Here is a 72,089-nt window from a genome sequence, read left to right as displayed (position 1 = left end):
TTGAAGGCTTGATGCCATCGAAGACAGAAGCCATTTCCTCAGTTATTTTAAAGTTGTCAACCTCTTCCACATTTATGTAATGTAAACTTGCAAGATTTTCTTTCTTCTTTTTGATATAGAAGAATTATTTTGGGAAAAATTCTTTTAAGGTCGCCGATATCTGGGGTCGAAAGGAGTCTTTATTTTATTTCCTCTCTGATTTAGGCTTCCTCGAATCCTTATTTCCTTGGTGTTCACGCTCTTTGTTGAGCATAGATGACTTCTTCTGAGCAAAACTTTGTTTTTGTTTTTTCCGACGAGTCACAATAGTCCAATTTTCCTCTCTCTGATTGATGGATTTGACATCATCTTTAATGGTATTTCTTGAAGTCTTCCGTTGAGAGTGAACAAATATATGCTTCAACGTTCCAAATTTGACCAAGTTTATCTACTTATTGTAGAATAGACTTTGAGGTGTTTGGCTGCCTATATTTGTTGTTACTGCAGCGTGATTTGATTGAGTTATTTCATTGAAATCTAGCTCAATCTTTCCTTCTCGAGCTAAGTTTAGGATATGCTCTTTTAGGACAAAACATTTTTCCACTAGATGACTGATAACTCGGTGGTACTTGCAATATTTTGGATTATCAACTTTACTCATTTCTTCTTTCCTTCAAGCTTAGCCATCTTTTCCTATTTTCTTGTTGCTTCTCAATTCTCTTTCCTTTTATTTTTGAAAACAACTTGGGAGAGATTGTGTTTACACCAAAAGATTCATTTGAAGTTTTCTCAACACTTTTGCTTTCTTTCTCTAAGTCCAGCACTAAAGAATCCTTACTTCCTCGATTAGCAATGCTTAGTTCTATATCATGAGCACGAGTTGCTAGCTCTTCAAAGGTGCGAGGTTTTATACCTTGAAGGATGTAAAGAAGTTCCCAATGCATACCTTGAGTGCATAATTCGACAGCAGATAGTTCAGTAAGTCTATCTTTGCAATCAAGACTTAGAGCTCTCCATCGGTTGATATATTCGACAACCGGTTCACCTTTTCTTTGTTTGGAGTTCGTGAGCTCTATCATGCTGACGGTTCTCTTCGTACTGTACAAGCGATTTAGGAATTCTCTTTCAAGCTGTTCCCAACTCTCGATCGTTTCAGGCTCGAGATCAGTATACCAGTCAAAGGCGTTTCCCTTTAACGTTTGGACGAACTGCTTGACCAATTGATCGCCTCTTGTACCAGCATTCTCACAAGTTTCGACAAAGTGATCAATATGTTGTTTGGGATTGCCCTTCCCATCGAAATGCTGAAATTTTGGAGGTTGGTATCCAGCAGGCATTCTCAGATCATTAATCTTCTTATTATATGGCTTAGAATACAAGAGGGAGCTTTGAGAAGATCTGTCGTATTGCGCTCTGATTGTGTTCGTGATCATATCTTGGAGTTGCTGAACAGACAACAAAGCGATCGAAGTGGAATATTGCGATTGATTTTCTTGAGCGATAGTCTTTCCCTTGTCATTTATCTTGAGAACAGGGGTTTGACTCAACTCAGCAACGTCTCTGCTTTCAATTTGATTCTTCAGGGAAGCGATTTCATAATCTCTTTCTTCCACTGTCTTCATCAATGCAGCGAGCTTATTTTCCATTTCAGCCATTTTTTCATCATAGTGCTTGCATCAGTCATCATAACAGAGACAATGTCAGGATTAGGATCAAATCATGGGTTATGATTAACAAGAAATTTATCTTTCATAGATGTTTCTTGTGGCATCATTACTTTGTTTGCAACAACAGGAAGAGTTTGATGTTCCCGTAGTTGGAATTCATCAGAGCAACCATAGGTGATATGACCCGTATGAAGGTTACTCATGTAACCAGCTGTCGTAGAAGCCTTTTTAAATTCCATTGATTTTCTTGAAAAACTTTCAATCTTGAGAAGGAGATGAGAGGTAGAGATTGTCCCACCGGACGTGCCAATTTGTTCACACGAGATTTCCGGAGAAATTAAGTTTCGTGGAGTTGAACTTTTATATTGTTTGTATGTGTTGTATAGTGGATTCAATCTCTAATCTTTTATCCTCTTATTCTTTCTTTCGAACTTGATGTGAAGATTGAGATGTTTGTTCTTGAATTTGGATCGAAGTTATATGTTCTTCGAAAGTCTTCAAGTCTTCAAGTCTTCAAGTCTTCAAAATCTTCAAGTTGGTGATTGAATCTTCAAGTCTTCAGAGAGTTTTCAATTTGGGGTGAATTCTCTCAATTCTGAAAATCTCCACCTTTGAAAATGAATGAGGTCCTCCCTATTTATAGAGGTTTCCATAGGCTTTGGTGGGCCATTGGACTTGGATAATTTTGGGCCAAGCCCAATTCTTTAAATGGATTTATTTAAATTTAAATATTAATCCACTTTATTTCATGGTAAATTGGGTTTTTGGCCAAGTTTGTGAACCAAATCATTCCAAGCCCAATACTCGTATGACCCAATTATATATTTTAAATGTCAATTTATCTTTAATTTTAATTTAGGATTAATATATAATTAATCCCTAAATAAAATAGATAATGACGTGGTCATTTATGATTGACCCAAAATTCATGGTTCTACAGCTATTTCAAAGAAAGTTATGGTAGTATAGTCGTTGTATAATCAAACACATCTCTGTATGTAAATAACCCAATATTAGTTCACAACCAATAACACGTTGACCATTCAATTATATAGGGACAAGTCGAAGAACACCGTGCATTGATGGGTGGTGAGGTCCAATTTCTGGTTTGTATATTTACTAGTAAAATACACGTGCGTTGCACGTATAATTGTGTAGTTTTAATTTATAGTAAATATTACACATACATATGTCCGTGTTGTTAATTTTGAGAGTACTGATTTGAAAAATTATACGAATAACTCAAATTTATACTTATAATTGTGTACTTATAGTTTTGAGTACTGATTTGCATGTATAATTGTGTGGTTTTATTGTGTGGTTTTAATTTATGGTACTGATTTTTAAGGTCAATACTTAATTTTTTTCCATATCTAAGAAGTCAAATCTAAAAAAAAAAATAATAATAATAATACGTTAAAATTAAATTAAAATGAGAGACTCACATTAATAAAATATGCGGTAATCAAGAAATACATATTTTTATTTATTTCCATATTACACACATTTCACTGTTGTCCTATCAAAAAATCAAAATCCAAAGTATTAAGAAAATTTATAAAACAAAATTATATTATCATCCCAATAATTTCAAAAAATGTATATATATTTTTTAAAAAGTGAAACTTCCATTATATTAATAAGTACACAGTAAAAAAATAATATTTTAATATAAAGAAAAAATATTTATTATTTAAGTTTATTTATTTTAAGTAAATTGAATCACAAAAAATTGTAACAATTTTAAAATACCGTTAAGAGAACTAATTTATTGCTTTAAATAGTTATCTTAGAATGACTAATTTATTATTTGTCAAAAACAAATGTTTAAACCTATAATTAATATTGTTACCATATCTAATAGGTCAAATTTTTAAAACATTAATGGCTAACATTATTAAAACATGGGGTAATTTTTTTTAACGAAAACATGAAGATAATTTAAAAATACGAATATTGTAAACCCTAATCACCACATTCTTAATGGTTTAAATTTTTTTTTGAAATCTATACTTAATTTGTTTCCATATCTAAGAATTCAAATCTAAAAAAGAAAAATAAATAAATAACAAATTTAAATTAGATTAAAATTAGTGACAAACATTAATAAAATATGCGGTAACTAAGGAATACATATTTTTCGTTAATTTCCATATCACACAACTCATCTTTGTGTTGCCATATCAAAAAATCAAAATCCAAAATACTTAAAAAAAAACTTGTGTCAGCATGCACAAATTTCCATTTTACACATTATATTAATTAAGTACAAAGTAAAAAAGAATATTTAAACATAATAGAAAAAATATTTATTATTTTAAATTTATTGACAATCAATTGTAACTATTTTTAAATAGTTACCTTATTAAAATATGAGATATCATTATTAAAATATGGGATAATTTTTTTTTACCATATACTTAATTTTTTTCCCTATCTAACCAGTCAAATCTCAAATAATAATAGTAATAAATTTAAATTAAATTAAAACTAATGACTCACATTACTAAAATATGCGTAATTAAGGAATACCTATTTTCGTTAATTTCCATAACACACGCATTTCACCTCTAAACTCTAACCTACTACGTTCCAATTTTTTTATGAGGGTGCACCATGTGAATATAAAGAAAGACAATGATTTAGAGTTGTACATGGTATGAGTTATTCACCATTAGAGAGTTTGTGATTTTCCTAGATCATCATTTTTTAAGTTCTAGTATTGTTTCGATCTACCAAATCTGAGGCTAAAATGAGGTAAAGTTTATTTACAGTTTTGTTTTGATCAATCTTTTGCTATCATATTCTTCCTCACCACCTAAATCTACTGGCTTAATTATTGAAAATTTCAAACCTTTTATTTTGGGTAAAATAATAAAAAAAAACAAAAAATTAAATATAATTTCGATTTACCTCTAATCAGCTTGATCTTGAACTTGTGTCAGATTTGAAACGGGTACTAAAAGGAGAGGATCTGTTCAGGAATACTGCATATCAAATTTCAAAACCTCAAAGAAGGTAACCAATGTTCTAAGGAATTTGGGTTACCTTAATATTTGTCTATGAGTTTATCATGAACAAAGAAACATAAAGACAATCTAGACCTCTGAAGTAGACGTTGATAAAATGTTATTCTCAACCGTTACCAAATAGAGGAAATATGGCCACACCCATTTTGTTTCTCATCTCCGATGGGATAGAGAGTTAATTTCCTTCAATAACACAAACAAAAAATCCTCAAAAACCCACAATTTTGTGACCATCTATTCTTGTTTCTAGCTTGTAAAGAAAAACAGAATTTGAGCTTATGTTGCTAAATTTACCTTCCCGTTCTCCCTTAAATATGAGAATTTTACAAACTTCCCTAGGAGGTTGAATAAACAATTATTAATTTCTCCATACTCAATTTTATTTTCAAAATCTGTTCAATTTCTTGAAACGGTTTTAATCATAAAATTGTATTAATTCCTATTAAACCTTTCAATATGGAACAATTCGGAGGCAAAATATTGGAATATGAAACAATTCTTAATCTAAGCATTTATTTCCACCCACCATTTATTTCTTTATCATTTAATCTCACCTTAATTTCTACATGTAAAAGGATCAATTTGCCTCCAACTTCATATTCAAAAATATAAAAAATGAAGGGCAAAAATGGCAAAAAAAAAGTTATGCGGAACCGACCTTTTATATATACTATAGATGATGGTACCATATAATTGCATGCTATATATTACATGACATGGATTTCACTCCCTATGCACAAAAACAAACGAGCTACTATTGATTAAATGGCTGTCTATATATTACATACCTCGAAGCAGTTGCAATACCCCGAGCAATAGGATCCTGAAACTTCAGATTACGATGACCACGGCAGCTGTGACAGATGGATTGGTGCCTACAACCAGGAAAGAACTAGAAAGTCAGGAAGTTCTATTATACTGTGAACTGAGCTAGTTGAATAATCATAGAAAATAAACTGCTTCGGATAACAAGAGCATAGAAACATATTGCGGCCAACCATTTTGCTAACTATCCTTCATAAATCAAAATTTCGATATATACACAATTGTAGATGGACCTAGAACTACAAGACTACTGTAATTGTATGGTCGTATTGTACCTTCAAAAAAGGTCACAATGCTAAGTGCCAGAGCCACAGTTATACATCTGGGAAGAATTGAGACAGTCAAGTTTGGTTCTAGTCCGATCAAACGTCCAAGAAGAGCAGCCGAGTACGATAAGAATATAGTTGAGATGATGACAGATGTAAAAATCTCAGCTGCATGCCTCTTAACGAGCTGCAAAATGCAAGACGAGATTTCAAAGAGACAAACATTATTATAAAACAAGGTCACAGGTTGGTTTTTTATGTCACCATGTATAAAGGAAGAACATATAATTTTGAGTGTTTGTTCCACCATCTGAAGGTTCTTCATCCTTAGTTTTACTATTTCCAAATGAGAAAAGAAAACATGAGTCTATAGGAACAATACTTTTGGGACTTAATGTGGATGTTCCTCTATGTGTAACAGCCATGATAATATTGCCACTCGCAGCCAGATGAAAAGTTTAATACTCGACTTCATTGAAAAGTTTAAAGCTTCCTAAGAATCAAAACGTATTAAGCACCAAAAGGAAATTCAGCTCATTAAAAGTGATAAATAAGGGGAAAAAATGTTGAAAATTAAACATGTTAATACATATTCTAGATACATTATTCATATACATTCCTAGGGATATGATACATGTACATGAACAAATACATTCAGTTTTTACAATATTTCTAACGGTTATAGCCGTGTATCATGCAACACACAGAATAGCCAGCCAACCCACAACTGAAAAGAACCAACCAATAGAAGAGGTTAAGCCATTAAACTGAACTCGGCGTCAGTCATTTCAATTCAATTTTTACTAATGTATCTGTTTGATTATCTTCTGTGATAGAAATCACGAAACATTAAGTAAATAGAAGTAACCAAACCACCCCAAAAGCATATATAAGGCTCCTTTAGAATTGATCTAAGATGCAATAGCAATAGATGACAAAATTATGTACCTATTATGAAGCAAATTTTTATCCCGGATGCTGCAGGGATGTCCTTCACAGACAGAGATAGAGTGACCAAGGATGTAACATAGAACAGAGGCAGCCACCTCTGAATAAACAAGAGTGCCGGTTCGAAGAAGTTCATTACGCCAGTTACAGCGGAAGGAACAGTGGAATCAAGAAGCAACAAAATAGAAAAGATAAATGGGGAACTTAATCGCAGCAGCCACAAAAGCCGTTTTCAAGAGTTTGTCAGTCGCAAGAATAATCCCTAGAGAAACAACCAGATGAAGTACCGCAAACACCTGCAAACAAAAGAAGAGCCAAGTCACAACCAGATTACACAACAACAAAAAAAAAAGTAATCCATCTTCCATTGCTCACACTTTGAGAGATTGAGGAAGAAGTGCGGGCACCACCCGAGGCGGCAGATTTGAGTAGAACTTCTCCGGGAGAAGATTCCGTTGCCGAAGAATCCATTCGCAAGAATCTCCAACTAGGGCCAGGGAGTGGAAGGAGAGGTCGTTTGGGAGAGTGGGATTTGTGAGTGGGTCGAGAAGCGTTGAAAGCAATGGAGGATTTTCTGGAATGGAAGGGACGAAACTGCGACCATGGATTTGAACGGGATTGGGGAGGGAATGTAGGATGGTTGAAATTGGATAGTGAAAGAGGGGAAAATGAATAAGAATGGGGAGTGGCGGTGGGCGTCGCCATTGGAGTGCGTGGCACAGAGGCTGAGCAGCTGCTGAACATTTTTTCTAAGGAATTTTGCTCTGACACACGTTAAATTACCAGATCACACCACTGTTGATAACGTTCTATTTCTTGGTTTTTCTTTTTCTTTTTCTTTTTAATTAAAAATAGAAATGGTTTTTTTAACTAAAAAAAATTGGTATTGGTGATGATTTATTTATTTTCTAAAAGTTTAAATTAAAAGAATAAACTTACAAGTTTTGGATGGAAATTAAAATTGTTTTATATTATATTAACATTTTAATATTTATTATAAATTTTATCGATCAAACCTATCATAAATGATATAATAATAAAAGTCATAAATAAGAAATTTAGCCCGTTTATGACGTTTATGTTTTTTTGTTCTTTTGTTTTTCATTTTCAAATTTTAAAAGGCTATTACTAAATACATGAACATTTTCAATTGTAATAGGTTAAAATATTATTTTAGTTATTTTAGTTTTAGTTTTTGTCATTTTAGTCTTCTAATGTTCCATTTTTTTAGAAACAGTTGCTATGAATTTCTACTTTTCTTGGTTGAAAATTAGTAAACGACAAATAACATTAGAGAAATGAGAAATAAAAGAAACATAAATTTATTAAATGAGCCTTTTTCTAACCTCTCGTTTTCAGTGGAACCCTAATTATATTGTTTTAGAAAATTGTACATAATTTTTGAAATGCTTCTTAGAAATGGAAAATAAAATATAATAGTTACCTTATGAATCTAAATTATTTACTTTGACTATTTTGTTTTCGTTGTTTTTCCTTCTATCTACTTCTTAAGAGTGTAAATCAATCTTAATCTTAAAAGCTAAAATAGACAGTTGAAAAACATATATTTTCTTTTAAATTTTGGCTAAACTAAAAAGTTCTGTTCTGTTTTTTTTTTTTTCCTTTTTAATCTCAACTTTGAAAAAGGAACCATCGTTTTCAATTCGTTTGTCTTAAACTTTATGATTTTATATGTTTCTCAACATGGTTACAAAAACATAATAATTTTTAAATTATTTTATAAGCTACAATTTATAAAACATAAAACCAAAATAATTACATATCCAATATAAAATTCCAAAAGAATCATTCAAGTCTCTATGATTTTAAAAATAAATATGCTATTTATCATCATCGTCCCTTATTTATTATTAATTACTATCTCTTCCTCAATTATCCATTATCGTATGGTGCTGTTTATAGTTCATGATGATTCTCGTTCACACTCGTTTTCATTCAAGGTCACTCTCATTTACACTTATTCACGATCTCTTTCATTATCTATTTTGCATTCTTGCTACACCCGTTTATTCCTTTAAAGAATACCAACCAACCATGAAAATAATTAAATTTCATATCTTGTCATCTATCTCGATCTCGCTCATGTACGCTCTCGATCTCGCTCATGCACGCTCTCGATCAAGTTCATGCACGCTCTCGATCAAACTCATATGCGTTATCGATCAATTTCATGCATGCTCTCGCTCTCGCTCATGTACGCTCTCAATCTTGATCATCCTCTAGGTAGCTATCCATCTCCCTTTAAACGCGCTAACGATCTGCCTTCACGCCCTGCGCGTCAGCTTCTCCCTCCATGTCTAAAAATCAACAACCCACGACTGTGAAAATACCAAAAAACTTAGGGTGAACGTGTGGTGGATAGATGCTGTACTAGAATAAAGAGGGGACCAGTCACACTTTACATAGGTGTGGTTAAAAACATTTTCTATTAATATTCATAGGTTTCCATCTCAAAACCACTTGCCAATGAGAGACGTAGTCCATGTCTATTATAAACCAATTGATTCTGCTACCAAATTCCATTTTGTTCCCATTATATATCCTTCTGGGTGTTCTGTATTTGGGAGCAGTCGTTACGACCATGTTTCCTCGGAGCAGTTTCTCAGAAATCAAGAAACGAAGCAGTGATTGCAATGTGCATCTGGCTTTTGCAATACCTCAGAAGGTTGGGAATCCATGCCATTGGGGTACCAGAAAATGTGAATTTAAATTCCAGGTCTATAGGATTTTCTTCCTTTTATGAGCTTATTTCAGGTGGTTTAAACCACAGATTAAACAGCAAGATACAGCTGCTTATAGCTACGATGATACTGACACACAGAAATCTTATAGCTACGATGGAGCTTTTTGTGCGGTTTGAAGCTTCACAGTATGAATCACTTTATGTGATGGGATTACTGTCATTGGGGTCTTCTATTGTTGTGATGAGCAAATTTGATATCAAAGAGGCGGTCAAGGCCATTTTCCAGTTGTTCCACCAATATTATTGACACCTCTAACTAGGACTGCAAAGGAAATTGGTGGACGAAACAAGTTGCTTGTGGGGCTACTTCTTCGAGCAAGAAGGTCATACAGGAATTTGTGCAGCCTCTCCCTCATGTATTGACTCCAACATCCAACATCACACTAATATTTGACATTGCCAATTAATAAAACTAAATCATAAAGAGCAATATCCGAGATGGACTTTTGGTTGAATTCCTGAGTCTTTCAATGTTGTCCTTCTCATGTGGTGAGCCCGCAGCTCTAGCAGTGGCTTTAATTAATATCTATATCTATATTATATTAAAAAAACATAATCTCGAAAAAATGTTTTTTGGACCATAATACCCTTTTAATTTTTTATTAATTACAAACTCCATCAATTTTATTTTTTATATCATTTTATTTTAAAAATTTTAACATAAATCGTTATTGTCATTATTATTAATTACGATAAAATAGAAACCTATTAACCGTTTTTAATTTACTTATTATTATAATGATCAAACCAATGACTATTAAAATTCCATAATGAAATCAGTGACTATTAAAATCCTATAATAAAACCGATGACTATTAAAATCCTATAATAAAACCGATGACTATTAAAATTGCATATGAACTATATAAATACAAAATATTAGAATCAATCCTTCCAAATCGAATTTTGATGAAATAAGTTATAATAGAAGATTGCAGATAAGAGATGGACTAATTTCGAACACAAATGCAAGATAATGCAATTGATGAAGGAGGGGAAGTGAAGGATGTTAGTAGACATATTAGACATAAAAGAAAGAGCAAGAACAATGAGATGATGCTGACAAGAGGTGATGATGAACACCAGTACAACGGTAGCAGCAACGAGCATAGGTTGGAAGCAACAACAAGCAATAAAATGGTATCGATAGCGAGCATTGCGACAGTGGTAACGATGAGAACAATTGAAAACTAAAGATCGAAGGAAGAAGTATGCATTTGGTTGTGTGATCACGTAGAGAAAAGAAAGATGAAAGGAATGTGAGATTTGAGAGAAAGGCAAGATTCATTAGGATTTTGTAAACATTGTTTTAATCTATAAACTTGCCATTAAATTTTATTTGATTAATAAGAATGTTAATAAATGTATTGTATATTTTTGTTTCTTATTTACTCTTTCCAAAAAATATGATACTAAATAGTCCAATATACACACTGATGAGTGAGAATATTTTTATAATTGAAAAAAAAAAAAACAATTGACTTGCAAATATGGAATAAAATTATTAAGGAAGGCAATACATTCATTTTAAAATTTTCATGAATTGTTCTACATTGTAATGGTTTGCCCGTTGATAATTAAAAAAAAAATTATTCTCTTGGAAAAAAATGAAAATTGCATTTAAAGAAATATTTCTCCCTAATTTTGTAACCGATTTTTCATTTATGATAGCGATTAATATTATTCTTTCTCATAATTGTTTTCATGTAATTTGTATTTAATTTCGCCTGAACTTCCTTATTTTGTTCATGGTGGTTCAAAGTAAGATTGTAGTCTTTTTTTTTTCTATATTACAATAAAACATGATCTTTTGGTTACATAATAGATAAATTTTTTATCACATAATGAATTAAAATATTTTTCAATTAAAAAAACAATGGACTCAAAAAGATGGAAATGAATTAAGGTAATACATTAATTTCAAAATTTCCATGAATTGTGCAAAGTTACATTGTATTATTGTAATTTGCATTATTTATTTACCTTTATTTGTTTAATAAGAATGTTAATGAGTGTGATGATATATTTTTGTTTCTTATTTACTCTTTTCGAAAAATATGATACTAAATAGTCAAAATATACCTACTAATGAATTAAAATATTTTTTTAAGGGTTCGCAATACATTAATTTTAAAATTTTCATGAAGGGTGCTACATTGTAATTTCCATTACTTATTTGCCTTGATAATTTAAAAAAAAATTATTCTCTTAAAAAAATAAAAATGATAATTTTTCAAATGGAATATTTCTCCCACTTGATTTTATTTTTTAACCTATTTTTCCTTTATGGTCATTAATATTATTCCTTCTCATAATTGTTTCCATATAATTTGTATTTAATTTTTGCCGAAACTTCCTAAATTTGTTCACCTGGTTCGAAGTAGGATTGAAAAGTGTTTTTTTTTTTTTTTCAGATTACAACAAGAGGGTGGAGGATTCAAGATTTCCATTATTTATTTGCCTTGATAATTAAAAAAAATTTCTCTTAAAAAAAGTATTCTCTTAAAAAAATAAAAATGATAATTTTCCACTTGGAATATTTCAGCTCCCACCTGATTTTATTTTTGTAACCTATTTTTCTTCATGGTCATTAATATTATTCCTTCTCATAATTGTTTCCAAATAATTTGTATTTAATTTTGTCGAAACTTCCTAAATTTGCTCAGAAGTATGATTGAAAAGTTTTTTTTTTTTAGATTACAATAGGAGGGTGGAGGATTCAAATCCATGATCTTTTGGTCAGAGAGTAGATGAATTTTTTGTCGCATAATGAATTAAAATGTTTTTAAATTAAAAACACAATTGACTTGCAAAGATCGAAATAAAATTATTAAGCGAGGCAATACATTAATTTCAAAATCTCCATGAATGGTGCAAAGTTACATTGTAATTTCCATTATTTATTTGCCCATTGATAATTTTAAGAAAAATTTTCTTTTTTTTTTTATACAAATTTTAAGAAAAGATTTATTCTCTTGAAAAAATGAAAAATGATAATTTTCCACATTTAAAAATATTCCTCCTATTTGAGTTATTTTGTTAACAAGTTTTTCCTTTATAATCCTAATTAGTATTATATATTCTCATAATTATTTCCATGTAATTTGCATTTAATTTTGCTAGAACTTCACTATTTAATTCAACTAGTTCAAATTGATTTTTTTTTCTTTTTTCAGAGTACAAAAAGAGTGTGGGAGATTCAAACTTATGATCTTTTAGCCACACAACATATATTGTATCAAAATTATTTATAAAATAATACTAAATATTATAAGAGAAAAAACCACCTATTTATTAATAAATCTTGCTTGTACTAAAAAAAATTAATAATAAATCTTGCATTGTATTTTTGCATATATTGATTAAACAATAATTTGTTATTATAAAATTCTTAATTTGGTGATTTGAAACTGTACTAATTAAATTCTTAAAAAAAAAACTTACTAACTGATACATTTATTATTATTTTTTTTATAACTGAAAATTTTATTTCTAAAGATTAAAATTAGTAACTAAAAAACACAAAAAAAAAAAATTATAACAGTGCTAAATTCATATGATATATGAAATAAAAAAAGTATATTTTAATTTTTTTAGTACACATATGAAGATAGTGAATTTGGTCGGAGATATGTTCATTGACCATTTTTATTTTTCAACAAAATATTTTTTAACCAATTAAACTATGTTCAAATTGTAAATTATTTTTATTTTTTAGATAATGGAATAGGAACATTATTTTTAGTAGTGTAAAGCCTAAAAACACCAAGTAAAATAACATATCAGAATCAATTTAAATTATAAAAACTAATATAATGTTATTTCCGCAAAACATTTTAAAATTAGGTTATCTCAAGTGTGAAAACATTTGCATGGCAAGATAAAAAATTTTCATTCAGTTATTTGATAGCCAAGCTTTAGTTAAAATAAATATTGCTCGGGGGCATTTATATGTTATTATTAAAATATTAATATATTTTACTAAACTAATTAATAACTCATTTATATGGATTAAAAGTAAAATATAAAATTAAGATATCGCTCCTCCATAAATTGAGAGCTTGAATCTCACTCTCATAATACTTTTTTTTTTAATAATTTTTTTATACAACAAAATCTCACTCTCATAAATATAATGTTATATTCAAAGCAAATTTATGATTTCAAAATAACAATCAAGTTTTTGGTACAAAATAACAACTAAGTTAATTATATCAAAATCATACACATGGAGCTAACTTGAGTATTAGTTGATTAAGACATATATTATTGATCAAAAGATTTGAGGTAGGAATCATTGTCCCTGTATATTGTTGAATTAAAAAAAAACAGATCGTGGAAATTATAAAATAAAAAAAATAAAAGATATGCTATAATATATATTTTTAAGTCTTAAGGTTTGAGTTTTTACATTTTAGTTATATTGTTTTAAAATTTTTAATTTGATCTTTTACATTTTAACATTTTTTAAGTTAGTATACTGCGATTGATGAATGTTAAAATTGATTAATTATAAACTTACCTGAGATGAGATAATATTCAATGAATTTGCAGAAATTTAGAGAATAAAAATATTATAATACTTAATAAATTTGAAAAATTTTAGACAAGAAAATTATTGTAATACTCAGTGAATTGATAAAAATTTAAAGAAGAAAGAAGTGTCATATAAGAGAAGAAAAATTTTAAATTTATTCTAATTTCTTAAAAATTTGAAGGAGGAATTAGATATTTTACTCTCTAAATTTTTTTTCCTTCTATAAATATCTACCTATTTGCTAATAAATTTATGGATAACCAATTTTAAAGTTCACCAACGGTAAGAGACTAAAACGACTAAATTTTTTTTCATAAAGACTAAATTGAAATATTTTAAACAATAGATATTAAATTAGAAAAATTCTTAAGACATTATAAACTAAAACATATACTTAGTCAATAAAATTATTTCACCAATTAAATAAAATTACATTATTTTTTTTGAAAAATAAAATTGTATTATTTTTTGTTTTTGAAATATAATATATTAATTGTTTTTAGTCCTAAAAACAATAATTCAATTAAATAATTTTCACCCATTCATTTAACATTGTAAAAATTTTAAATATTAAAAGATAATATTCATGCATTTGCACCTGGTAAAATACTAGTAATACAAAAAAAGCCTTAAAGTTAGGGATGACAACGGGGCGGGGGGCCATCCCCATCCCCACCCCGTTGGGGATTTTTTCTCCCATCCCCGCCCCCGTCCCCGAAATTTTGGGGGCGGGGACGGGGCGAGGATTCCCCGATCGGGGACGGGTTCCCCAGAAACCCATCCCCATTATAAATATATTTTTTTAATTTTCAAATTTAAATTTAATTTTTTTAATTAATTTTTGTTATTATTAGTATAAAAAGTGAACAAAAATTTGCTAAATGTGGTGTTAACTTGAGTTTTTTTTAAAAACAATTAAAAAGTATTTATAAAATTAATATATATTAATATTATTATATAAAAAATAGAAAAAATAATAAAAAATTAAACTGGACGAGGTTGGGGACGGGGACGGGGCGGGGGGACCGATCCTCGTCCCCGCCGGAGATCCCGGTTTGACCCCGTCCCTGGTCAAACCAGGGAATCCCTGACACGATCGGGTCGGGTACTCGCGGGGATCGAATACGGCTGATATTTTTGCCATCCCTACTCAAAATTATTTGTCAGTGGGACTTTTGACACCAAACATGGAAACTAAAGTAGTTGATTGCATTACTGGATCTTTCTTGCCTCCTGGTAGACACGAGATTTGAAAGATCTTATATGAGATTTTTAGGCCACGTTTGATAACTATTTTAATTTTAGTTTTCTGTTTTTGGAAATTATGCTGGCTTCCTCGCAATTTTTTTAGTAGGTTTGAATTCTTAGTCAATTTTCAAAAGAAAGAAAAAAAGTTTTTGAAAGCTATTGTTTTAGTTTTCGTCTTTACAAAGTAGATTATAAAACAAAGAAATATAAAAGGAGAGGGGTGTTTACCAGCTAAATTTTATTAAATCGAAGAAAAAAAAAAGTTAAAATGGATATGAAACAGGTCGTAATGTCTTTGCTGTACTTGAAACATTGCACTCATGCTAGTGAATTTCATCACTCTTCAGTCTTCTGCCTTTTTCTATGCCATTTTCATAATATTAGAGTCCACACCTCTCTATCTCAACTACTGAAAATGGACGAGAATAAAACCTTGGAGCTTTTTTCTCAGTTTCCTGTTAAAGAGGAAAATCCTTTACTAATCCAGACGAAAATGAGAAATAAGAAATGCCTCCCATTGTCATGTTTGTATATCTCAATTCCCCGGGTGCGGTGGCTCGGTAATTATAGGTCACTTCGATGTAATCTTTTGATATATCTTTGATTGCCAATAGAATGTCATGTGATCTACATCAATATGTTAGGCAATATATACTGTCAAGACCAAAGTGACTCTACTCGTGAATTAATTGCATTTGATCCACAATTTGTTCGTGTTTCAGTGCACACGGGCTCGGAACAGCAGCATTATCGGCCAAGGAACCCAAGGCTCTCCCGTTTTGTGCAATTGCCTATGCTTTGAACGGAATTTTTGGATCGCTGATTTGCTCACTTCCAGCAATTAGGCAAAGCTTGATTGCCATTGCTGGCTGATGCAAAACCAGTCCCTCTTGCTCTCACTGTCACTACTCAGTGCTCACTTGTAAGCAGTCTGGTAAATAGAAAATCAGGAGTGCACGAAGTTTGTGCAGGGAAGAACATGCTGATCTGCTAGTCATTTATTTTTTTCATCATGTTTCTTGTTCAAGTAAAATTACTTTAATTTTTCTTCTCTACAGTTCTTCCTCACTTGGAAATTCCCAAGGCCTTCTCTACCGTATCAAAAAAAGGGAAAAAAGAAAGGGTAAAATTTGAAGTATGTGTTTAGTTTTGGGATGGAAATTATGGGAGTAGTGAAATTTTACTCGGACTGTAATGTGATGATATCGCCATTTTACAGAAAAATGGTCCAAAAAAATTAAAAAGAAAAGAAGAAAACTGCAAATCTAATGGAGTTCAAGGTGGGTTATATATTTAATATTTGAAAGTTTAAGGATTAAAATGAAAGATCTTTTTAATCCTTTTAATTATAGGCAGGTTTTTACACTAAATAAACCAAATTTTAAGAAAATTTGTGCATTTTAATTTTGACTTGTTTTGTTTCCTTTTCTATGGAAGGATATTTTAACGTATTCTTGAAATGAACACTAAATAAAGGTAAATCAGCTAAATTTTTTAAAATATAAAATTTAAAATAAAGTTGGTTGGATTACTATTTTAACCTTTATGATTTAATCCTTTTTTATTTAATTTAGTTTTAATTTGTTCATATGATTCTAAATTTTAATTTTTTTTTTATTTTAGTCAAATTTTATGTGTAGTCCTTTAACTTCTTTTACCCCTTTATAACCTTAAATTCTAATACGAATAGTTCAATACAAATTAGGTTTCTTTTTAAGTAACATGTGAGGATTGGTTTTTTTAGTAATATGTGAAATGGGGAGATTTAAATTCATGATTTTTTTTTTTTTTGAGATAAGAATCTACGACTCTTTTAATAGGTGTTTTAACGGCTCACAATACAATAAATAACGATGAGAAATGATATTTAATGGTTTTATTTGAAATAATTAAATGAACATACACATGAAAAATACCCGGCGAACTAGTCCATAATGAGTCGAGGCGGGGAGAAGGAGAACGAAAAACAACGAATCAAAATAAGCTTCGAATTTCTGCAAAAACTTCGAATTTGCATTTCATTTATGGTTTCGATTCTTTTAGATCACAAATCTGCATTCTGCACTGATCGGGGAATCAGGACAACACATCGCAGAGAGCGATTCACTGTAAAAACACAAAGCTAAATCCATTCTAGACATCGGCGTCGGAAAGCAATGTGCGGCTTCAGGTTTTCGCTGCCTCAACCGGCGCTTTGGCCTTGCTGCCAGAAATCTGCTCGTACAGTTCTCTGATCTTCAATCCGACTATGGTTTGGAAGAAGCCTGTGCCATTGTTGCTGCCAGCCATGTCCCTCTGTATAATGGTGTTTGAAGCAGATAGATTGTAGGAAAAAATGGGGGGAAATGTGTTTTAGGGTCGAGTTTAAAAACTTTTTTTTTAGAATCTGTTTTCAAAATGCTTTTTGTTATTGTAAAAAAAATATATATGTGTTTGAGCCCGAAATTGATGAGCTCGGATACAATTTAGATCGGTACGTTCAGGACCAACTATGGTCAACGGTCCCACACCTTCCCTGAACACTCTTGAGACCTGCAAAACAAAGTTAGCACTCCGACGAGCAAGGTAGTTCTAGTCCGAGCTAACTTGCCGAGTCTACTTAGAATTGCGTACCTTGCATTTAAGGCTAAGGTTTCTATTTATAGAAACTGGGCCCGACAGGAGTTTTGACACACCCTAAAATCGCGGTGTGTTGTCGGGTGCGGAAGGACATTGTTACGGACTTTGTCTCAGGTCGGCTCGGCACTTTAGGTCCTACCCTGTCTGCCGACCTGAGTACTTTGGAGCCACTTTCTATATTTCGTCCGCGTGTTCATCTAACTCACCTTTCCGATTATGACAAGTGGCAGGCCAGGATTCGCCTCCAACATTGGCCCCCACTTCGGCAGGGCGGCTCGGCGAAGTCCTCCGAGCTAACTGGAGACGGGTCGAATCCACGCGTGCATGTGTGACGTCATGGATGTCGTCAGCCCTAGCTTTTGCTTCGGGAACCCAAACGTTGTCGTGGGGACAGCCTGGCGTGGACGTATCTTGTCCGTTGATCCCTCCTTGATCGAACGGCTCTCGTGCCTCCGGGCTGTCCTATAAAAGGCGAAAGTCTTTCACTTTTCACTTTTTACTTTTCACTTTTGAGTTTTCGCGTACCTCGGCAGTTGTCAAAGTCAGGTATTCTATCCTTCTTCTTTCAGGTAGTTCTTTTAAGCCTCCCCAGTCAGGTATAGCGATGAGTAGCTCGTCTACGGATTCGTCGTCAGGGTCGTCTAGCTCGTCCAGTACGGATAATGCCGTAGGGGACCTCAACCCAACCTTTACCTCGGGGAACGCTCGCGTCGGGGATAGCTCGGCAAACCCCAACGTAGCATCCGCCTCAGGAAACCCTAACCCTGGTCCGGTGGCTGAGCTACCTCCCTCAACTTGCTCGGTAGGCAGGTTAGCTGAGCTTCGCAGAACTTACCTCATTCCCAACTCCATAGAGCTTAGGGTGGCCAACGTCGGCGAACATCTGGATGACCCTCCCCCGGGCTTCGTCAGTTTCTACCCCCAGATGTTCAATAGGGGGTTAGGCTTCCGCTTCACCCCTTTATTCAAAGATTCCTTAGCGTCGTTAATGTAACGTCCCGAGTCCCTCAGGTTAGTTAGTCTCGAATCAGGAGATTTGTCATTTAATTTTAAATTGATTGTTAATTAAATTTATTGATTTTTAATTAAATTTATCTATATTTATCGGGATCTAAGAAAAAAATCCAATTAAATTAATAATTACCGAACTCTGTATGTTGGGTCTTGTTTTAAATTCCCCTCCTTTCTTTTGGGCTTGGATGGTTGGGCCTCCATTGAGGTAATTTGGCTTTTAAAACAAAACGAAAGGAAAAGAAAACCCTAGCCCCAAGCTCCTTTTCTTTCTTCTTCTTTTTCTTCTACCCTAGCCGTTTCCCCCGACTCCTTCTTCGTTCCCAATCCCGCCGCCCCTCCTCTCGTTTTCCGGCAGCTTCTTCGACGCCTCGACGCAACACTGGTGCTGATAGCCACTCCGAACGGGACGACGACCCGTAGCAGCGGCCGACGAAGACACCACGAGCGGCGCCAGCGACTCCCGACGCTCCAGCGGCGGCGTTTCGTAACAGGTACAGCGGCAGCGCGGACCTCCTTGCAGCGGCGCATGGCGGACTACTACAGCGGTGGACCGGCAGCGCGACTCCCCGACGTTCCGACGGCCTGCAGCAGCAGCGGCGAGCCCCGACGATCTGCCACGAACCGGCGCGGCCTCCCCCTCGCGGTGGCGCACGGCGAACGGCGGTACAACAGTGGAACGACGGTAGAATTTGCACGTTACAGCGGTGTTTAGGACGTTTGGCGGTGACCCACATCCGTTCGAAGCTTGATTTAGGCTACCCACACCTTGGCGAGCTAGATCTAGGTGACCCACATCTATACGAAGTCGGTCTTGGTGGTAATGCGTCATTCGAACCCTTTTAGAGTTAATTTCGAAGGATAAATAGCGTACGTAACGTGCTGTTTTTTCTGTTTTGGTGTGCTTAGGGTGAGGTTGACGCAAAACTTAAGGGCACGGTTGTGGGTAAGTAGACAAGGGGCATGTGCGTGTGTTAATGTATGCTCGATGGTCTCTAACGTGCTGATTTTGTGACGCTTAATGCAAATTTTGTGGTGTCATTGTGCTAAATAATTTTCGTTGTGGTAGTCGATATACTTGGAATGGTGTTGGGTATTTGTTGATGAAAAATGATGAGTTTCCTGCTTTGTTAAATTGTGAGTATTGTTGTGGTATTGTTTGTTGCCTGGTTATGTATGTTTTGTTTGCCGTGTTTAGCGAGCTATTATTCTTAGTAATACTTGTTAAATAATGATGTTGGATATTGAGCATGATTGGGTTGTTATTTCGTTATTAGAAAGTTGATAAAGTTGTGAAAGCATGCTGAACTGTACTTGTGAATGGAAAGATGCAGGGTTAGTGGTAAAAGGAAGTATATAGTAAGACTCTGGTGAAGGTTGGATTTTTGAAAGAAATGAAAGAGTGGGTGTCAGGGCCTCGGGTATAAATGGTCGGGGGCTGATACGTCACTAACGGAGTATCGAGGCCTCGGGTATAAATGGTCGAGGGTCGATACGAGGAGTCCTTTGGAGGGAAGACTATTGGGGCCTTGGGTATAAATGGTCAAGGGCCAATAGAGGGTGAAGTCATCGGGACCTCGGGTACAAATGGTCAAGGACCGATGCAGCAGGGTCGGGGCTCTGGGTATAAATGGTCAGGGGCCGACTCTACTCGAAGGAAGGATAACCGTGGAAGGTTAGGATAGCTGTGATGAACGTAGAGGTATTTGAGATGTTAAGGGGTTTAAAGGTTGCCTGTTAACATGTTTTCCCTAGTTGTGGTTGTCACTAAATGTTATGGAATGTGTTATGTTTGAATGCATAATGTGTTGCGAAACATGACTATGAATGTTTCATGATATAGTTGAGCATGAGGTGTGCGTGTGTTGGTGAAGGCTACTTACGGAGTATATTTTATATACTCACCCCCCCTCTAAATTGATTGTTTCAGGTGAAGGACTCGTGGGCGACCATGGTGATGGGACAAAGGAGACATGACAGGCGGGGACCATAGGCTGCTTAGTCACTCTTGCTTAGTTTAGGTGATTGGTTGAGACCTTATGTTATGGTCAATAAACTATTGTCGTATCTGAATAATTGGGAGGTCCCCCTTTGTTGTTAGTTTCGTTTCGAGGATATGTGACTATCTTAGTTCTATTCCATTTATTGAGTTTTGCCTAGTTTGATTAATAAACTTGTCTCGTGGGGTGATCTACGAATGTTGTTGAATGCTACTCTGTGAGATTGCTTTATTGTTAATTTGATGAGAATTGGGACTTGATATATATATACTTGTTTGCATAAGGGGTTGGCATGCCGTATTTGAGGGTAAGTTTAAGTAGTTTGGTAGTTAACGTGACCTAGAAGCGTGTGGGAAATTCTGGGGCGTTACAGTTAATCTCGCTCCGGCTCAACTCTCCCCTAATGGGTGGTCTACTGTGCTCGGAGCCTACGTCTTATGGTGGGTCCTCCGAGACGAGGACGAGGACAGGCTCACGGTAGATCAGCTCTTAGCGACCTACACCGTTAAAGCCTCCAACGAGGGAGAGGGTCAGTACTACCTCTCAGCTCGGCGGAATGTAGGTCAGCTGATTAGGAACCCCTCCTCTAACAAAAATTGGAAGGTGTGCTGGTTCCTCGTCTCTAGCGAGTGGCTTTTGAGGGACGGAGGGGGTGAGTCGACCTGCCAAGTCCCAGTAGAGTTCGGAGACGTAGGTGAGTGTCTTAGGTACGATCTAGGTTGTCTTATATTTCTATGTCTTTGTTTCTGACGAGGTTTTCACGGTGCAGCTCTGCCGTCTCCAGTTTCGAGGATCAACAACAAGTCTTGGGAGTCATTAGGCGAGCCCAAGGTCGAAGCCTAAAGTACGTGCTGTGGGGTGAAGCACTCGTCTCGAACTCCTACCTCTTCTCCAGCGGCTTCAGTTCTCACGATCAACCGGATGAGTTCAAGAAGCTCCCCAAACCTCAGCAACGCAGCTCACAGAAGCGGAAAGCCCCTAAAGGTAACTTCCTTTCAACACTTTTTAGCTCGTTCATTACTAATCTCGCCACCTTTTTCAAAGATGGCCTCAAAATTCCTCGCGCTTAGCAGCATGAATTGTCAGCGAGCTTCGGCCTCGTCTGCTCCGCCAGTGCCTCCTCAGGCTCGCCATCGTACGAGCAATGCCGACGTCCCGGCCCCTGGGATGGCGAACTTGGCCAAACTTCAAGCCCTTCAGGCTCAGCCTCTATAGAGCGTCGTTGGTGGCGAGGAGTCGGATACTCCACTGCAGCGAAGGAAGAGAGTGAGGGGGACACTTCCCTCCGAGGAGGTCAACTCTAGATCTCCGCCTCCCCCCATCGTGGTTGACTCTGAGGACGGGTCGCAACTGGGTCGGCAGCAGTGTGACGAGCTTCCTCTGCCATTCAAGCTCGCCTTCTCTCGCCTCAGCATCCACGAGGCAGCAACGAAGGTGAGATCCTCCAGCTCCCGCCATGTGGAGCGAGCTGTTCAGGCACCCGAGGACCTTGTGGAGGCGGTGAGAAAGACTATAACTCTTGCTGCAGAGGTAAGCTTGTGCCTACCCTTCCTTCATTCTTTTTCCTTTATCTCTTTTATTTCCTTTTGATCTAACCTCGGACTTAAATAGCTGCACTACCATGCCTGCCTCTCAGCGTCGATGATGAGCCTGTAGCTCGGAGGGCGAGACTTGAAGGAGGAGGAGACGGACGCCTCCTATGAGCGGTGGATCGCCGAGCTCGAGGCCGAGGTTGGCCAGGCTCGAGCTAAGAAAGAAGCTGAGGCCGACAGGTCGAAGGCCCTAATAGCCCAAGCGCGCACCAACCTGAGGAACGCCAGACAACGAGCCGAGACTGCTGAGAAAGGCTGGAACGAAGCTCAGCAGAATTTGGCGAGCTGGGCCTACCTGGAGAAGAAAGTAAAGGAGTTCCCCAAGTTCGACGGTCTAGCTCGCGACCTAGCGGACAGGGGCTTCTTCTATGCCCTCAATAAGCTTGACACCTCTTGCCCGAAGGAGGCCATTGCCGCCGTCGAGCTGGAGTACGAGTCTAATTGGGCCGACCGCCCCACTAATGTCAATAAGGAGGCTGGGGCAACTGAGGTCGCCGTGGTCGCTGATGCTGACGTTGGAACCAGCAGCCCTGCCGACCTTCCGCAAGAATAGCTCGTCCCCTTCTTCTGTTGCTTCTCCTACTTCACTATTTTTTTTAAATTCGAACAGTGTACTGAGCCGAGGCATATATACCTCGGCTCTCCATCAGGCTTTTTCTTTTAATGAAATGCAGTTTTACTCAGACCTGGGTTACTCTTTCCGAAGTCCCAATACTTAGAGAAAATTTTTAATCTAATCTCAGCTTTAGTTTCGGTCTCGTAATTTCTTTACTAATTTCTTACTTACACAACGGCCTACGAGCCAAACATTTCAGCTCGACGGTGTGCATTTGGGATAACCAGGTTCTTACGAGTTGACCATTGCTTCGCGCGTTTGTATTATTGTAGGTCGTTCAGCATAGGTCATACCACATAGTCTTCCTTGGCCCCCATTTGATGTAGCTCGGTAGTAGTAGGCGACACTAACGAATAAAGTCAAATTTTGCACAAGTCATTTGAGATCGATTTTCAAAGACTCTGTAAGGGCCTTCCCAGTTCAGCTCGAGTGCTCCGACATGCTGCATTACCTTCTTGAGGACTAGGTCACCAGGCTTGAACATTCTGACCTTTACTCTGGCGTTGTAGTACCGAGCCATACAGTTCTGATATTCTGCTAGCCGAAGCTGGGAGTGAGATCTTTTCTCCTCGATGAGGTCAAGATTCACTAGTAGGGCTTCACTGTTGGCTTGCTCGTCGAAATTCTCAACTCGAGGCGTTGGCATGTCGACTTCCGCAGGGACAACAGCCTCCGACCCGAAGGCTAGGCCGTATGGCGTCTCACCAGTAGATCGGCGGGGTGTAGTTCGGTAAGACCACAATACCTCTGGTAGCTCTTCTGCCCACCGACCTTTCAGAGATTCCAGCCTCATCTTCAGACCACGCTTGATGATCTTGTTGATGGCTTCAACTTGTCCGTTAGACTGTGGATGGGCAGGCGACGAGTTGAGGTGTCGTACGCTGAGCTGTTGGCAGAATTGATTAAACCGGGCACCGTCAAACTGCTTTCCATTGTCGGTAATGATGGTGTTCGGTATACCGAACCGACATATTATGCTCTTCCATACAAAGCTGACGACCTTCGCCTCGGTAATAGACGCTAGAGGTTCCGCTTCCACCCATTTGGTGAAGTAATCTACAACTACTATGGCGAACTTCAACTGCCCCTTCCCCATCGGTAGTGGGCCGATCAGATCTATCCCCCACTGAGCGAAAGGCCAAGGGCTTGAGATCGGCGTCAGCATCTCCGGGGGTTGCCTCAAAGTGCTCGCGAAGCGTTGACATTTGTCGCATGTTTTGGCGAACTCCTTGGTGTCGCGCTAATCGTCGGCCAGTAGTAGCCCTGGCGGACGACCTTCACGGCCATGGACCGAGCTCCTCCATGGTTTTCGCAAACACCTTCATGAATCTCGCGCATGACATATCTCGCCTCTTCTGGGTCGAGGCACCGTAGTAATGGTAGGGAATATCCCCTTTTGAAGAGCTTGCCTCCTTGCATCAAGTAGTGAGCAGCTTGGCGTCGTAGCTTTTTGGCCTGGCTCGGATCGGCAGGGACTGAGCCAGTGACCAGGAAGTCCTTGATTGGGTCCATCCATGTAGGCTGAGCTGACGTGATCTTTATTATCTCAGGCTGGTCGATGGACGACTCAGCAAGTATTTCAACCGAAACCGTTCTTGGCAGGTCGATCTCGTATGCCGAGGCTAGGCGAGCTAGTGCGTCGGCGTTGGAGTTTTCAGACCTCGGCACCTGTCGAATCACATAGCCCTCAAACTGGGCAAGGAGCCCTCGGGCTTTGGCCAGATACCTCTCCATACGAGCTCCCTTTACTTGGTACTCCTCGGTAACCTGATTGACAATCAGCTGGGAGTCGCTGAGAATCAAAAGTCGCCTCACGCCCATCCCTCTGGCGACCTTCAGTCCATTTATCAATGCCTCGTACTCGGCTTCGTTGTTGGAAGCTCGGAAGCTAAACTGGAGTGCGTACTCAAACCGAAGACTACCAGGGCCGAGGAGCAGCATGCCCGCCCCACAACCTTTCTCGTTGGACGAACCATCCACATAGAGTGTCCACTGGTCACGGACATCGCCCCCTGGCCTGGGTGGGGTCAGCTCGGCAACAAAGTCTGCGGCTGCCTGACCTTTCAACGCTGTTCTCGGCTCGAAGGCGATGTCGTGCTCACTGAGTTCTAATGCCCACTTCATCAAGCGACCCGATGTTTCGGGCTTGTAGAAAATCTGCCTCAAGGGGAAGTTTGTCGGAACGATTATTTTGTGTGCTTGGAAGTATGGTCGTAGGCGTCGCGACGAGGTTATCAAGGCTAGGGCCAGCTTCTCAACACAGCGGTAACGAGCCTCGGCCTCGGTCAACGATTTGATTGTGTAGTAAACAGGGCTCTGCCGTCCTTCCGCCTCCCTGATAAGTACTGAGCTCACTGCATTTTCCGACACTGCTAGGTACAGGTAGAGTACATCACCAGGCAGCGGCTTTGACAACAAGGGGCCGAGCTGAGGTACTGCTTCAACTGCCGAAGTGCGGCTTCGCAATCGTCGGTCCATTCGAACCGACCATTTTTCCTTAGTGTTTGGAAGAAAGGGTGGCACTTGTCAGTGGAGCGAGATACGAAGCGATTCAAGGCTGCCAATCGACCGTTCAACCTCTGTAGCTGCTTAATATTCCTCGGTGCCTCCATCTCGAAGACTGCTTTTATCTTGTCTGGATTTGCTTCAATTCCGCGTTCGTGGACCATGAACCTGAGGAACTTTCCTAACGAGACCCCAAAGGCGCACTTGCTCGGGTTGAGCTTCGTCTGATACTTTCGAAGCACGCTGAAGGCCTCTGCTAGGTCGGCTAAATGGGAGCTCGTCTGCTCACTTTTTACCAACATGTCGTCCACATATACCTCCATGTTGCGTCCGATCTGCTTGGCGAACATCATGTTGACCATACGCTGGTAGGTCGCCCCGGCATTCTTCAGACCGAAAGGCATGACATTGTAGCAATACAGCCCTTGATCGGTAACAAAGGCGGTATGCTCTTAGTCTGGCACATGCATCCGAATCTGATTGTACCCAGAGTACGCATCCATGAAGGAGAGTAGCTCGTGCCCTGCCGTTACGTCGACGAGCTGGTCTATCTGAGGTAGGGTAAAACTGTCTTTCAGACACGCCTTATTGAGGCTCGTAAAGTCAATACAGACGCGCCACTTGCCGTTGGACTTTTTAACTAAAACTACGTTAGACAACCACGCGGGGTAATGAACTTCTCTTATGAATTTAGCTCGTAGCAACTGCTCGACTTCTTTATAAATTACATTACTTCGCTCGGCGTCGACAGACCGACGCTTTTGCCTCACAGGCCTATAACTAGGATCTACATTAAGCCTATGCACCATTATACTTGGGTCTATTCCCGGTATGTCGTCATGGGACCATGCGAACACATCAGCATTTGCTTTCAGAAAACCGACGAGCTCCTCTTTCACCTCGGCCCCCAGTCTGCTGTCGATGCTGACCTGCTTTTCTGACCCCAGCAGGGGGACAAGTTCTAGTTCTTCAGCTGGGGTACCACGGCTCGGCTCTGGTTCGTCGGCACACGGCTCTGCCGCGCCCGTGACCGCTGCATAAGTGGCTGTTCCCTTCATCGCGGCTGCGTAGCATTTTCTGGACATTTTTTGCTCACCCCGGACTGTCACAATTCCGGCCGAGGGGGATACTTCAAGACCTGGTGGTAAGTAGATGGAACTGCCCTGAGATCATGAATCAAGGGCCGACCAATTATGGCGTTGTACGCGGAGCTCCGATCTATCACGACAAATTCTGCAACCTTAGTCACTTGTTGATCTCCCTCGCCGATGGTAACAGGGAGCGAGACACATCTTTCCGCGCTGACTGATTCCCCTGCAAAACCGACCAAAGGCATCGGGCTGAGCTTCAAGTGCTTCCTCTCCCACCCTAGGGCCGTGTAGATCGAGAACGATAAGATGTTGGCCGACGCTCCACCGTCGATAAGAACTCTTCTCACCTTCACGTGATCTATGAGTGGGGCGATTACTAGGGCATCATTATGGGGCATGTGCACTCCTTCGCCGTCTTGGTCGTCTAATAAGATCGGCATTACAGGCTCCCTACGGTACGAGGTACAAACCTCGTGTGCCGCCTCCCGAACCAGAGCTTTTCTCTTCTGCCCCGACTGTCCCCCACTCGGGCCCCCATGGATGGTATTTATAATGGCGGGATGATCTTCCTTCCGTCTCGGCGGGGGCGACTTCTCTCGCTTGTCCTCCCGAGCCGACCCCTCGAGCTCTGCCCTTTTACGCCTGCCAACGTATTTTTTTAGATAACTTCTCCGGATCAAATCCTCGACCTGCTCCTTCAAGTGGAAACAGCGTGAAGTGTCGTGGCCATGATCCTTGTGGAATCGGCAGTAGAGTCGCTTGTCTCGTTTCCCTGGAGGTCGGCAGAGCTTTTCTAGAGCTGCGAAAAGCGCCTCCAGGTCGGTATCTTCGGCCGCCGCATAGATCTTCGCGATTGAGGCGTTCAGCGGAGTGAACTTGTCGAATTTTGGCCCTCGATGGCCTGAAGGGTCTTTCTCGTCTCGGCGGCCTCTACTCCTATTGTCGTCGGCCCGCCGAGACGAGCCCCAACCATCGTTGCACTGCTTCTTGGGAGGAGGGGACTTTTGGTCCCGATCCTTACCACGGTTGCTTCACCGAGCTCCATTGGCTTTCCACAACTCCAAGCCGTCGATGTACTGGCGAGCTCTAGTAAGCATCTCGTTCAGGGAGGCTGGCAGTCGGCTTCCGAACTCTATCGTCAAGTTCCTGTCGTTCAAACCCGTGGTGAAGTACATCATGTCGATGTCATCGGTGCAACTTACCACTTTGACATGCTCGTCCATGAACCGAGCGATGTACTCCGTCAGGGACTCGTTGTCTCGTTACTTTACTGTTCCGAGGTGAGAGGGCGGCAACTTCAACAACTGCCGGGCTGAGAACTGGTTGATGAACAACCTCCTCAGCTGTTGGTAACTGTCGATGGACCGGGGCTTCAACTGTCGGTACCACAATCTTTCCGAGCCTTCCAAGGCTATTTGAAATGCTCGGCACTTCATAGCGTCGCTTGCGGCCAGGAAATCCATCTTCCCCTCGAACACCTCTACGTAGGAGATCGGATCTCCATACCCGTCGTAAGAACTCATAACCGGAGCCTTGAACCTCGGTGGGATAGGTGCGTCCATGATCGCTTGGGAGAAAGGCAGTTCCTCTTGCTCGGCCACGCGATGCGGATTTATAGGCCTGCACTGTCGCTTGAGATCTTCTATCTCCCTCTGAAACTGATCCCGGAGGAGGTCCACTTCAGACCGGAACGAATGGTCAGCGTGGGAGGACCTCTCTTAAACATCGACCTCTGGGCTTTCCTCCTCATCATCAACGAGATACTCCCGATCTCTGGGTGCCACTACTCGTCGCCTCGTCACCTCGACTCTGATGGGCGTTGGAGCTATCGAAAGATGCCAAGGGAGTCCGAATTGGTCGGATCCTCGGGCGCCGGCCCTCGGCCCGGTTGTCCTGCTGAGGGTGGTCACGAACCTGTGCTTCCAGGGCACTGCCTGTCCTCACCCGTTGTGGCTTTCGCGAGGGTGCTCCAGCTTGGGCCTCCCTGCGAGGTCGGAACTGATACTCCGTTCTTTGGGTCAGATGCATCGGTCCTTTTCCTCGAATGGGATCCCTGGAGACGGAAGAGCAAGACACCTTGCTGCCTCTCTCAACTGCCTCGAGCCTTGCCTTGACTTCCCTAAGCTCGGCGATCACGTCGGCTACCATGACTGGGTCCACGCCCGCATCGGCACTTGCCCCGGAGCGTGCACCTGTGTTTCCCCAACCGCGGAGGCGAGGTGCGGCAACCCGTTTCTCAGAGGTTGCAGTGGTGGGAATTGATCTGAGGCGAGGTGGAAGTCCCGGACTGCTACTGGATCGGATATGGCCGGCCGACCTCCATTCTCTTTGACCACCCCCGCCTGGGGTCGTTGTTTGACGACAGGAGTTCCTGCCACCTGAGAGTACGTGAGTCGAGGATGGGCTCGAGAAGTGACAGCATCCCTCATCGGAGAGCGGATAGGCGAAAGTTGAGATCGTGACTGCTGGGAGCGGGTTTGGGCCATCGGCTCAGATTGCAAAAGGTGAGACTGACTTCTAGATGTGTCGTCCCGACAGACGGCGCCAGATGTTTGAGCCCGAAATTGATGAGCTCGGATACAATTTAGATCGGTACGTTCAGGACGAACTATGGCCAACGGTCTCACACCTTCTCTGAACACTCTTGAGACCTGCAAAACAAAGTTAACACTCCGACGAGCAAGTTAGTTCTAGTCCGAGCTAACTTGCCGAGTCTACTTAGAATTGCGTACCTTGCATTTAAGGCTAAGGTTTCTATTTATAGAAACTGGGCCCGACAGGAGTTCTGACACACCCTAAAATCGTGGCGTGTTGTCGGGTACGGAAGGGACATTGTTACGGACTTTGTCTCAGGTCGGCTCGGCGCTTTAGGTCCTACCTGTCTGCCGACCTGAGTACTTTGGAGCCACTTTCTATATTTCATCCGCGTGTTCATCTAACTCACCTTTCCGATCATGACAAGTGGCAGGCCAGGATTCGCCTCCAACAATATGATTAGATGATTTGAAAAAAAAATAATGATATTTCTGCACGGTGAAACCACTGTTTACCAACTTTACTTGTTTTTAAACTAGCTCATGCAATTAGACAATTTTGGAACCTGAATTTTCCAAGCAAATTTAACTTCGTTGCTGATGTCCAAGTAGATACTGAAGTCCAAAAGGTCTCTTACTCTCGAATCATACCTATTTAGGGAAAAGGGACGTGCTCAGTCAGGCATTAGTCAAACAGAAAAATTAAGTTTAGCTTCCCAATTCTACCCTGCTCCTTAAGCCTGCACATACTGGTTAATGAGTAATTTTACAGGGCACATGTCTTTTTTTTTTTTCATTTATTTAATCATGTCACTTTTATGACTACATATTTGTTTCATAAAGCACCATTATACAATTTAAAATTGTTAGTTAAATTGCTGTAACATTTTCTTTCATTCTTAGAATACACCAAATACACAAGCACAGAAAACCATTAATATTTCATGCTATAGACCCCAGATCGTTACGCCTTTCGTGCGGGTCGGAACTTACCCATGCCGAATCTCTCTACCATTTCCTTCTCTTTCACTTTGTTAAATCGTAGACCAAGGTTGTTCAATCGTGAATCGGAACGTAAATCGTAATTGAAATGTAATGTATCGTAACGAGAATTGTAAGTTTTTTTTAATATATATATATATAATTTTAAAATATTAAAAACATTTCACATCCTTCCCCCTTGGTACCCAAACGGGTCAAACCTAACACATAAATTTCGTTTTGAATTTTAAATTTTAGAGATAATATTTTCGGAGAGCTATTTTAGAAACTTATTTTTTTTAATTTTACACATGTAGGATTTGTTTTAATTCCGAATTTATCCTACTTACTGCATTTACATTTATTATAGTTTTTTGCTTTTTTGAAATATAAAATATTTAATTCCATAAATTAATATCAGAATCATTTAATTAAGGTGGATCCCATATTAATTTTCAATTCAATCTCATGATCCCCATTTCTTCTAATTTCTGCACCTTGTACCGTTCTTTCATTCATACCTCTTCGTTCATTCACATCATTCACTACGTTACTTCTAAATATTTGATTGCTTAAATATTTCAGGTTGGTACAGTTGCTTCAATACCTATATTGCTTGACTTTTTTTCCACTACCATTCACATTTTTTGTTTTTATGGAGAGAAAGAGGAATGTGAGTGGAGTTTTCACTGTGAGAAAGAGGGATGTGAGAGTTAAAAAACTTACCTTCCAATGGCAGCTCAATGAAAGACCACTCTACACCACTTGGACTGCATCAGTTATTCTCTTTTGCTTGTAATGGGCCCAATTGTTTTAAAGAGTAACAGAAACATAGTCCCATATTAGGGTAAACATTCTCTCAATAGCCAACAACTAGTTTTTGTGCACGCAGCTGAAATTAAAAGGGTTTCCTAGTTACCCTCTTGTTTTAAAGAGCATTAATGGCAGATACCCTGCAAATATATTATATATAGATATAACACCATGTGCTTGAACTTGGGTAGATATAGATATAGGACCACCTGTGGCAATTCTTCCTATAACACCAATTATTTTGATTTTTTGTGAATGCCACCAATTATTTCCTATAACACTAATATTGATTTAAAACATAACAAGATTATTAATAAATTTCCTTAAATGTTAATGAAATTATGCAAAATCCACATATGATTTCCAAATTATTATATAACTCAACCTCGTCATCAGGCTCAAAGCCCAAAGGTCGGCCTAAGCCCAGCCCAGGCTCGATCCAAGCCCGGCCCAAGGTCAACGTTTGATCGGCTCGGCCCAACCCAGTCCATTCATAAATTGGATTGGATATGGATCTTTGTTTTCAAATTGAGCTGGCTCATGGGCCGGCCCGTTTGAGCCATATTTGGTTCGGCCCATTGGACCAGCCCAAAGATCTGATCAAATATTTATTAATATTCATATTATATAATATTAATATATTATTTTATTATTTATTTATTATAAAAAATAAATAACACATAGGTATGGTAGGTTGACATGTAACAACTTTAGTTTCCACCCTATAATAGGAACATCTTAGGAAGAAACTCACAAACTCTCCAGCTTCCAATATCTTATTTAAATTGAAAAGTACAAAAGATTTGAAAGGTTCCAACTCCATATATTTTAAAATTCAAAATTATTTTAAATAAATCTAATATTTAGGTTGTAATTTTTAAAAATTTTTAATACAAATTTTTCTTATAAATATCAACATTCTTTCCTTTTTCTACATCAAATTCTAATTATAATTCTCAATCTCAATTTCTTTGTAACTCTGTCAAGTTCCAATTCAAAGCGTTTAACTTTTCAAATTTTCTTGTATTTAACTTCTATTCATCTCAAATGTTTTCTGATACAAGTTAAAAAAAATAACAAAAAATGTACAAAAAAATTATATAAAAATACATATTCTAAAATAAAAAAAACTTAGATTTGGAAATTATTTTAATTTTAAAATTTAATAATTAAAACTATATTAATATACGGGCAAATCCAAGTCCTGATTGTAGCCTGTGCAAATACAAGCAACAATTAGTGTTTGGGTCGGGCTTGGGTCGGCCCAAACACTCAAACCTAGGCTCATAGCCCAACCATGGGCCTAAGTTGATGAGCCAAAGTTGGATTGGGCTTGGATCGACTATTTGGATCGGACTTGGATTTGCCCGTATATTAATATAGTTTTAATTATTAAATTTTAAAATTTAAATAATTTCCAAACTAAGTTTTTTTTTTTTATTTTAGAATATGTATCTTGATGTTCAAGAAATTGCTAAATTATTGATCTGATTGTACAGGCTACAATCTAATTGATCTGATCATAATCATCAATTATCTTCTCTAGATGAATAAGACATAACACCAATTGTTCTATGAATGCAAAAGTCAGTAATGGTGAAAAAAACTTTCTCGGTTATAAATTATTTCAGCTGAATATGATACAAAGGAATAGATGTGCTTTCTTTTTTTTTTTTGATAGGAAAAAAATTCATTGATATCATGAAATTACAAAAAAGAGCCCTATCCAATGAAAAACATGATTTTTGTTGCTTGTTCTTGGCATATATCTTATCCATATAGCCTTGATTCTTTTTATGCCAATTGAATGCATTTTTTTTAACTTCCTAGTTATCTTTGGGTTGCGTCTCCTCCCCTCTTTTGTAATTTCATTCATTATTGATGTTTTGATGTGATCATATTTGACCCAACACTCCAAAATGACATCTACACCAACAAGGAAGAACTTGAGGAAAGACGAAGGAGATTTCATTGGATACATCAACAAATTTTGACTATTTTGAAAGCCAATGAAAAACCCACTAGGGTTAAAAGGAAGCGTGGAAAAGAAGATGTAACGCCCCGAGTCCCTCAGGTTAGTTAGTCTCGAATCGGGAGTTTTTTTTTCATTTAAATTTCAAAGTGAATGTTAATTGAATTTATCGATATTTATCGGGCTCTAACAATCCAATTAAATTAATATTAATCGAGCTTGGTATGTTGGGTCTTGTGTTGAGGGAATGGACTCCTCCTTCTTTGGGCTTGGATGATTGGGCTTTCATTAAGGGAAAATTGTTTTAAATCAAAACAAAAGGGAAACCCTAACACTTTTCTTCTTCTTTTTTTTCCCTCCCTTTGTTTCTTCCCCATCCCTAGCCGACAGCCCCCCCCCCCCCCCCCCAAGCTTCTTCTCCTTCTTCTTGTCCAGCCGGCGACCTTCTTCTCCGGCGAAGCGGCACAGCAGCAGCAATTCCTCCACGCCGGCGTCCTCCTGCAGAAGCTCGCGGCGGCGACGCGTTCCGAGCAGAATCGGACGCCCGACAATCTGCTGCTACCTCCGACGACGTGCGCAACCCCCGGCGGGCCTTCTCCACGGCGGCGACGCGTTCCGAGCAGAACCGGACAGCGGCGGCAATAGCCCAGGTCCAACGTCGTTCCTCCGGTGACCCCGCGCCTAGATCTGTGACGCCAGCAAGTTTCTTGACGTTTTTTTCCTCGGTTTGGTGTTATCCAGCCCCTCCGGCAACGTTAGACAATTACCCATACATAACCAAAGCTTGATTCTTGATACCCACTCCATACGGCATTGGGTCGGCGTTGAACCACCTTCAATCGGACCCAAATCTATGTTACCCATCAGTTTTTGACATCGGTCCAGCAAGCCTAAGGCCATTCGAAGTCAAATTTTGGAGCTAGAACATCCTCGACGTCGACCCACTTCTAACTCAAGAGGTTTTGGTGTGAGTTAGTAGGTAACGACACACCTAAATTTGGGTTCAATATTATTTAAATGTTTCCAATTGGCTACTAACCTCGAATCGTACTTTCTCCTTGTAGGAAGTGTTTGACAAGCTTAGGAGCTTTAGGACTTTTGGTAGTAAGTAGCACGGGGGCGGGTGCGTGCGTTGATGTTGGTTATTTGGTTGCTGATGTACTGTTTATGATGCTTAATATTGGTTCTGATACGTGGATGTGCAGTGTAACTCTTGTTTATGTAGTTTTGTATGCATGATTAGTGTTGAATGTCCGTCGGTAATAACAGTGGGAATTTCGTATTGTTGAACTTCTGAGATCTGTGGTAGAATGATGTATGACTATAGGGAATGTTCGTTAAAATGAATTTATTTTGGAAATGTTTGTTGTCTGAAATCGTATGAAGTGTTTCGCATGTCTCATGAGTTTTATTATATCTAGTAGCGCTTATTGAATATGAACGTTGTCATTCGTATGTTGTGAAAGCATGTTTAGTTTATTGTTTTGCTATTAGAATGATGTTTATGTTGTGGAAGCATGCTGGATTGTGTTGGCGAGCGGCGAGATGCATTGAAATCATACTTGTGGTGGTGTTGTTGATGGGCGTTGTGGTGCTTGGTGTTATTAGAGAGTTAGTACTGGAATCCTGGTTCGGGGCTAGAAACGATATGTGGAATTTTGCAAATTATGAAGTGAATGAGTGAGTGTCAGGGCCTCGGGTATAAATGGTCGGGGGCTGATACGTCACTAATTGGGTATCGAGGCCTCAGGTATAAATGGTCGGGGGTCGATACGCCAATATTGGATAAAGATGAGTGTCGAGGCCTCGGGTATAAATGGTCGGGGGTCGATGCGAGGAGTCTTTCGAAAGGAGAACTATTGGGGCCTTGGGTATAAATGGTCAAGGGCCAATAGATTGTAAGACATCGAGGCCTCGGGTATAAATGGTCGAGGGTCGATGCACTAGTGTCGGGGCTCTGGGTATAAATGGTCAGGGGCCGACACTACCAAAAGAATAGTTTCGAAGAGCTCGAATAACTGAGGTGAACATAGTTGTTTTTGAGGTGTTAGGGAGCCAGGTGGACGGTAATTGTTTTTTTATATGATTGTGGTTAGCATCGGGTCTTATAGAGCATGTTTATGGATGAATGTATAATGTATTAGAAGAGCATGTCTATGGCTGTTCGCATACTGCAATGATAGAGCATGACGATGTATGTTTCCTTTATGGTTATGAGCATGATGTTTGTGTGTGCTTGGTGAGGGCTACTTACGGAGTATATTTTATATACTCACCCCCCCCCCCCCTCTACAATGATTGTTTCAGGTGAAGGACTCGTGGGTGACAATGGTGGTGGGACGGAGGAGACCTGACGAGCGAGGACCATAGGCTGCTTAGTTTTCCTGTTTAGTTTAATTCATTGGTTAGGGCCTTATGTTGTGGCCAATAAATGTTTTATTTGCATTTGAATAATTTGAGAGATTTTTCCCTTGTTGTTAGTTTTGCTTCGGGTTAGGTGCCTATTTGAGTTTTATTCCATTTGTTTAGATTCATATAGATTGAATAATAAACTTGCCTCGTGAAGTGGTTCACGAATGTTGTTGAATGTCATTCCATGAGATTGGTTTATCGTTAATTTGATGAGGATTGAAACTTGATTTTATGAGTTTATGTGCATAGGAAGTTGGCAGGATGTAGCCAGGGTTAAATTTGATTAGTTGGGTAGTTAATGTGACCTAGAGGTGTGCGGAAAATTTTGGGTCGTTACAGAAGAGGTCAAGCAAGTGGCCCCATTTCAAGGACAAGCCTATCAAGAGGCCACTCGCACGCAAGCACCACCAGGCGCACGCCCCTACCGCGCACGCCAACGTGCCGCTAACCTCACAGTGCCCATGTCCTGCACGCGCTGCCACCGGCCCACGCTTGTACCAGCCGCCTCCGCCCGCGCACCTATGCCCCTACACGCTCAAGCGCCCATGCGCCCTGCCACCGCCAGCGCTCATACCTGCGCGCGTTGCACGCCCGCCAGCACCCTTGCCGCCCATGCTGCTCGCCCACGCCACCTGCCTAGCACCCTGCCGCTTAGTGCTCACGCTGCCCGTGCCATGCCGCCCACAAGCGCCAGCAATCTTGCCCAACACCCACTCGCGTGTCTCCATGCCAGTGACCCAGCGCACCCCTCCCAGCGCCATGCGCACACGCCCACCTGCCGGCCCAGCCACCCGCACATGCCCAGCCCAACGTCCCTTACAGCAAACCGAGTAAGGATCAACTAGATCAAGCTCACCTTTATGTCCTTCAAAATGTAAATGATGTGCTTCCATATGTAGGTTATGAAAATTTCATTCTCTTTCATAACTTTCTAATTAAGTGATCATCTAGATCATAACTTTGTCATTGACATATGTTATATTTGCAACAGGCAACACATGGATGTTTTGTCTAAGCTTAATCCAAGAAAGTCTAAAAACAAGAAGTGGCTTCAAGATGAGCATAATCGCACATTTAGTAGTTGGTTGCGAGAACGAGTAATCTTAATCTGTAACCATACAATTTAAGGTATACTTAAATATCAGCTACTTATTTGAAATTGAATCGTAGGTTGCACTTGCTCTGGCGGTGCCGAATAACTTCATAACACTTTCTTTAAGATGGATTGCACATGGGCCTTGTCCAGATGTAGCCACCTATTGTGGTTACGTGGTTAATGGTTGTCATTATCACACAAAAAGACGTGATGATAGAAGAAAGGTCCAAAATAGTGGAGTTAGTATAACGGCTAATACAATGCAAGTTTCCAGTGCTAAAGACAAGAGTCCTATCATTTCAGATATGACATTTTATGGTGTAATACAAGAAATCTTGGAGCTTGACTATCATCATTTGACAGTTATCTTATTCAAATGTGATTGGGTTGAGAATAAGAATGGACTTAAAATAGATGAACTTGGTTTTACTACCGTGGACCTAAATCGTATTGGACATAAATTATACTCATTTATCTTAGCCTCTCAAGCAAAGCAAGTGTTCTTTGTGAGAGATCCTGTTAATCCTCGTTGGTCGGTGGTTTTAACATCTCCTCAACGAATAGTTGAAAATGATTTCTATGAAGATGAATTAGGAGATAATGTTGAAGATTGTGGTTATGGAGTTTTACCTAGTATGCTAGATATCGAGACATTTCATGAAAGCGATGAAACGTCATCTACATATGTTAGAAATGATTGTGGGGGTACATGGATTAATAATAGTACATTAAACACCGGTATGTCATTTAGTGATTTATTTTTACTATGTTTTTATAAGTTAATATATTAATTGTATGTTTTGTGTTTTGGTTGCAGAGCTTTTAAATGGGTGATTCTAATAGCAGTGGTGACAATGAAGTTGAGGTCAGAAAAGTTGTTCGTCGAGGCCCAACAACCATGCGTGAATTGGATAACGTAAAAAACTCTGAGGGTTCGTTGTTGACAATTCAATATAATGACATAGGTCAACAAGTTGGCGATAATGCATAAAAAATGCAAAGCTTTATTGGAGTTTGTGTTCGACAACAAATTCCAATCATTTACAATAATTGGAAAGAAGTTCCCCAAGAACTTAAAGATAAAATTTTCGATTGTGTAAAGGTAAGGAGTTTAGAATTTTTATTAAAGTAATAAGCTTTTCTAGTTTATAATTTATTTTGTGATTTTCATTGCACAAATGTAATTTGTGGTGGACCATAGATCCAAACACAATATTCTTCAATCCGCATCGAAGAAGTTTCGAACCTTCAAGTCAACGTTAACTAAAGAATACATTCGCCCGTTCAAAGACGACTCATCTTACTTGGAGACTCCTCCTGAAAAATATTCCCATATTGATAAAGAACGTTGGGCTTCATTTGTTCATACAAGACTAAGTGAAGAGTGGGAGGTAACTACATTCTATCAACATATTTTTAAATAGTGTAACTATTTTAGTGCTTGAATCAAATTTCTTCTATTTCTAGACACTTAGTACTACACAGAGAGAAAGGAGGGTGAAATGCATATATAATCATCACATATCTCGCAAGGGATATGCAAATCTTGCAAAAGAATTAGTAAGTTACTATTTAGATTAAGTGTCTTACGATAGTTAATGTGTGTGCCAGTTAATAATATATATGCCCATATAGGAATTATCAGATGATCCTTCTAATCGTGCAACTTTATGGAAAGAAGCACGAAAAGGAAAAAATAACGAATACTTTGATGTTGCTACAAAAGAATGTGCTGCCGGAATTGTAAGTTTATATGTTTTTCTTTTTCTATTTCAATGAGATTTAGAAAGTGTGTTATTTTGTGGTAAATATGATGATAAATATTTGTGACAGGATGAATTGGCTACAATACACAAGGGTGAAGATGTTTTAACTGAAGCATTAGGCACCCCCGAACATAGAGGTCGTGTGAGGGGATTAGGTGAGTTCGTTTCACCATCTCTATATTTTGATGTTGCCAAAAGGAAGTCCAAACTGGGATTGCAGCCTTAAGACCAAGTCGAATTGAGGACTCAAAGCTCACAACCAAATAAATCCTCAACAAAAGTCAGTAATGTCTCAAAGAAAAAGGAGAAAGGGAAGGAAGTTGTCAATGCACCGACTAATGTTTTTATCCTGGATGAAGAACCAATAGTGGTAACTAATCTGTTTTAGTTTTGGCACTTAGTTGTTTTTGACATGACACTTAGTTTTTTTGCGCATGACACTTAGCATTTTTCTTTTAAATTTTCTAAGGGAAAACCGTGCCACCTAGTTATTGGATTAGTGGAGAACATTGTTTCAGTAGGCACAGTATTTGATAACGACGTTCAATGTCCAACAATTCATGGAATGCCATTAGGTGTGGACAATGTGAGAGTCATGGTAGACATTGTCATTGGTGAAGATTCTACACTACCAATTCCTGTGAAGGGTGAGATGGAGACATTAAATCAAACCATTGGTAGCTTCGTGGCATGGCCTCGTAGACTAGTAATTTTAGATGAGGAGAAAAAGGTATGTAATTCTAACTTGAGTGAGGTTTTAATTTTTCATTTGTTAAATGTTTGTAATTTTGTTTGTCAAAGGTTTCTTCTCCTCAAACGTCGAAGCCAATAACACAATCATCTAAACATATTGATGTCCATATGACTATTAAACTCCTAAATCAATATGCCATGCGTACGATGAACCACAAGGATGTAATTGGATTCAATATTGGTGATTACATATTTGGAAGAGAGAAGATCATTAGTTTAACACGTGACGACATCATGCAATACTGTGAGATGATTGAAATAGGCTATATGTATGTGCTCACATACATCGCGTAAGTATATTAAATCTATTTCATATCTTAGATTCGTTAACTAAGAAGTTTAATGTTTTACAATTATATTTTTAGGTATCTTTGGAATGAATGTGAGGAGGAGACACGTAAGAAGTTCTTGGTGATTGACCCAGACAACATTGTACCACAAATAATGTCTCAAGAAACTTGTTCCAGACATCTAGCCAACAGGTTAGACATGGGTAACTTAGAACAAGTAGTACTCATCCCACATAACAGCGGATAAGCTAGCAATTTAACTTCATTTTACTTATTTATAGTTTCTTTTATCCATGCATGAATGATAATCATGTTGGTTATTAATAGTTTTCACTGGAAGTTGTTTGTTATACATCTCCGAGAGAATTGTGTTTATGTATTGGACTCTCTAAGAAGTAAGATTGAAGAAAATTATAAGGGAATTATAAGCACGTAAGTGCCTTGAACTCTTATAGTTGAATTTTTTACAATTATGTTATTCTAATGTTTCAAATTATTTAGATCATTGAAAATGTGGCAAGCCAAACATTTTACTCAACAATCTCGCAGTACTACAATTTGGAAACCTGTGAAGGTAAATTCGCATAACTCATAACAATGTCGCAGTAAATCCTTTGTATAACTCATAATTTTGTTATTTTTCAAATTTTCTATATGTAGTGTCCTCGACAACCAGGTTCTATCGAGTGTAGGTACTATTTGCAAAAGTATATAGGAGAAATAGTCCGGAACCCTCATACTCCTATAACTGAACTTGTACGTATTATCATATACCTTTATGTGTTTATCTATGATTTGTCATTATATTAGTATTATCTTTTTTTTTTTTGTAGTTTAATACAAAAAGTGCCTATCAACAAGAAGAAATCGACGAAGTTAGAATAGAATGGGCATCTTTTGTTGGACGATTTGTGTAGTACCCTATGGATTCATTAGTTGTGTTTATTTGATGTAAGTATTTGGTTCAGACTACTTTCTGTGTAGTACTTGGTAGATTAGAAATACTTTGTCTTGTTTATAATATGTAGAAGTTTGGAGTTTGAAGTTCGAAAGGTACTGCATAACATATTAGTTTTTGATTATTATAGAAGTATTTGACTGGATGATGCTGAATGTGTTGGATTGTTTTGCTAATAATATATAGAAGTCTGGATTCTTATGCTGAATGTAGTTTTGTTGGAGGAACGAGTGGTCCCATTTGTTCTTGTGTGGAAGGGTGTTACTCTAGAAGTGTTTGTTTTGTTTATAACCATGCTAGTTTTGAGTTATTCTAAAAGTGGAGAGGTTATGTTGAAATTTGTACTTTTTGATTATCTATGTTTTGAGTTTAAGGTTAATTCCTGAGTTAAGTTTTAGAATATCATGATGTTGAAATTAGTTTTACTTGCATAATAGCTTTTGAGTTTCAATAATATTGAGAATTATTTTGTGAGAATATGTTGGAAGGAGATATATTTTAGTTGGTTTGTTTTGAGTTATATTCTAAAGTGGGGGGAGGGTCATGATGAAATTTGTACTTACTCTTGATTGTTTGTGTTTTTGTTATGCTTTTATAGAATAGGTTGGAAGGGAGAGATATGTTGTTGGCTAGTTTTGAGTTATTCTAAATGTGGAGAGGTTATGTTGAAATTTGTACTTTTTGATTATCTGTGTTTTGAGTTTAAGGTTAGTTCTTGAGTTAAGTTTTAGAACATCATAATGTTGAAATTAGTTTTACTTGCATAATAGCTTTTGAGTTTCAATAATATTGAGAATTATTTTGTGAGAATAGGTTGGAAGGAGATATATTAGTTAGTTAGTTTTGAGTTATATTCTAAAGTGGGGAGGTCATGATGAAATTTGTACTTACTCTTGATTGTTTGTGTTTTTGTTAAGCTTTTATAGAATAGGTTGGAAGCGAGAGATATGTTGTTGGCTAGTTTTGAGTTATTCAAAAAGTGGAGAGGTTATGTTGAAATTTGTACTTTTGATTATTTGTGTTTTGAGTCTAAGGTTAGTTTTTAAGTTAAGTGTTAGAATAGATATTGTTTTATAATGGATGAATGTGTTAAAAGTTTTAGTTGCATATTGAGATATTATCATAGGTTTGAAGGAAATATATATAGTTGGTTAGCCACGTCTGGGCAACAACTATTTTTTTAATTAATTTATTCACAAAATAATGACGGTCAATATCTGTCAAGAAATATAGTCATTCCATGACGCACATATCGATGTAGATACAATGACGTACAAAGAATGTCACACAAAAAATGACGAACAAACAATGGCGTACAAACAATGACGGCCACAAAACAAAGACAATCGTAAAGATGTCGGTTGTCACTTGACATGGTTATCCTTTCATGACGGGCATGTCCGTCATGGAAAACGTTATACATGACAGGCACTACCCGACCTTAAAAGGGTCGTTTCATGACGGCCATGTCCGGATGGAAAGAGAATATTCATGACGGGCAATGCCTGACCTTAAAACTGTCCGACATGAAAGAGAAACAAGGACACTCGTATAGATGTCGGTCAGCGACCGACATGGTTACTTTTTAATGGCGGGCAATGCCCATCATTAAATATCAGATTTGTTGTAGTGTGATAGCAACAACGTACTGTTGAGTGATTTTGAGAAGATTTATATAACCGCACGGTTCGAGGATGACTTCGATGCGGTCAAGGTATCTATTGTTTACTTAGTAGAGTTAGTTCTGTTGGGGAGAGAGAGGACCCTGAAGTACGACTATACCTTGTTGGGAATAGTCGATGATTGGGAAACGTGCTGCAATCACGACTGGGGCATGCTGTCCTTTGATAAGACTATATATAGTCTGAAGCGTGGCCCGACGAAGAGGTCGAAGGATGGCGAGTTCAGGAAATCGTACAATGTCTACGGTTTCCCTTAGGCGTTCCAGGTATGAGCATAAATACTTGTTTCCAATTTTCGTTCCTTTCAATTGGTCTATAACGTCCACCACTTATACATACAGGTGTGGGCCTACAAGACTATATCTTTCTTATTGGGCGTGTGACCAATAAGGTAAATCTGGACGTCGTGCCACGTATTCTTCGGTGGAATTCAACTGGATGGCATGTGTTGGACAAAGAGATTTTCCGATCTAGCACAGTAAGTTAAATCCTGTTTATACCTATAACTTTCTTTAATTTCCATATTTATGCCGACACGTTCATTACCATTGCTGTAGAGAAGAACTCGATCAATAGAAGCAACGGAGGCTGAGACGACCTTCCTAAATAGGGCGTTCGAACCACCCGAGCCCGAAGATGAGGATGAAGTCCCACGTGAGAACGATGCTGCTGAACCATCAAGTGAATATGCAGGACCAGAGAATGATGATGGGGGACAAGGAGCGAACGTCGATGAAGGTGTCAGAGAAGACGTCCATGTGGAGGCTAAGGAGAATGGAAGTGGTAAGAAGGTATGCACGTTCAGTGTGCATTTGATGAGAGTTGAGAAACGTTTGAAGCGCATTGACGATAGAATGGGAGGTATTGAGGCTGAACATCCGAAAGTTCTTACGAAGAATCGCTAAGGTAGTAACAGTTTTCACTTATACTAACTATGATGTCTTTTTCATTTAGCGGGAACTAACTTGTCCTCCATTGAATAGGGTTTACCTGTTGACCCGAATGACATGAGAAGAGGCAGCTGCGATGATGGTACTGGGCCAGGAGATGGTTCTAGTGATGCACCCAGTGGCGGACCTAGTGATGAACCCACTAGCAGACCTAGTGGTGGACCCACTGACGCCAATGGTCGGGGTGATGGTCCTAAGGGTGGTGATGGTTCTACACCATCTCCTAGGGATGGGGAAAGGCACAGATGACATGATCATCGACCCTCCCCATGTGAACGTGCACGGGACAAAAGCACATAAGTCCGGCCAAACGGTTGGGGACCAGGCTGAACCAGAACGCAAGGTATGTGTTTGTAATCCATCAGTTCAAATTCGATCTTAACCATGGTCTGACGAAGGGTACTGTGCCCTGTTTCAACAGCATCCACCGGCCTTGTCGCGCAAGGAAGACATGGTACAGAGGACGTGCACAAGGAGCGTATGGAGACCAGTCTACATGCGCGTTGCGAGGCTACCCCTCTCGAGGAGACTCTTGTTCAGAGCAGACCGATGGACCATATTATGATCGATTCACATCCGTTAGAGTTATCTATGAGCGACGAGGTATTTATTTTTGACCTTTCACCTCTAAACACAAGATTTTATCTGCTAACATAATTTATCTAGGACGAATACACCGAGGATTTCACGGATTCTGATGCGGAAGGGTTAGAAGAATAAAATCTCAGAATGTTGAGTATACATCGACATCGCATCCGGACCCGGATGAGGTACGTATGCTGTCACAACCCGTTGAACGCCAGAAGCCACGGCGGGGGTCTCGGAAGAGGAAGCTCCCATGAAAGCTTCGGGGCTAGTTCAATATCATGGCGAACGGGAAGCGGAAGATGGTAATGCGATATGACCCACTAGTCCACGTCCCCCTTGAACAAGTCTAGAAGTTTCATGCTTGGATGACGAACCCTAAGCCGACTGCGCCACTCGCACTCATGTTACGGTGATCGAGGAAAGACATGGTTTTATGACCTTATCACCCCGGACAAGTGGATGACGAGTGAGGTACGGGTTCGAAACCCTAAATGTGTGTTGTACTGTTATTTTTTTTCCTAATAACAATAACTTATATAGGTGATTGATTTGCTCTTCATGTTCACGTGGAACAAACTCGAGCAACGGTAAGACTTGTGTTGTCAAATATTGACCATCAATGACATCGTCTTTGCGGTAAGTGATATATATATATCTCATACGCTGATTGTACGTATAAATTCATGTGCTAACCAAAATTTTTTTTCGTTGCAGAACTTTCTTCGACGAACAGACGGACTATACCAACGTATGACCGGCCCGAACGTAGCAGCTTGTGAGAGTTGCAGCGGAATACGATTGGTCTGGCAAGTGCAAGACCATCATGAGCTACATGGATGGGACGCACATCGACTATCAGACACGGTGGCTTGATCTGGATGGTGTTTACCTGCCATACAACATCAGTGATAACCATTGGATTATATGCTAGACATCGATCTGTAGGAAGGTGAGATCATCGTGTGGGATTCGAGGAGGTTGATGACACCCTTGCCAGCTCTAGAGTCCGAGTTGAGGCTGATGGCCATTGTCCTACCGACGTTGATGCACAAGGCCGGTGTTCAGGTACTGAGGCTGACACTATCGAACTCACCATGGCGCGTTCATCAGGTAACGTCCGCGCCCCAGCAAAGTGGGTCTGGTGACTGCGGGATGTTTTGCATTAAATACTTCGAGTATGATGTAACGGGGTCAAATATGACCAGTTTTACTCAGGACAACATTAGTTTCTTTAAGGAGAAATTAGCCATAGAAATGTGGGCAAATCGATCTATATTCTTAATCCACTTCGTTTATTAGTACTATGACATCATTTTATTACCTAGCTCTTACAAACTACTTATCTTGCTTCCTATAAGACAAATATGTTAAAAAGGCAAATTGATACATAAAACGAAACAATTATGCAAGCCAACTTTGCAATCCAACAATACAACATCGACTATTCATATTCCACCCAAAAACAACCAAGCATGGAAATCACTGAAATATTTTACGAGCGAATTCGGGCTATTCTCGCCCGAGAAATATTTCAGTGAGTGCAATGGAAGTCACTAAAATATTTCATAGGGGAGAATGTGAAAATTTTGCCTGAGCTATCAACATCCTGCCCGAGAACAGACGTTAATTATCTCTCAAAATTGTTTAAGTAAGACAAAATTTTATCAACATTTCGCCCAAATATATGAGAATCAGTTTCCGATCACACAAAAAAGAAAATACATGGATATAAGTAAGTCATACATCGAACTAAGACTCGGTTGTTCATAATGGTTGGTGGCAAGTTTTCCTATTGTAACCTTCCATTTCACACCTGTTGCATTTATGTATCTGTTGAGGCTCGCCTGCTGAAGGTATCCGTACTGTTTGCCGTTTTCCAACTCTTGCAACGAACTTCGAAGGCTCCATGGTGTACTCAACAAAGTCGTCGGGTAAAGACCAGTCCTCCTTATAACCTAATGGGTAGATTGGTTCGGCGTACGCGTTAAGAAGCGTTTCTAATTTATACTTAGGCGAACACAACGTGTATATACTAACATTACGATGCATGGCGGCAACGACAGTGTGAGAGCACGGAATCTGGTAGTAGTCAAACTGCTTACACATACAACTCTTACTGTTTAGGTTGACACGCACTTTGCTGCTACCATTATGTACCTCGTACTCATAATTATCAATCGGTCTAATCGTATGTCGTCGGGCCTGCTCTACTGCACCCTTAACAATCTCCTCAGCATAATCAGTAAGAATGGATGCTCTGGTCGATGCGTACGTCCGCCGCTCGTAAAATCATCATTGCAGAAGTGCCCTACAATGTTCTAATAATGCAGTGACAGGCAAATATCATGCGTGCACTAGAACTGCATTTATGGACTCTCCAATGTTAGTTGTCATCTGATTGTACCTCAACCCAGGTTGATATGCGCGTGACCATTTATCGAACCTGAGTTCCTCCAAGTACTTTCGCAGTTCTGGGAATCCCGCAAGCAGATTCCAATAATACCTGAAGGTAGACTTCTTGAATGCCTTAGCTGCTAGGAGGTATAGCCATTTCATGCCCTCGCTCCTAATTTTGAACTTATCATTCAAGTTCATCTGCACGTGATGCATGCAATTGACGTGTTTAGTAGTGGGAAAGACAATGGTTTGGTGCCGGTCAGACACGAAAACCAATCCTTCAACGTCTCCAATATAACTCTTCACTCGCTCCAAGAACCAAGTCTATGAGTTGTCTGTTTCCCTGTCTAGATTCCAAATGCAAGTGGATATATCCGATTATTACCATCAATAGAAAAGGCTATCAATATCATATCTTTATATTTTCCCTTCAGATGTGCACCGTCGTTGACAAGTACGGTGCGAATGCAACTTCTAAACCCTCGGATAGAGTAGCCTAGGGCCATGAATGCATATTGGAAATATTTATCGTCCTCAACTTCAATGAAAATACTGTGCCTGGGTTCACCGATTTCAACACCTCACCATATTTATGCAAAAAAGTGTACAACTTCTTTGGCGATCCCATTAGTAGTTCCAAAGCCCTTTCTCTCGCACGTCACGCCTTTTCATATCGAATGTTAACGCCATAATTTTTCCACATGTCATTAACAATATCCTTCGGTCTATAATGATGACTTACATCCTCAAATGTGAACTTTATAATTTGACCCACCACACAACTTCGAGCTTGCCGGTGGTCATGTTTCATTACTTCACGAGTGCAACTGTGCACCTCGTAGAATGTAGAGATAAGGAAAGTATCTGAACCTTTAATTTTCCTTGAACGCATGCTCTATTTGCATCCATCCTCGGTGCATCCGACAGTGTACAAACTTTTTGTCGACTTCTTCACGCGATATTCAAAATTCATCTTTATTACATACACTGAGAGTTTGAACTGCAAATCTTCTTTCGATCGAAAAGTACTCCCTATCGCAATGTCCTTTGTTGACTCAGCCTCATCATCAGGCTCAAATAATTAAAAATATATTAATATACGGGCCGATCGAAGCCCAATCCAACTTTAGCTCATCAACTTAGGCCCATGGATTGGGCTATGAGCCTAAGTTTGAGTGGTTGGGCTGACCCAAACAATACTTGAGGCCCGTAGGGCTTGGGCCTGGGCCAAACTTGGACCATTACTTCTTCGGGTTGGGTCGACCAGGCCCAGCCCAATGATGAGGCTGATCGTTGACAAAAAAACTTCATCACCTGTCCTAACAATTTCCCTTGAGCAAGAAGCTTGGCCAGTTGTGGACGGTGCATTCGTACTGACCACGTGCACTTCGGTTGAGAGGTCTGATGATGGACCGGCTACATGGAGAGAAAGAATAGAAGCAAACATTTCCCGTTCAGTCGGTAATGAATCAATACGCAGGGAAACTCTATTCCATTAGAATGGCAAGTCTTGGACAGGCTCATATTGGTTGGGTATGCTCTTTCCATAGGCGACTTTCCAGAAGGTCTTCAAGGTAGATATGCTCTTCTTTCTTCTCAGAAAGACCATACTTTTTTTTGGTCTGGGGGCACTCCACTGGGTCTACTTCCTCCTCGTTGTCAAAATCAACATCATCCTCGAATTCAGTATCGTGGTTGTCATCATCCTCAGTCTCGTACTTCACGTCATTTTCATTGTTATCGTCCCATTGACTGCAATAGTTTGTTTCATCGTCACCCAAGTTACATGGGACTACATTGTCCGTCAGCGGCATCATTGATGGGACAAAACATGATGGGCCTGTTAACGTGGAATTAAAAGGAAGCGATGATGCATAATACGGAACGATCTGTCCTACCTGGTGGGGAAATGATTGGAATGCTTATGCTTCTGGAATGTTAAGATTCATTGAACTGCTTCCACTGCCATGTATTTCCTTTGGTACAACATATACATACAATGAGATTTCGACGGGATGTGGAGGGCCTCTTAAAAAAAACTAAGGCTATGGTCATCAAAGATGTAATACGTCGGAACCTGGTATTACAGATTGAACTTATATACACAGTGTATTAAGATTTTGAACCGGTCCGGATCTATTCGGGTAAGGCTGAACATAGCACTAAGGAGCTCGTCATAAGTTATACAGTCATCCACATCCAAACCTCCCATAATTCCACCTTCATATATAAATTGTGACTCATTCCACCTACCACTATAGCTAACAAATAGGCGAGACATCCTGCATGTGGAAAAAGAAGCCTTCAAAATTCGAAATTCTCGGGTAGAAGTTCTTGTCTTTCGGGCGAGAATTCACGCCCGAATATAATATGATTCTCTGCCGAAAATCATATTATATGGTGATTTTCTACCGTGAATAACTCTAACTTCGCCCGAGAATCATGCAAAAATACAGACCCTCATGCCCTAAACATGTCGTTCTCAAAGGAAAAATAAAAACCACAAAAATGCACTCAAACGTTTCCAAATAAACAAAAAACAAAAGGGCAGGCATATAAATGTGCGACTTCAGAGACGAAAAAGATGAAAAAGGACCATTTTTTGTAAAGGACATTTCACCTACCTCGTTCGTGTAGAAATCATACTTAGCTACAAACAAACTGCATGGTCAGATGGAAGAGGTACTTTTCAATGTAAAATATTCTTTTTGTTATCTGCAAAGCTGAGTACGAAGTGCACAAATGAAGAAGACTGGTTTGCTGAAGTGCACAGATGGGAGAGTTGGTTGTTTGAATTAATTGGAAAACCTTAAATTCTCGGGCGAAATAATACCAGTTAACGGCTGAGAATTCATTATAAGTCAACCTCATTTCTCGCCAATTCTCGCCCATAAACAACCCAAAATTAGCATTTTTAGCCAGTTTTCGGGTGGGAAACATGCAATTTCGCCTGAGAATTCATTGCAAAACATTATCATTTTTCACTCTTTCGGCCAGGAAAAACGCGTTTCCGCTTGGGAATTTATGCTGCAATTGAAGGGGTAGTTTGGTACATTTACTTCCACTGACAAGTCTGAAAAAGCTGATTTGGGTCATTCAAAACTATTTTTGAGGGGTGGATTATTTGTGCACATTCGAAACTTGAGAGGGTCATATGAGTCAATTTCCCAAGTTTTCTTTACTTTGTTTTACAATTTTTTTTATTCCATTTCTTTTTAAATAATTTTTTTACTCATGATTATATATTCTTTTTTTTTTCAATTCATGATTATATATATATATAAATATATCTTTTTAAATAATCACACGACCTTCACGGTCGAATTTATGATAACTTAATATAATGTTCGAGTTGGTACTTAGATTTGCAAAATATTTTAAATATAGCTCAATCCGTATGGTTGTACCAAAGAAGAAAAAATTGCCGAGCAATGAATATCTTGCATGTTAAACTAGTCTTCAATTTACTATTTTTAATGTTATGTTATTTATAATGTAGTTGCTTACAATTAAAAAATTTGTCTGATTTTCTGTATAATAGTACTCCAACAACATTTTAAATAAAAAGAGATAGTTGTAAATTTTGCTACTCATTTTTCTATTTTTTATATATCAACTTGAGCATGGCGGTTAAATCATATAATCAGACCAAAAGATTTTAGGTTTGAGTCCTCACCTTAAAATTCTGTTATACTAAAAAACTCATGAACCTAGCTAAGAAAATGTCCATTTGTTTATAATTTTGCAAAAATTACTAAAGAATGTCTTTGAAATTTAATATTTTTTGGTTTTTCCCCACAATGCCCTTTCTATGTTTTTTTTTGGCATTTACAAGTATTATTTAAATATCCAACAAACTTGCTTTTCAATTCAAATCTTGTTTCTACTGGTTTGAAACCAACTCACATAGATTTGTTTCCGATATTTAAGGGATTTAATTGATTTTTATATCTCCACTTTTAAGTTTTAGTCTTAAGCGATCTCCCATATATTTCCCCTCTGCAGCAACCAACTAAACGACCAATTGTATCTTACAAGCTCTTCGCTACAACAATGGATTAAGTCTCATTCTTCCTCTCCTATCGACAATAGTGAATTCTATACTAATTGCATTGCTATATGATGGTAGTTGAGACCAAAACGAATCACTCAGACCATAAACCTGTTTTAGTATCTGTAGTTTCCTACACATTAGGTCGTGTCATGATTGCAAAAGTCTCATGGTATCTATTACCCTTGGCTTGGACATGAATTGAGGTTAGTTTTATTCAATTTTCTTTTTGTTTACTTTTCTCTTAGTCTTATTCAATTTTCTTTCTATTTGCTTCTCTCTCCCATTCCTATTGTTGTTGGAGTTTGTAACTTAGCCCCTCAAATTACTTTCTCCTTCTTTTCCCCTAAAGTTCTTTATTATAGATCACGATTGTGCTTACAAATCATAGAAACAAGTTAGTTATGGAAAACATTATACGTATTACCTTTGTAGATACCAACATTTATCCCCAGATTAAAATGCAACACTAGTACAGATCACTGTAGATATTGATATTGACCTCGAAATGGAAGTGCAATACCACCCAATGTAGACCATCGTATGTACTGACATTGACCCCATAAATGGGACTGTAGACTACTATTGATACTTACATTTACCTAATAAATGGAAGTGCGACTTCAGTGTAGACCACAATTCACCATCAACGCATAAAAGAAAGTGCGACACAAACCACTGTAAATATTGACATTGACCTCATAAATGAAGTGTAGACCACAACTTACCATCAACTCACTAGTAATTTTACGTGTATCTATTGATATATACAGTGTGCATATGTTACTAAAACGATTACTGTTTGGCAATAGTGAATTCTATACTAATCGCATTTCTATATGATGGCAGTTGAGACCAAAACAAATCACTCAGACCACACTTTTAAGGTGTTTGAGATCAATGATGTGAAAGCATGAAAATCTGTTTTAGTATCTGTAGCTTCCTACACATTAGGACTTGTCATGATTGCAAAAGCTCTAGTATCTACTACCCTTAGCTTGGACATGGACTAAGGTTAGTCTTATTCAATTTTCTTTTTGTTTGCTTTTCTCTTAGTCTTATTCAATTTTATTTCTGTTTGTTTCTCTCTTCCTTTCTTATTCTTGTTGGAGTTTGCAATTTAGCCCCTGTAGTTACTTTCCTCCTATTTTCCCCTCAAGTTTTTTATTATAGGTCATGATTGTGCTCACAAATCATAGGAAGAAGTTAGTTGTAGAAGACATTATAGGTATTGCCTTTGTAGATACCAACATTTATCCCAAAATGAAAATGCAACACTAGTACCAGTGGATATTGACATTGACCTTGAAATGGAAGTGCGATACCCAATGCAGACATTGATCCTAGAAATGTAAGTGCATACTACTATGTATGGACTCATTAAATATATTTACCCCACTAGAAATTTTAAATTTTAGATTTTAGATTTTAACTTATAAATTTATAAATTTTAAACGTTAGTCAAATTTTGAATAAATTTTTATTTATCTACTTTCAAAATATACTTTCAATTTTCAAATTAGATTTTAGTTGTTTAAATTTGGTTATTTAAAATTGATTCATAGGATGCGTTGTTTTTGCAAGTTTCTGTACTAAATAAAATCCCTAAAATTAAGCACATATAACTATAGGGGTATATTTGTCTAAAATAGTATTTAGGATTTTAAAAAAAACGTCATTTAGCCATTTACACAATATTTAATATGTTTGGCCATTTTCTAAAATGTCTTATTTATTTTTTCCATTTATGCAGTTGCCCCTTTATTCATTTCGGGTCATTTCCTTCACTTTAAAGCCCAGCTACAATGGCAAGCCGAAACAAATTTCCCATTGCATGCTTTTTCTTTCCAACAAAGCAAACGTTTCGAGTGTGAAATGTTGCCATCACAAAATAATAATGTCACCAAACAAATTAGGGCATGGTTTATCCACTTTTAATTTTGTATATTTAGTTTCCATTGTAATGAGAAAGAAAGACAAGTAATAGAAAGAAAGCAAGATAGAATGTCTACGAAAGAAGAATTTGATTCATGAAATAAAAATATTTGATTCATGAAATAAAAAATTATTACAAGTATTTATAGGAACAAAGTCAAATTAACCACTTGGTAGGGGTGAACATCTGTCGGTCGGCTCGATTTTTAGGCCTAAACTAACGTCGACCAACCATGCGTCGGTTTCCAGAAATGGAAATCGATCGGTCGTCGTTGCTGCTTCTCCATTGACCGATTGAACAGTTGGACGGTCGGTCGGTTTTAGACAAACCGACTGGGTCGGAGCTGTTGTGACAGTGAGGACGACCGGCGGAGGCATCCGACGAGTTTGTCACTATTGTCCCCGAGAAATAATAACTAAGAAAACTTCGAAAAATTGCATCGATGAGAAAAAAATAAGTTTGGAGACTGATAATGAGTAAAAGAAAAGAAGACATGGTAAAAAAAAAAGATCTAAAATGACACTAGAATCTAAGAGATAAGAAGATAAAACGTGAAAAGTGAGAGGGAAGATTTTGAGAGATGGGAGAAAAGAGAGAGAAATAGTAATAAATGAAAAAATAAATAATGAGTGATTTGGGGAAACGAGAGAGGGAAGAGAAACAATTAAAATAATATAAAAAGGTGTGTGGTTTCGAGAAAAGCCCATGGATTTTCTCAAAACCACTTCGAAAAATGCATCACCTCCCCCATCTAACATAAAATCGGTTGGTTGGTCAGTTTTTCCTCATCTGGAACCACCAATCGACCGACTGGTTGGTTTTACAAAAGGTAAAACCGACACCGACTGACCTGCAGTTGAAACCAACCGAACCGACTTGGTTCGGTCGGTTTTGGTCTGTCGGTTCAGTTTTACGAGGTATTTTGTTCACCCCTACCAACTGGCCACTTAACCTTAAATTTCTCTTCCATTAACAGCATTATGCTGTAAGTCACTCAGCCGAAAATTACTTCTCAAGTTACATATCCACTCACCACTACTTTATGTGAAATTAACTACCCATTAATACATTAGCTCCTAAAACTCTAAAATATTTAACATCCATTTTGTTTAAGTCTTGAATTATAATTATAAATTTGAGTTGACTCTCAGTCGTAGACCTCACAAAATAATAAAGTGGTCATTAAACGGTGATACAAAATTTGCCAACTTATACTCTTGTAAAGGATGTGACCAAATGTATTGATTTTATATTAAACTCTACTTAAATAATTAATTTTTTCTATTTTATTTTTTTATCTTTTCTATCTTCTCATTTTCTCCTATCTATCCTCCCTCCTCTGTGTCGATCTCTTATTTATCTACTTCGTCACTCCTCCTTCCCTATTCATCTCTCGTTAGGGACGAGGTGATCTTCCCCCTTCCCATTTATAACGACTTCGTTCAATTAGTGAATTGCTTATAGATTCTTCCAAAAAGAAGAAAAATACACACACAAAGAGACACTGTGTTTAAAAATTAGTAAAAATAACCAACATGATCGAGTATAACTTAACTATATCTCGACCAAAAGGTTTGAGTTCAAATCCCCTACGTACTACAAAAAGAAGATAACTAAAAATACATCGAACGGAGTTTAAGGTAACAACTTGTATTGTTTATGATTGGCAGAGATTAATTTGGATAAAATAAAATGTAACTAAATCCGCATACCAAAAACACTATCGACTTCTTTTAACTTCGTAACCAAATTGTACTAAAAAAAAAAGTTTATAACCAAATCATCGCAAATAATGTTCGACTCTCAAATGGAAATATATTGAAATTAAATAATATGATATGCTTTTATTCAAGAGCCCACCTACCAAAGTTCTTATACGTAGCCAAAACTCAACCTAACAAATAAAAACCAAAAGTACACCAAATCACACACACATATATACACATATACAAAAGTTATATCATTTTGAACTTTTCTATAAAGGAAAAAAAAGGTATTACAAAGATCATAAAAAAAGTTTTTAGAGAACAATGTTTTGAGAGTGAAATGGTTGATCAAACTAACGTGGAGGAAGAAGGTGTTCCTTAGGACCTTTAAAGCTTCCATGGTTGACTCTCTCCTTCCTTCTCCACGTGAACTTATTATAAGGATCACGAAATTTCTGTTGGATTTAAAGGTGTGAAAGAAAGTGAAATTTAAAGATACTTATTCACATATACGTTGTGAATATGTTTATTTCTTTAGTGGTTTTATTTCTTTATTTATTAAACTTGAAGTTATATATTTAAATGGAAAATTGTTTCTTTATTTTGTTAAGGTTACAAAGTTACACATTTGTAACTTTGCATGTGTTAAGTTACATATGTAACATATGTAAAAAGGTTACACATGTGTTAAAAACTTGTGAGACGTTACTTATTTTGGACAACTATAAATAGTTGTTGTTGTATTCATTTGAGATATCAAGCAATTCTCATTTGAGTTCATCCTCCTCTCACAAGAGTTATCTCTTCTTTTGAGTTGTTCTTCTTGTTTATGTTGAGAGCAAGTATCTAAGAGTTCTGCTAGATTCGAGTAGTTCGAGGTTGCAGTTCTACCGGAGTTAGTTGTTGTATCCTGCTGAGACGATCGCTGTAGTCTGCTAACAACTTGTGCGGAGCGAATAATTGTTTTCAGGTTAGTGCTATTGAAGCGTGCCTCGACTATTTTTTTTATCAAGTTTTAGTGTTCATCAAGTTGTTCGATTTTGTATTGTTTGTAGTCAGTTATGTTGTAAATTTTTGCTAGTGTTATTCAGTTTACATATATAACGTATATTTACCCCCAACAATATGAAGACAATTACCATGGATGCAAACACTTCCACCAATGCTCGTGCGATGATGGGATCGACCATTGTCAAATCTCATGCTGAAAACCAGAGAAGTTCAAGGGAGAAAACTTCAAAAGATGGCAACAGAAGATGATCTTCTACCTCACCACCCTAAATCTTGCTCACATCCTAAACGAAGTATGCCCAAATATCCCACTACAAAATGGTGTAGCTGAAAGAAAGAACCAAATTTTGAAGGACATGGTTAATTGCATGTTAAATAGTTCAAGTTTATCCCATAATTTGTGGGGGGATGCTTTGCTTACAGCAAATTTTATCTTAAATAAAATTCCACGTATAAAGACTAATAAGTCACCTTATGAAGTGTGGAAAAGGAAGTTATCCTCATATAAAATACTGAAAGTGTGGGGGTGTTTGGCAAAGATACAAGTTCCTTTGCCAAAAAGGACAAAACTTAGACCTAAGACAGTTGATTGTGTCTTTATAGGATATGCTATGCATAGTGTTGCTTATAGATTCCTGATGATTAAATCAGAAATACCTGATATTAATAAAAATACTATTATCGAATCTATTGAAGCTGAATTCTTTGAGGATATATTTTCTTTTAAAGAAGAAAGACCAGAAGGTAATGGTACCAAAAGGAATCATTGAGGCTAGCTCTTCAAATGGTCAAAATGATCAGGAAACTGAGACCGAACCTAGAAGAAGTAAAAGAGCTAAGAAAACTACTTCCTTGGACCTGATTTCATAACTTATATGATAGAAGGGGAACCTCAAAACTTTCAAGAAGCTGTGTCTTCTCCGGATGCACCTTATTGGATATAAGCTATCAATAGTGAGATAGAATTCATTTTGCATAACAATACCTTGGTATTGGTTGATTTACCTCCTAGAAGTAAACCAATTGGAAATAAATAGATTTTCAAAAGAAAGCTAAAAACTGGTGGCACTATTGATAAGTATAAAGCCCGTTTAGTATTTAAAGGCTATCGTCAGAATGACGGGCTAGATTTATTTGATACCTACTCTCTAGTGATGAGAATTACATTTATAAGGATGTTAATTGCTATAACAGCTTTACAAAATTTGGAAATACACCAAATGGATGTAAAAATAGCGTTTTTAAATGGAGACTTAGATAAAGAAATATATATGGAACAACCTGAAGGGTTTGTTGTAAAAGGACTTCAAAATAAAGTTTGTAAACTTGTCAAGTCTTTTTATGGGTTGAAATAAACACCCAAATAATGGCATGAGAAGTTTGATCACACTATGTTATCTAATGGATTTAAGATAAATGAGGCTGACAAATGTGTCTATATTAAAACCATAGATCAAGATTGCATCATTTTTTGTTTATATGTGGAATTCCACTAAAACCATAGAAGTCATTGAATTCCAACTTTGATATGAAAGACCTTGGTTTTGCTGATGTTAACCTTGAAATCAAAATAACAAGAAATCCAAATGAATATATACTTTCTCAATTTCATTACATAGAGAAACTGTTGAGAAAATTTGGTCATTTTGAGAGTAAGCCGGTAGTTACTCCGTTTGATCCAAATTGTAAATTGAAGAAGAACCATGATGAAGGTGTATCTTCTTTAGAATACTCTAGAGTTGTGGGTAGTTTAATGTACATACTGAATTGTACAAGACCTGATATTGCATATTCAGTAGGAAGATTGGCAAGATACACTAGCAATCTTGGGCATGATCATTGGAATGCGTTAGTCAGAGTTTTAAAATACTTGAAATACACTATGGACTATGGATTGCATTATAAGAAATATCCATCTGTACTGAAAGGATTTAGTGATACTAATGAAGGGATGTGAATCCCGGAGCGGAAGAAGACCATCGTTCTTGATTTTTGAGAAACAAAACCAAAACTTACAAAAATGAAAACACAGGGGAAAAACTAGTTTTTCCTTACCTTTGAAGAACACTTCTTCAATTTGATTTCCTACGAACACCACCAGAAAATCTTCCTTGCTATCCTCTTGGGTTTCGAGATCGTGCTTGTGGGAGCACCGTTTGGAATGAGAAGGTGTATTGAGAAAGCGCTTGAGAGATATTGGGAGTTTTTCTTCTTTTGTTCTGTGTTCTCTGTTTTTGCACAACTGCAAAAAGAAGAACAAACAAAAGCAGTGACGTGGGGAGTTACCCCACGTCACTTAACTGTCCACTCCCCTGCAATTTTGCAGCGGAGTTAAATATGAATAATAATATTAATAATATATATATATATATAATAATTAATTAATATATATATATATAATAAATATATATATATATATAATAATTAATGAATATATATATATATATCAAATAATTAACACTTAATTATTTATCTCATAAATAGAATCATATTCCATAGCATTTCTCTCGTATAACCTATAGTTTTAATGTACATCTTATGCACATTATTTTTAACCTATAATTTTAATATGAATTTTATTCATATTAATTTTATTTGAATCTCATTCAAATAATTTCTCTCATAATATATAGTTTTAATTTAGAATTAACTATATATTAAAATGTATCAATATACATATAATCCCTTAAGTAATTTGAACAGTTCAAATTCTTCCAAAAACTTGATCCTCGTTTTACCCGTTATGAGCTATCAAGGGGACCTAATAGACCTACAGATCCGAAGCTCCAACGATACAAGATTAATCGGTCAAACTCATTTACCGAGTTAATCAACATTCGTTAAAACGAGTCACTCCACTAAACACCCGCAGTTGCACTCTTCTCACTATAGAATGTTTTCGTATCCACGGATATACGACTATAAATGACAAGCCAATCCTTCACGAGTGCTTGTAACTCAAGTTGGGTCAAATTACCGTTTTTCTCTTGAGTTACATTTTACTCCTTAAATACCACTGCTCCTCTAATGAACAACCCGGTTATGGTCCGACCAATAACCGGAAGTCCCTCTCGGGCCAATGAGAGGGTGGGGCCCCTTGTTCAAGTCCTGTAATCAGCGTTTAAGAGAACACTCATCTACTCCCCTAAAGTCGGGGAGGAATAAATTCCATTTCTTCAAGTTATGTTCCTAACTCCCCACTCGGTCTCGTCCCCAAAATGGTAGGAATGTTGAGTCGGCGACTCGGGCCACTCTCACCTATACAGATCAAAGGACGATCCCTCACGGGCAGGAGTCCATAACTCACTCAGGATTGAGAATGAGTTGCCTGGTCATCTTAAGAAATAGCAATCTATTAGTTAACGGTATTACATCTAAAGATTGGCTATTTCGTGGTCCGATCTTATACAAACTCATTGTATAGGATACCCCCACTCGCATGTCTCCACATGAACGACCTAGATCGAGTCGTCTATAACCTTTACAGAGTGGGCCATATCCATAGTGTTGCTAGGATAAGGTACCCAGGATATTCACGGGACATTATCCACTTGTATATCTGGGGTATATCAAACATATACATCGTATATCAGGGGTATATCAATTATATACCCAGTATATCAAATATATATCCAATACATATACTGTCCCGGTTACACTAAAATAACCTCGGATGTTTAGTTTATTGGATTTTGGACAATGCAATGCTATGAATTCAACAACAAATTTATTGAATAAAACTTTATTGAATATACATTTGTTTTTACACAAAATAAAAATTACGAGTTTAGGGCAACACACCCAACAAACTTCCACTTGAACTAAACTCGAGTGGGGTGTACATTATCATAAAGCAAAGGGAAAATACAATAAACTAGGGCATACACTATACCTATTACATTTCTCCCACTTGCCCTAGACTAACTGTATAATGCTCGTAGACCTAGACTTTCTAGATGGTCCTCAAACACTTTAGCAGTAAGTGTCGACGTAAAAGGATCAGCAATGTTGTGCTCCGAAGCTATCTTTGTGACAATCACATCTCCTCGTTGCACTATCTCCCGTATAAGGTGGTACTTCCTTTCGATGTGTTTGCCTCTCTTGTGGCTTCGAGGTTTTTTAGAATTTGCCACAGCACCACTGTTATCATAATAAAGTGTGATGGGTAAGTTCATGTTTTGAACGACTTCCAAATATGTCAAGAACTTTCTAAGACAAACCGCCTCTTTTGCTGCTTCACAAGCTGCAACGTACTCAGCGTCAATGGTGGAGTCAGGATGCATCCTTGTTTGATGCTTCGACAAACTACAGCTCCTCCGTTAAGAGTGAATACTGACCCCGATCTGGATTTCCTTGAATCCTTGTCTGTTTGGAAGCCAGAATCAGTGTATCCTGTAAGGATCAAATTCTTAGAGCCATACACGAGCTTGTAGTCCCTCGTTCTCCTAAGATACTCGAGGATTCCCTTAACAGCAGTCCAGTGATCATATCCTGAGGGTTGAATTGGTACCTACTGACCATCCCTACTGCATAGCAAATGTCAGACCTCGTGCACAGCATAGCGTACATCAAGCTGCCCACTGCTTAAGCATAGTGTATATGTCTCATATCCTCAACTTCTTGAGGTGTCTTAGGACATTGTTCCTTAGACAGATGAATTCCATGCCTGAAGGGTAATAAACCTTTCTTGGAATTCTGCATCGAATATTGAACAAGCATCTTGTCGATATAAGTTGCTTGAGACAAGGCTAACGTTCTGTTCTTACGATCCCTTAGAATTTGGCTGCGAAGAACATACTGAGCTTCTCCCAAATCCTTCATTTGGAACTCAGTCGCTAGCCATTTCTTTATGTCAGTGAGGTATCCTACATCATTCCCAATGAGTAGGATATCATCCACGTACAATACTAAGAAGGCTACATTGTTCTTGACGACCTTCTTGTATACACAAGGTTCATCAACGTTTTGGTCAAAACCATATGATTTGATCGTAGTATCAAACCTTATGTTCCAAAATCGAGATGCTTGTTTCAGTCCATATATGGACCGTTTAAGCTTGCAAACCTTTTGCTCTTGATATCGAGCTATGAACCCTTCGGGTTGAGACATATAAATACTTTCTTCAAGCTTGCCATTCAGAAAAGCAGTCTTGACGTCCATTTGCCATATCTCATAGTCATAATATGTGGCAATGGACAAAAGTATTCTAGAGGACTTAAACATAGCTACAGGGGAGAAGGTTTCTTCATAGTCCACCCCTTCCCTTTGTGTGTAGCCTTTTGCCACAAGTCTCGCCTTATAGGTTTGTACCTTTCCTTCAGCGTCTCGTTTTCGCTTATAGATCCATTTGCACCCTATGGGTTTTACCCCGTCAGTTTGATCTACAAGTTCCCAAACGGAATTGAAGTACATCGACTCCATTTTCAGGTCCATTGCTTTGACCCATTTGTTCTTGTCAGTATCTTCCATTGCATTTTTGTAGGTCAATGGATCCTCGACGTCGTCATCAGGTATGACAAGTTGGGTTTCAGTTAAACCCACGTAGCGGTCAGGTTGTGACACAATCTTCCCACTACGTCGAGGCACCCTCAATACTTGAGGTGGATGTGACTGACGTGATGTACTAGCTTCATCAACAACTCTTGTTGTAGTGCCAGTTTGATCAACAACTTTTGTTGACGTGTTTGTAGCCTCTTCGAAAATCTCGTTAATCACTACCTTACTCCTTGGTGTATGCTCTCGAACGTGGTCTTCTTCCAGGAAAGTGGCATTTGTCGAAACAAACACCCTGTTTTCTTGAGGATCGAAGAAGAGACCACCTCTCGTCACTTTAGGGTAACCTACGAATAGGCATACTTTTGAACGAGGTTTCAGTTTCTTTGGGTTAGTCATGAGCACGTATGCCAGGCATCCTCAAATGCGGAAATGACGTAAACTAGCTTTACGACCTTTCCAGAGCTCAAAGGGTGTTCCAGAAACACTCTTTGATGGAACTACGTTCAAAATATAAACCGCAGTTTCCACTGCATAACCCCAAAACGAGTTAGGCAACTGAGCATAGCTCATCATTGATCGAACCATGTCCAACAGGGTTCTGTTTCTTCTTTCTAATACACCGTTTAGTTGAGGTGTACCAGGGACTGAGAGTTGAGATGTGATTCCATGTTCTATCATATAGTCCGGGAATCTCAAGTCCATATACTCTCCACCCCGATTAGATCGAAATGTTTTAATGGTTTTACCTAATTGATTTTCAACTTCAGTCTTGTACTCCTTGAACTTTTCAAGGGCTTTAGACTTATGTTGCATTGGGTATAAATAATCATACCTTGAATAATCATCTATAAAAGAGATGAAGTATTCATACCTTCCTCGAGCTTTAACATTTATCGGACCACAAAGGTCTGAATGTATAAGTTCTAAGGGCTCTTTGGCTCGATAACCTTTTCCAATGAAAGGTCTTTTAGTCATATTGCCTTCAAGACAAGAATCACATAGTGGTAAAGAATTGTACATACAAGTTGTTTTCAAGCAAAGCAGAACAAATATTAACACCATTTCTTGAAATGAACGCTTCATTCAAATTAAATGAAATGGAATACAAATGTTCTAACAAACAAGAAACTGAAATTAAATTCCTTTTAATTTTAGGAACCACGTACACATTATCTAATAATATATACATATTCTTATTTGTAAACAACTTGAGCTCCCCTACCGCCACAGTTGAGACGATCTCTCCAGTTCCGACTTTGAGAGTCGACTCTCCGGCGTCAAGTTGCCTCAAGGAACTAATTTCCTGAAATGAAGAACAAACGTGATTAGTGGCTCCGGAATCCAGTATCCAGGCGAAGTCATCGTTCTCCACTAAACATGTTTCCAAAACAAGTAAATCATATTTACCTTCGTTGGCTTTTTTCTTTTCGGCCAAGTACTTTGGGCAGTTGCACTTCCAATGCCCATCCATATTGCAGTGGAAACACTTTCCTTTCTCTGCAACCTTGGCCTTGCCTTTCTTGGCAGCGGCAGTAGCGGAGTCAGGCTTAGACCCCTTACCAGCAACCGTCTTCTTAAAAGTCTTACTTCCAGAAGAAGAGGGCGCAAACTTGGTTCCAGAGGACGAACCTCGATTGAACCTCTTTGAGGTGGCAACATTTGCCTCCCCTTCCTGTCCCTTACTTTTCATAAGAGATTGGTAGGTCTGCAGCTCGTTTAAGAGCGTGGTAAGAGTGTACTCTAGCTTATTCATAACCGCATTGCTGCGGAATGGAAGGAAACTCTTCGGAAGAGATTCCAGAATGAAGCTGACCTAACTTTGCTCGTCTATGACAGCCACGTTCGACTCTGCCACGTTGAAGTGGACCATCAGGTTGAGAACGTGTTCTCGCACTGAGGAGCCCTCCTTCATGCGGGAGTTGTAAATGAACTTAAGGGCTTCATGTAAAGCCTGTGAGGACGGTTGTCCAAACATGCTATGCAGCGATCCATGATCTCCTTACTAGTGACTGTGTCCTCATGCTTCTTGGTAAGCACATCAGATATGCTCGTCAAGATGTAGACCTTGGCCTTATCGGTTGCCTTGATCCACCTGTCATAGACGTTGCGCACCGCCACAGTGGCGTTAGGCGCAGGAACTTGAGGACAATTCTCTTGCAAGACGAACCTCAGATCATCTATCACGAGAATAGTGTTTAGATTCGATTTCCATTGTTTGTAATTCTCGCCGTTAAGTTTTTGAGCGACTAGGAGTGCAATAATGGAAGTAGACATGCCGAAAGTAAAAACAAACCTATATCAGTTTCATGCCTTAGTCTTTAAACCCAATCAAATTTTAGCAAAAGTAATTAAGGACCCTAACAAAATTGTTTTGCAACGACGCTTCAGTGATTTAGAGCAACAGCTACCGTAGGGCAGACAGGTACTCCTTCATTGAATTGAGACGTTCTCAACTAAATTTTACACCAGAATAACTCTTATTCCTATAAACTTTAGTCATCGTTTATTTGGTTAGGAAATTGCTAACTAACTTAACAACTCCCCGTAAGTGTGACCCGTCATTTTTAGACCTCAGAGATCCACCCCAATAATCCCGTCGTAGGGAAGGAAAATATTGGAGCAAAACCTAAGAGACCCTTATCCATTTCTCGAGTTTGCCTTGGTTTTGATTCCATACAATGAACCCTTCGTAGGGATGGTTGCTCCAAGACGACACACAAGTCATGTATGAAATCTCACGGTGCAAACCAATGGCGGAGACCGTAGAATGTGTTGTCACACGTCCTTCTTCCACTTACTATGAATACTATCTCCATTCACCTCGATTGAACCATGCAAACACCTTCCGTAGGGAGGCCGTGCCCAGGGCGACACGAGGCCGAGCATGGAACTCACAATGTGAATATAAAAGGAGAACGTGATAGAGAGAGAAAAGTATGTTATATATACTTTGTATATCAAATATATACGCTGTATATTACATATTTTCTTTAGCTCCCACTTAGTATTCTAAGACTAGGGTATATTACTTAGATAAATCCCGACTAAGTGAAATTAACTAAGTGATTTTTTAGTCAGCCTAATATAACTATTATATTGGTAGTTGTACAATAATGTTTTAGTTCATTAAACACTAAAATAAACCAACGACATTATTGCATGTATATAAAATATTGACTAATTCAACCCCCAGGTCGGTTCCCAGGTAGAGGTGTTCCCTTACAGTCAGCTTAAATACCTCAACCTAGACAGAACCTTCCTTAGACACGGTTGCCTTATAGGCAATATTTTATATTTAGTCTTTTATCATTTCATTTTAAACCTAGTTAAAATAAAATAAAAGACTACCCCATAATCATATTAGAAGATATAATCTAAGGTCTAATTAATTTTAAACTCCTTTAAAATTAATTAACTTAGACCCTATGTTTGCATGCAATTCTTTATTATGGATTTTAATTTCTATCCACCACACTTTATAACTCTTATAAAATTTAAGAAATTAAAACTATAATCATGCATGGTAAGCATACATCAATATAACAATTATATTAATGAAAGTAATGTCATGCTAAATGCAACTTTATATCCACCACACGTGCTCATAACTAACCCAAAGAAAGTGGAACCTCGTTCAAAAGTATGCCTATTCGTAGGTTACCCTAAAGAGACGAGAGGTGGTCTATTCTTCGATGCTCAAGAAAACAGAGTGTTTGTATCAATAAATGTCACTTTCTTGGAAGAAGACCACGTTCGAGATCATAAACCACGAAGTAAGCTAGTGATTAACGAGATTTCCGAAGAGGCTACAAGCACATCAATAAGAGTTGTTGATCAAACTGGCACTACAACACGAGTTGTTGATAAAGCCAGTACATCACGTCAGTCGCATCCACCTCAAGTATTGAGGGTGCCTCGCCATAGTGGGAGGATTGTGTCACAACCTGATCGCTACGTGGCTTTAACTGAAACTCAAGTTGTCATACCTGATGACGGCGTCGTGGATCCATTGACCTACAAAAAGGCAATGGAAGATACTGACAATGACAATGGGTCAAAGCAATGGACCTGGAAATGGAGTCGATGTACTTCAATTCCGTTTGAAAACTTGTAGATCAACCTGACGAGGTAAAACCTATAGGGTGCAAATGGATCTATAAGCGAAAACGAGACGCCGAAGGAAAGGTACAGACCTATAAGGCGAGAGTTGTGGCAAAAGGCTACACATAAATGGAAGGGGTGGACTATGAAGAAACCTTATCCCCTATAGCTATACTTAAGTCCATCAGAATACTTTTGTCCATTGCCACATATTATGACTATGAGATATGGCAACTGGACGTCAAGACTGCTTTTCTGAATGGCAATCTTGAAGAAAGTATTCATATGTCTTAACCCAAAGGGTTCATAGCACAAGGTCAAGAGCAAAAGGTTTGCAAGCTTAAACGATCCATATATGGACTGAAACAAGCATCTCGATCTCGGAACATAAGGTTTGATACTGCGATCAAATCTTATGGTTTTGACCAAAATGTTGAAGAGCCTTGTGTATACAAGAAGATGGTCAGCAACATTATAGCCTTTTTAGTGTTGGATGATATACTACTCATTGGGAATGATGTAGGATACCTCACTGATATAAAGAAGTGGCTAGGTACTGAGTTCCAAATGAAGGATTTGGGAGAAGCTCAGTATGTTCTTGGCATCCAAATTCTAAGGGATCGCAAAAACAAAATGTTAGCCCTATCTCAAGCAACTTATATCGATAAGATGCTTGTTCGATATTCGATCCAGAATTCTAAGAAAGGCTTATTGCCCTTCATGCATAAAATTCATTTGTCTAAGGAACAATGTCCTAAGACACGTCAAGAAGTTGAGGATATGAGACGTATACCCTATGCTTTAGTAGTGGGCAGTCTGATGCACGCTATTTTGTGCAATAGGCCTGACATTTACTATGTAGTAGGGATGGTCAGTAGGTATTAATCCAACCTAGGATATGATCACTAGACTGCTGTTAAGGGAATCCTCAAGTATCTAAAGAGAATGAGGGACTACAAGCTCGTGTATGACTTTAAGGATTCTATCCTTACAGAATACACAAACTCTGACTTCCAAACAAATAAGGATTCAAGTGAATCCACGTCGGGGTCAGTATTTACTCTTAACGGAGGAGCGGTAGTTTGACGAAGCGTCAAACAAGGATACATCGCTCACTCCACCATGGACGCTGATAACTCTTCAAATAGAGAGTTATTTGGGTATAATGTTGATATAAATTAGCTAAAGATAGCCTCACTTGCACGCATATTCATTGGTTTTGTACTTAAAAGACCATAAACACTAGCTTTCTAAATTTTAGTATTGTCAATCTGCAGCGAAACTAATTTTGGTGAATGTTGCTACAGCTTTGACGATGTTGCAACATCAAGATCTAGATTCAGAGAGCAGCAGAAAACGACAAGCTGACAGTGAAAGGGCTGCACAATGGGATTTACCACAGTAATTTGAGGTTTTACCCAAAAGTGAGAGCTGAGTCTCTCAAGGTCCGCATTGTTGCCCTAGTATCAGAAGCGGGTATAAATACAACCAAAAGGAGAAACCTCCAAAAAAATGGACACCTCAAGAAACATTCCCCTTCACCCATTCTTGGAAGAACTCCACTCTTACTCCAAAGAACTCTCTCGTAGAACCGCCGAGCCAGCAAAGAGCAGAGGAAGACTCGTCAGTGGCAGTTTAGAGCTGAACTCCAGCTCCTTTTTCTTCATGTTCTCATCATTGTAGTATTTTCATTCTTACGTTTTGCTTAACTTTCCTTATGGCTTTGCATAGCTTGAAGGGATGTGAATCCCGGAGCGGAAGCGGATCTTCGTTTCTGATTTTCGGGATACAAAACCAAAATTGAAAGAGAGAAAATACAGAGGAAACTCAATACCTTTGAAGAACGTTTCTTCAACAACTTTCCGACGAACACCACCACCGAGCCTTCCTCGCTATCCTTTGGGTACGAGATCGTTCTTGTGGGAGAACTTCTTTGGAACGAAAGGGAGAGATTGAGAGAGCTCTTTGATTGAGAGAAAACCGTTTTTGGGTGTTCTACTGTGTTATGTATTTTGCAGAACTGCAAAAACAAAACAGAAGCAGTGACGTGGGGTAACTCCCCACCTCACACTAACCTTCCACTCCCCTGCAATTGTGCAGGGGAGTTTAATATTATTAATATTAATAATATATATATATATTTATATATTTATATATAAATAATTAATATATAATATATATATATAATAATAATTAAAATATAAAAAATAATTTATTAATTAATCATATTAATTAATAAATAATTATTAATTATTAATCCAATTAATATATATATATATATATATATATAAATCAAATAAATAATTAACACTTAATTATTTATCACAAAAAAATAGAATCATATTCTATAACATTTCTCTCGTATAACCTATAGTTCTAATGTACATCTTATGCACATTATTTTTAACCTATAGTTTTAATATGAATCTTATTCATATTAATTTTATTTGAATCTCATTCAAATAATTTCTCTCATAATATATAGTTTTAATTTATAATTAACTATATATTATAATGTACCAATATACATATAATCCCTTAAGTAATTTGAACAATTCCAATTCTTCCAAAACCTTGATCCTCGTTTTACCCGTTATGAGCTAGCAAGTGGACCTAATGGACCTACAGATCCGAAGCTCCAACGATGCAAGATTAATCGGTCAAACTCATTCACCGAGTTAATCTAGATTCGTTAACTACGGATCATTCCACTAAAGACCCGCAGTTGCACTCTTCTCACTGCAGAATGTTTTTGTGTCCATAGATATTCTACCATTAATGACGAGTCAATCCTTCACAAGTGTTCGTAACTCAAGTTGGGTCAAATTACTGTTTTACCCCTGAGTTACATCTTACTCCTTAAACACCACTGCTCCTCTAATGAACAACCCGGTTATGGTCCAACCAATAACCGGGAGTCCCTCTCGGCCAAGGAGAGGGTGGGGTCCCTTGTTCAAGTCCCAGAGTCAGCATTTAAGGGAACACTCATCTACTCCCCTAAAGTTAGGGAGGAGTGAATTCCATCTTGTGAAGTTATGTTCCCAGCTCCCCATTCAGTTTCGTCCCCAAAATGGTAGGAATGTTGAGTCGACGACTCGGGCCACTCTCACCCATACAAATCAAAGGACGAGCCCTCACGGGCAGGAGTCCATAACTCACTCAGGATTGAGAATGAGTTGCTTGGTCATCCTAAGAAATAACAATTTATTAGTTAACAGTGTTACATCTAAAGATTGCCTATTTCGCGGTCCGGTTTTATACAAACTCATTGTATAGGATACCCCCACTCGCATGTCTCCACACGAACGACTTGGATCGAGTCGTCTGTAACCCTTACAGAGTGGGCCATATCCATAGTGTTGCCAGGATAAGGTAACCAGCCTTATCCATATACTATAGACCCTTTAGGTTATTCACGGGACATTATCCATTCATATATCAGGGGTATATCAAATATATACCCTGTATATCAACTTTATACCCAGTATATATACTGTCCCGATTACATCATAAATAACCTTGGATGTTAGTTTATTGCATTTTGGACAATGCAAAGCTATGATTCAACAACAAAATTTATTGTATAGAACTTTATTAAATAGACATTTGTTTTTACAAAATACAAACTACGAGTTTAGGGCAACATACCCAACATAGCTAACGACTTATGTAAGGGGGAAATGTTCTAGACTTGTTTTATGGGCTGTAAACGTGTTGTTTGTTTGTATGGAAGTGTGCTTTGAGTTAAAGTTGTTTTATAAATTTATTTGCAATATGCTTGATCACCATGCTGGAATACCTTCTTGTTAACTTTTGGAAAATCGTAATAGGGAACAAAATACTTCATCTCGAGCTAGAGTCTACTTAAGTTTAGCTTGTAGTGACTTAGGGATAAGCATCACCTAGTTTGTGAAGGGATGTGAATCCCGGAGCGGAAGCAGATTTTCGTTGCTGATTTTTGGGACACAAAACCGAAATAGAAAGAAGGAAATACAGGGGAAATTCCAAACCTTTGAAGAACGTTTCTTCAGTGAATTACTGTAACGCCCCGAGTCCCTTAGGTTAGTTAGTCTCGAATCAGGAGATTTTTTTTCCTTTTCATTTAATTTTAAATTGATTGTCAATTAAATTTATCTTTATTATCGGGCTCTAATCTCCAATTTAAATTGATAATTACCGGACTCCGTATGTTGGGTCTTGTTTTAAGGGGAATGGACTCCTTTTATCTTGGGCTTGGATTTGTTGGGCTTCCATTGAGGTAATTTGGTTTTAAAACAAAACAAAAAGAAAAATAAAACCCTAGCCCAAGCCCTTTTTCTTTCTTCTTCTTCTTTCTTCTCCCCTAGCCGCCCCCCCCCCCCCCCCCCCCGATTTCTTCTTCATTTTCCAACCCCGCCGCCCCCCTTCTCTCATTTTCCGGCAGCTCCTTCGGCACCTTGACGCAGCACCGGTTGCTAGCCACTCCGAACGGAACGACGACACCCACGGCGGCGGCGGCGCGACACAAATCGACGTGAAGTGATTTCCGACGGCGACCCGGCGTGCACCTCCTCCGACAGCGTCCGTCTTCGGTTCCGGCGACATCCAGCAGACCGCGCGACTCGTCCTCCGGTGTTTCTGCGTGCAAGGCCGCGACGCTCCTCCGCGAACGGCAAGTTCGACAAGAGGCGCGCGGGTTCTGCAGCAAATCCGGCAATACCCAGCAGCGGCGGTGCGTTCCACGGCGATCTGCAACGAACCAGCACCGCTCCTCCTCCTGGCGGCACACGGCGACGGGTCAGATCCGTGACGGCGCACGGCGAACGGGTTGTTACAGCGGTGAACCGGCGGGATCTGTGTGTTACAGCAGTGTTTAGGACGGTTGGCAGTGACCCATATCCGTTCGAAGCTCGATTTAGGCTACCCACAGCTTGGGGAGCTAGATCTAGGTGACCCACATCTATACAAAGTCGGTTTTGGTGGTACTGCGTCGTTCGAACCCTTTTAGAGTTGATTTCGAAGGCTAAATAGCGTACGTAACGTGCTGTATTTTCTGTTTTAGTGTGCTTAGGTGTGAGGTCGACGCAAAAACTTAAGGGCGCGGTTGTGTGTAAGTAGACAAGGGGCGTGTGCGTGTGTTAATGTATGCGAAATGGTCTCTAACGTGCTGATTTTGTAGCGATCTATGCAAATTCTTTTACGTCTTTGTGATAATTAATTCTCGTTGTGTTAGTCGATATACTTGGAGTTGTGTTGGATGTTTGTCGATGAAAATGGTGAGATTTATGCTCGCTAAACTGTTGAGTATTGCTGTGGAAATGTTGGTTGCCTGGATATGCATGTTTTGCTCGGCGTGTTTTGTGAGCTATTATCCTTAGTAATACTTGTTAAATGATGATGTTGGATATCGAGCATGATTGGGTTATTATCTCGTTTTTAAAAGTTGTCTATGTTGTGAAACATGCTGAATTATACTTGTGAGTTGAAAGATGCAGGGTTGGTGGTATAAGAAAGTTTATGGTAAGACTCTGGTAAATGTTGGATTCTTGGAGGGAATGAAAGAGTGGGTGTCAGGGCCTCGGGTACAAATGGTCGGGGGCTGATACGTCACTAATGGAGTATCGAGGCCTCGGGTATAAATGGTCGAGGGTCGATACGAGGAGTCCTTTGGAAGGAAGTCTGTTGGGGCCTTGGGTATAAATGGTCAAAGGCCAATAGATGGTGAAGTTATCGGGGCCTTGGGTATAAATGGTCGAGGGCCAATGCAGCAGTGTCGGGGCTCTGGGTATAAATGGTCAGGGGCCGACTCTACTCGAAGGAGATAACTGTGGAAGGTTAGGATAACTGTGATGAGTGTAGAGGTACTTGTGATGTTAGGGAGACTAGAGGTTGGTTGTTAACGTGCTTCCTGGTTGTGGTTGTCACTAAATTTTATGGAATGTGTTTATGTTTGAATGCATAATGTATTGAAAAGCATGACTACGAATGTTTCTTGATATAGTTGAGCATGATGTGTGTGTGTGTTGGTGAGGGCTACTTACGGAGTATATTTTATATACTCACCCCCCTCTACGATGATTGTTTCAGGTGAAGGGCTAGGGAGCGACCATGGTGATGGGACGGAGGAGACATGACGAGCGAGGACCATAGGCTGTTTAGTTACTCCATGTTTAGTTTAAGTCATTGATTAAGGCCTTATGTTATGGCCAATAACGATTTGTTCGTATTTGAATAATTGGGAGTTTCCCCCTTGTTGTTAGTTTCATTTCGGGTTAGGTGCCTATTTCAGTTTTATTCCATTCATTGAGTTTCGCCTAGTTTGAATAATAAACTTGCCTCGTGAGGTGGTCCACGGATGTTGTTGAATGATATTCTATGGGATTGATTTATCGTTAAATTGATGCGAATTGGAACTCGATTTTATATATTTGTTTTCATAGGGAGTTGGCAGGACGTATTTGGGGTTAAGTTTAATTAGTTGGGTAGTTAACGTGACCTAGAAGTGTGTGGGAAATTCGGGGTCGTTACAATTACCCTCGAACACCACCACCGGATCTTCCTCGCTATCCTCTTCGGTCTCGGGATCGTGCTTGTGGTAGCACCTTGATCGAAGAGAGGGAGAAATTGAGAGAATTTTTTGAAAGAAATCGTTGGGAGTCCTTTTTTTCTATACTGTCAAACTTGTTCTTCTGCTTCTCCAACACTTGGAGAAGAAGAAGAAGGGTGCACCCCACGTCACAACACCTCCCACTCCCCTGCAATTTTGTAGGGGAGTTAATATTAATAATAATATTAATATTAATATTAATATATATATATATAATATAATAATAATTAAAATATATATATAATAATATATATATATATAATTAATTAATCAAATTAATTAATATAATTAATTATTAATCCAATTAATAATTAATAAATATATATATACATAAATAATTAACACCTAATTATTTATTATAAAATTAGAATCATATTCTAAAACATTTGTCTCGTATAACCTATAGTTTTAATGTACATCTTATGCACATTATTTTTAACCTATAGTTTTAATATGAATCTCATTCATATTAATTTTATTTGAATGTCATTCAAATAATATCTCTCATAATATATAGTTTTAATTTACAATTAACTATATATATTATAATGTATCAATATACATATAATCGCTTAAGTAATTTGAACAATTCAAATTCTTCCAAAAAATTCGATCCTCGTTTTACCCGTTATGAGCTAGCAAGGGGACCTAATGGACCTACAGATCCGAAGCTCCAACGATGCAAGATTAATCGGTCAAACTCATTGACCGAGTTAATCTAGATTCGTTAACTACGGGTCATTCCACTAAAGACCCGCAGTTGCACTCTTCTCACTGCAGAATGTTTTCGTGTCCATGGATATACGACCATTAATGACGAGTCAATCCTTCACGAGTGTTCGTAACTCAAGTTGGGTCAAATTACCGTTTTACCCCTAAGTTACATCTTACTCCTTAAGCACCACTGCTCCTCTAATGAACAACCCGGTTATGGTCCAACCAATAAGCGGAAGTCCCTTTCGGCCAATGAGAGGGTGGGGCCCCTTGGTCAAGTCCTAGAGTCAGCATTTAAGGGAACACTCATCTACTCCCCTAAAGTCAGGGAGGAGTGAATTCCATCTTGTAAAGTTATGTTCCCAGCTCCCCATTTGGTTTCGTCCCCAAAATGGTAGGAATGTTGAGTCGAGGACTCGGGCCACTCTCACCCATACAGATCAAAGGACGAGCCCTCACGGGCAGGAGTCCATAACTCACCCAGGATTGAAAATGAGTTGCCTGGTCATCCTAAGAAATGACAATCTATTAGTTAACGGTGTTACATCTAAAAATTACCTATTTCGCGGTCCGGTCTTATACAAACTCATTGTATAAAA

General features: G+C 38.5%; 3 protein-coding genes and 2 pseudogenes across 4 annotated transcripts in view; 2 read left to right on the top strand and 3 right to left on the bottom strand.

Moving 5' to 3' along the window:
- Positions 1-7,470, bottom strand: part of LOC111023218 (plastidal glycolate/glycerate translocator 1, chloroplastic-like) — a 12,790-nt pseudogene extending 5,320 nt beyond the window's left edge. The window contains exons 1-5 of the transcript XR_015791815.1: positions 7,090-7,470; positions 6,715-7,010; positions 5,776-5,953; positions 5,464-5,550; positions 4,560-4,633 (exon numbers count right to left, since the gene is read on the bottom strand). The product of XR_015791815.1 is annotated as a plastidal glycolate/glycerate translocator 1, chloroplastic-like (transcript). The remainder of the gene's footprint in view (positions 1-4,559; positions 4,634-5,463; positions 5,551-5,775; positions 5,954-6,714; positions 7,011-7,089) is intronic.
- Positions 7,471-24,280: 16,810 nt separating this feature from the next.
- On the bottom strand, positions 24,281-26,010 carry LOC148210822 (uncharacterized). Its single transcript, XM_088125203.1, has 2 exons — positions 25,590-26,010; positions 24,281-25,455 (listed from the first exon to the last, which is right to left on the bottom strand). Exons 1-2 carry the CDS (start codon positions 26,008-26,010, stop codon positions 24,281-24,283), a joined length of 1,596 nt encoding a protein of 531 aa, XP_087981329.1.
- Positions 26,011-26,711: 701 nt separating this feature from the next.
- On the bottom strand, positions 26,712-28,259 carry LOC148210821 (uncharacterized). The gene is made up of 2 exons (XM_088125202.1): positions 27,969-28,259; positions 26,712-27,713 (listed from the first exon to the last, which is right to left on the bottom strand). Exons 1-2 carry the CDS (start codon positions 28,257-28,259, stop codon positions 26,712-26,714), a joined length of 1,293 nt encoding a protein of 430 aa, XP_087981328.1.
- An 8,148-nt stretch (positions 28,260-36,407) lies between these two features.
- LOC148210820 (uncharacterized) lies at positions 36,408-40,231 on the top strand (annotated as a pseudogene).
- A 2,923-nt stretch (positions 40,232-43,154) lies between these two features.
- Positions 43,155-44,791, top strand: LOC148210819 (uncharacterized). The gene is made up of 3 exons (XM_088125201.1): positions 43,155-43,247; positions 44,207-44,356; positions 44,438-44,791. Exons 1-3 carry the CDS (start codon positions 43,155-43,157, stop codon positions 44,789-44,791), a joined length of 597 nt encoding a protein of 198 aa, XP_087981327.1.
- Positions 44,792-72,089: the final 27,298 nt, after the last annotated feature.

The sequence above is a fragment of the Momordica charantia genome (genome assembly GCF_013281855.1).
Source record: "Momordica charantia cultivar OHB3-1 chromosome 6 unlocalized genomic scaffold, Mcharantia_2.0 BLBB01000006.1, whole genome shotgun sequence".
Taxonomy (NCBI): Eukaryota; Viridiplantae; Streptophyta; class Magnoliopsida; order Cucurbitales; family Cucurbitaceae; genus Momordica; species Momordica charantia.
This window is presented reverse-complemented; position numbering and strand designations above follow the sequence as displayed.

Bases quoted from the DNA above. Each gene is read 5' to 3' on its own strand.
- LOC148210822 (XM_088125203.1), bottom strand. From the start codon at position 26,010: ATGCCTTTCGGTCTGAAGAATGCCGGGGCGACCTACCAGCGTATGGTC. The intron at 25,456-25,589 runs GTCGGTTCGAAT...CGGAAAATGCAG, and splicing joins CCAAACACTAAGGAAAAATG to TGAGCTCAGTACTTATCAGG.
- LOC148210821 (XM_088125202.1), bottom strand. From the start codon at position 28,259: ATGGACGCACCTATCCCACCGAGGTTCAAGGCTCCGGTTATGAGTTCT. The intron at 27,714-27,968 runs GTAAAGTAACGA...AACCGTGGTAAG, and splicing joins CGCCCTCTCACCTCGGAACA to GATCGGGACCAAAAGTCCCC.
- LOC148210819 (XM_088125201.1), top strand. From the start codon at position 43,155: ATGATCATCGACCCTCCCCATGTGAACGTGCACGGGACAAAAGCACAT. The intron at 43,248-44,206 runs GTATGTGTTTGT...TTTTCGTTGCAG, and splicing joins AGGCTGAACCAGAACGCAAG to AACTTTCTTCGACGAACAGA. The intron at 44,357-44,437 runs GTGGCTTGATCT...ATCGATCTGTAG, and splicing joins CACATCGACTATCAGACACG to GAAGGTGAGATCATCGTGTG.